Source organism: Gobio gobio (genome assembly GCF_949357685.1).
Source record: "Gobio gobio genome assembly, chromosome: 11".
NCBI lineage: Eukaryota > Metazoa > Chordata > Actinopteri > Cypriniformes > Gobionidae > Gobio > Gobio gobio.
In genome coordinates, this window is record NC_137104.1 from 27,790,657 (window position 1) to 27,851,604 (window position 60,948).

General features: G+C 38.1%; 3 protein-coding genes and 1 pseudogene across 5 annotated transcripts in view; 3 read left to right on the plus strand and 1 right to left on the minus strand.

Moving 5' to 3' along the window:
- The window catches only part of ctps1a (CTP synthase 1a), a 20,414-nt gene extending 3,932 nt beyond the window's left edge, over positions 1–16,482 (plus strand). Inside the window, exons 3-18 of the mRNA XM_079829555.1 lie at positions 1,204–1,374; positions 3,268–3,368; positions 3,444–3,560; positions 3,672–3,755; positions 3,898–3,978; positions 11,679–11,830; positions 11,948–12,080; positions 12,237–12,325; positions 12,510–12,604; positions 12,685–12,747; positions 12,838–12,881; positions 12,973–13,069; positions 13,160–13,215; positions 13,909–14,005; positions 15,770–15,914; positions 16,125–16,482. Coding sequence (XP_079685681.1) covers positions 1,204–1,374; positions 3,268–3,368; positions 3,444–3,560; positions 3,672–3,755; positions 3,898–3,978; positions 11,679–11,830; positions 11,948–12,080; positions 12,237–12,325; positions 12,510–12,604; positions 12,685–12,747; positions 12,838–12,881; positions 12,973–13,069; positions 13,160–13,215; positions 13,909–14,005; positions 15,770–15,914; positions 16,125–16,209 — 1,610 coding nt within the window. The 3' untranslated portion in view covers positions 16,210–16,482. The remainder of the gene's footprint in view (positions 1–1,203; positions 1,375–3,267; positions 3,369–3,443; positions 3,561–3,671; positions 3,756–3,897; positions 3,979–11,678; positions 11,831–11,947; positions 12,081–12,236; positions 12,326–12,509; positions 12,605–12,684; positions 12,748–12,837; positions 12,882–12,972; positions 13,070–13,159; positions 13,216–13,908; positions 14,006–15,769; positions 15,915–16,124) is intronic.
- A 4,092-nt stretch (positions 16,483–20,574) lies between these two features.
- Positions 20,575–29,911, plus strand: rab42a (RAB42, member RAS oncogene family a). Its single transcript, XM_079829435.1, has 2 exons — positions 20,575–20,865; positions 24,939–29,911. Exons 1-2 carry the CDS (start codon positions 20,651–20,653, stop codon positions 25,363–25,365), a joined length of 642 nt encoding a protein of 213 aa, XP_079685561.1. The 5' UTR covers positions 20,575–20,650; the 3' UTR covers positions 25,366–29,911.
- An 8,968-nt stretch (positions 29,912–38,879) lies between these two features.
- gmeb1 (glucocorticoid modulatory element binding protein 1) lies at positions 38,880–51,065 on the plus strand. Of its 2 annotated transcripts, XR_013817572.1 has the most exons (11): positions 38,880–38,981; positions 41,147–41,298; positions 41,482–41,537; positions 41,844–41,965; positions 42,044–42,147; positions 43,272–43,420; positions 45,031–45,162; positions 45,302–45,439; positions 46,721–46,843; positions 48,638–49,908; positions 50,088–51,065. XR_013817572.1 is itself a non-coding variant. In XM_079830266.1 (10 exons), exons 2-10 carry the CDS (start codon positions 41,168–41,170, stop codon positions 49,450–49,452), a joined length of 1,770 nt encoding a protein of 589 aa, XP_079686392.1. In that variant the 5' UTR covers positions 38,880–38,981; positions 41,147–41,167; the 3' UTR covers positions 49,453–51,065. The 2 variants fall into 2 exon arrangements, 1 of the variants encoding a protein (XP_079686392.1); XM_079830266.1 differs by having other exon boundaries at positions 48,638–51,065.
- A 2,096-nt stretch (positions 51,066–53,161) lies between these two features.
- Positions 53,162–58,316, minus strand: LOC307133448 (serine/threonine-protein kinase pim-3-like; annotated as a pseudogene). The gene is made up of 5 exons: positions 58,241–58,316; positions 57,561–57,785; positions 57,196–57,327; positions 54,060–54,154; positions 53,162–53,726 (listed from the first exon to the last, which is right to left on the minus strand). The product of its transcript is annotated as a serine/threonine-protein kinase pim-3-like (transcript).
- Between the last annotated feature and the right edge of the window lie 2,632 nt (positions 58,317–60,948).

The window sequence follows — 60,948 nt, forward strand, 5'->3', positions numbered from 1 at the left end:
ACACACAGACGGCGCGCGCAAGCCCCGAAGCCAGATCGCTTTCACTTTCGTGCTCATAAAGTTTGTCAATTACATGCGTTTAAAGGCTTGCCAGTTTCAACATTTAAAGCGATTGTGCACTATTCAAAAACAACAACGGACAATGTATCCGTTCAGGGCTCAGCTTTTTTCTGACACAGAGCCGAGCCGTGTCTCTGACAACGCGCGCGCCCTGAAGGCAGACCTCTTTCACCTGTGTCCTCACAAAGCTTGTCGACTCATTTGTATGTGGTTTAAGCCCTGCCAGTTTTCGACCATCAGATGTGTATTATGTTGAACTAATGCCTGATATATTGTGACAAACGAGCACTCAGACAGAAGCTCGTACATCCCGTGAAGATCGAGCACAGAGAGCAGCGCAGAAACGCAGTGTCAACGCTGTCCTGTGACTAAAGTCACTAAAGTAGCTTAGAAACTCAACCGTTATAGGCATACATTTTAATACCTTTTGAAGTAAGTACAAACCACAGCTTCATAATGAATAGAGACGGTATGAGTAATTCTCACACACAATCACGCTCTCATTAATGCATTCAAATACATGTAATGTAGGCCTACTGTGTTAATTTATCTGTATCTGATGTACAACAAGCAGAAATCTGCCCCATAGACAATAACTGCTGAAAGTGAACCGTTTCCTTCAAGTATTTTAAAATCCACAAAGAAATGCACTTTTTCATTAGAAAAAAAAAATCCACCTTTTAATAGTAGAAAATATTTACCTTATGAGGGCAAAAAAATAAAAGCAAAATAATCGTTCATTAATCGTAATCAAGGTAAAATGTTCAATTAATCGAGGTTTTTATTTTTGGTCAAATCGTTACAGCCCTACCCACGCGTGCAAAGAGATTCACTTGCAAACTGTCCCACATAATTATTGTGGGACCCGATATATCTAGAGAACAAAATATTGCAGAGACTTTGGAGTGGACAGTGTTAACCAACCACTTGAAACATTCCTGGCAACAGCATGCTAAGAAACCACTTAAAAAAATCTTAGCAGCCACATAGTAATTGTCCCCATAATCCCCATACACCACCATCAGAGAATGTAAAAATGTATCTTGAGGTGTAACTGTTATAAAGCATCTTTATTATTTATATGAATGATAATCTGAGCTCCTTGCTCTGTATATAAATATGATGTGCTTTGGTTTTTCGTAGGTGAGGTGTTTGTTTTGGATGATGGGGGAGAGGTTGATTTGGATCTGGGCAACTATGAACGTTTTCTGGACATCAGGCTTACCAAAGACAACAACCTGACCACTGGAAAAATCTACCAGTCTGTCATCAACAAAGAGCGCAGAGGAGATTACCTGGGCAAAACCGTGCAGGGTGAGTTGGGGGTGTTGTATTAATGTGCGTAATAGGGATTGCACAGACTAGTCGACTTCAATGCTCTTCCATGACGTGACTAGTCGCTGATCTTGGTCTGTAGAGGGAGCAACAAGATAAGGATCTTTGAAGTCCACTTTTACGCTCCATTTCCAATAGTTAAAATGACAAATAAATGCATACTCTGAGCACTCCACAAGATAAGTTTGATTATACCATCTGGACGCTCAAAATTGATCTGATGAATGCACGTTTTAAACAGCTTATTGTACACACAAGTTAATCACCCTTCTTCGCTGCTGCGTTGTACAGATGTACTGGGCATGTAGCTCGAATAGAGGATGATTGGTGGATGCTGAAAGTGACAACATGGTACCCCTGATTTAGAACGAGCAGAAATCTGTGGGAAATATAACGACCCAAAGACAAAAGAACTGATAAAAATAAGCTGTTATGTAGGTGAAATAGCCTTGTGAGCAGCGCGGCGTCATAGCTGTGCACAAGGCAACCTGCGTTCAAGTCTCAAGGTTCAGGCTTATAACGATGTCTTCAGCGACTAGTCGACGTCAACTCGACTTTCATCCCGTACATGTCGACTTAAATCTGAAGTTGTTCTACCCATAGTGTGTAATGGTTATGTCTTGTGACTGTACTTGGGCATGCCTTGCCCCATAGACTTTCATTTTAAGTGCATTTTTACAAACTTAGACACTGTCAAAAAGATTTTCTGTGGCAATCAACAGCATGCTGTCTATTAGGGGTGTAACGGTACACGTATTCGTATTGAACCGTTTCGGTACAGGGCTCTCGGTTCGGTGCGCGTGTGTACCGAACGGTTATGAATGCAATCTTTAACAGTTAACAGTCGGCTTGTTTAAAGCGCGGAACACACTTCAATCCTAGTTCCCACACGAACATATTGAGTAGTCAGTCCATTTTATCTCGAAATTCAAACGATAAATGCCGTTTTAACGCTCTTTAATGTGATGTGACTGATAGACTCGTATCAGTTCAACTTCAAGCGGCGAAAGAATAAATAGAATAAATAAATATAAATTAATATCTTAAGGTATGTTGAGGATACATTACAACTTACTGAAACGTATCATATGTTGTGTAATCGCTCCATCGGTGTTTCAACCGCGGAAAGACAATAAAACAGCTTGAAAACAATGTTGTGTAGATTCAAGTTTACCTCATTCAGTGTCCACAGCTATCAGTTCACTAGAGAGATTAACTCTTTCACTGAATACATGCACTATATTAGCCTATATATTCATTATATTAGCTTGTATATAGTCATTATATACTACTTAGCCTGTTAGTGATGTCTTGTTTATTTAATGTATGTTTAAATAAACCTGTCATTAAAATTATAGCCACTAAATGATTATATTTCAACAACAAATTGGAGAAAAAAATAATAATTAGATTTAGAAGTTAATGCAAAAACTGCCTTATGTGAAGCTTATGAGTGTTGATTATTATATCTAAAAATAAATAGCAAATTAATTTTGGCTAATAGTTTGGGCTCTGTTGTAAATCTTTAATAGCAATATGTAAGTAAGGGCTCCCTATATAGTTTACAGCATTATCTTTAAGAAACGTTTAGTTATAACTGAATTCATTTAAGGACTGACACAATTTTTTTTTCATTAAACCTCTGTTGAATAAAAATTAATAAAAAGCAATTTTGTAAAACTGCTGTACCGAATCCGTACCGAACCGTGACTTCAAAACCGAGGTACGAACCGAACCGTCAGTTTTGTGTACCGTTACACCCCTACTGTCTATAGACCTTAACGTGTATAGATCAGTCGTCTAAATGGGCTTTAAGCATACTGTTTATGTCTTTGTTCTCCTTATGTTTCATTGTATAATTATTTGTTCCAGTGGTGCCACACATAACTGATGCTATTCAGGAGTGGGTGATGCGTCAAGCTAAAGTTCCTGTAGATGATGATGATGTTGAGCCCCAGGTTTGCGTCATTGAGGTGAGTAAAGATAAAGTAAATATTTTAACTTTTAACAGTTTTCTGATGTCTGAAGTTCTGTACATCTTCTTGCAGTTGGGAGGTACGGTCGGAGACATAGAGAGTATGCCTTTCATCGAGGCCTTCAGACAGTTCCAGTTTAAAGTGAAGAGAGAGAATTTCTGTAATATTCATGTCAGTCTGGTACCTCAGGTAAGGAGGTGTGCGCATTCACGTCAGCACGCACAGAACTGATCATTATAGAACTTATCACTGTACATGTACGCATGCCCTGGTAATGTGAGTCTCGATCATGATGTCTAGCCCAGCGCTACAGGAGAGCAGAAGACCAAACCCACTCAGAACAGTGTGAGAGAACTTAGAGGCCTTGGACTATCGCCTGACCTGGTGAGTCAAGTTTCATAGAGAATGTTTATGTTCAAAATAGCTTGATTTTTATTTTATTTTTTTTAATTTTGATCTGCAATAAATTAATTTAGAGAGAACTTCTATGAGATTTCTGAGTGTTCTTTTATTCTTGCTTTTGCAGGTAATGTGCCGATGCTCTACTCCACTTGAAACCTCCGTTAAAGAGAAGATATCCATGTTCTGTCATGTGGAACCTGAACAGGTTAGTCTGGATTCCACCAATGAGCTACTTTTACTTTACCTTTTAGCTGTTGGTGTAATGTCATAAAAGTTGTTAAATCCATGTTGGAAAAACACGTAAAATGCTTCTTTCGGTTGAAACTTATTTAAAATATGTCTCAAAGACAATGTGTCTCATTCACTAATAATTGTGTGAATTATGTGAATTTATAGGCACAGAACATTTCTGTCCAATCAACAATGTGCATATACAAATGAATTTGTGTTAAATCTCAATCTGTTAAAGAATTTATAGTATTATAAATGAGTGACCAAGTACTTGAAGTTAGACAATAGGATAAAAATCACCCATATATATATACTTATTTATTTATTTATTTTTATATATATATATATACATACTAGGGCTGCAATGCGTGAAATGCGAAATGCGTGCGTGAAATGCGTCGACGCGTCGGCGGCACATTATTTACGTTCTAGAATGGAACAGAAGATCTAGAATAATGGCAGCTTCTGCTCCCGGGCATAGTGAAAATGATCATTTATCATATAAAGCCAGACCGCGACATTCAAAAGTGTGGGAGTACTTTAAACAGAAGCCGAATTAAACTGTGCTTTGTTCGCTCTGTAATGCCGGTTTCACACTGCACGCGGTGGCAGAGCAGAAGCTGTGCGCGTGAAGAGCGGGAGCTTTCACACTGCAGTCAGTGTTGCCAAGTCCGCTTTTTTCCACGGAATTGGGCTACTTCTACACTGTTGCCGCGGGCTGTGTCTCATGTCCGCGGGTTGAAGCAAAAAAACACATATTTAACCCCCCGAACGCGATGTTTACCAGAGAACCTCCCCGAAACGCGATTGGGCTTGTTTTGGGCTAGTTTTGAGTAACGAATGGGTGGGTTTTGTTGTGTAAACCTGGCAACCCTGCTGCCAGTGTTCTCTCGCGCATCTGAACGCGCCACGCGTGTATTGCATGCATTTTACAGTCTATGACTGCAACAGACGGTCACATTTTCCTGGGTTCTTCTCCGACCCCAGTACGTCTCGTGCTTTTATTTATTATGGGCTGCATATCTGCTGTAAATGCGACCTGGTTCCGCTCTGTCCCAAACACATATGCATAATAACTTGCTGTATATAGGTAGTTTGCATGATTAAAGTAACATTAAAGTTAAGAAATGCCTCTAGCTTTAATCATTTAAATGTGTCTTTGAAGTTTGGGCAAAAACTTCTGGCAGCTTTAGTCGTTGTTTATGCACATGTATATCTTCAAAATAGACGACTAGTTATACATTAATACTATGCTGAAAGCTCCTGTGTGTGAACCTTTTGCAGATAAATACAAGTGCATTTTCGTTTACTATTGACACAAATCAATAAGTAAATCATACTCAACTACTATAGTAAACAACATTTCCTAATTAGGCCTACTCTGTATACATTTTATGATGAATAGTATCATTATATATTATGTCTAAAAAGCTTCTTGTGTTCATATATTTCATTATAAAATGGCATACTATGTACACTACCCTTCCTGAAATACAATTAATATTGTCATCATTCATTGATTTCATGTTAAAATAATATACAAATTCACTACCCTCTTTGAAATACAATAATCAGTAAAAAAGAATAAGATTAATCTGGAAAAATAATTGTTAGATTAGTCGACTAATCGGAAAAATAACCGTTAGATTAGTCGACAGAAAAAATAATCGTTAGTTGCAGCTCTAATACATACATACACACATATACTGGGAATGGGCATTCGATTAAATTCATCGGGAGAATTAGCGATCGACTGTCGATTAATCATTAATATTTTTTATAATAAAATTAATTATTTAACTTGTATAATTAAAAAATGCAATGAATACAAAAATACAGCGTGTTTTTCCTCGATGAGACCTTTATTACAAGATCAACTTGTGGCAGACCGTATACGTTCAGTTAGGCAAACCGAACATAGGCTATGCGGTCCTCTAAAGCAGCGGAACCTGCAGCTGCGAGCCGGCGTTCTTAAACAGAGACCTCATTTGTTCCAAAATAATAAAAAAGAATCATGTTAAACAATGACTTAAACAAAAAACATAATACTTAGATCTGACAGGTTTTGCCAACATGTAACTCAAAACTGGCAGGCTTTCTGTGAACAGGACCGCTGAGTCCATTTGCCAGTCATCACTAGCCGTGTTTCCATTCAATTTCGCAAAAACCCATTTTTTCTCCCATATATCGCAAAAAAGATTTTACGCTCACACTAGAGTTTTTTCGCATTCAGGTCACCTGGTACGGTCACACATTGCTCCCACACAGGGCTTACATATTATTTTTACGGGCTTACATATTATAACAAGATCTTATGCTCTTAAAATTACATATATTTTATAATAAGGGCAGTGGCGTAACTTTAACCTAGTAGGCTAATGACAGACCCCGGAGCAGCCACAAATATCATAACTATCTATAGGCCTACTGTAATAAGACATATTCAAGAAATTTTTTAAAACCGAAAGACCCTATAGTTTCAGCCGCACTCAAAGGCCGCAGAAACAGCCCAGTTACACACGTCAATCCATTCCCGACGATCTTGGTTTGCTTCTTATTTATTAAATATACAGGCAAATAGTGTATTAAATATTGATCAAAATTAAAATACAATTCATACAAAACCAAATTCATTTTAAAGAAAGACTTTCTAGAAAACACAATTCAACAAAGTGTTCAAAATCCATGTACCCAGACATATGCACATCTGATGTTTACTCATGCTGCTCACTTTTCATAATTAGCATATGAAATAAAAAAATTATAATATTTTAACAAAGCCTAACTATATGAAACTAAATAGGCCACGTTTTCTTTAACCCTCTGTCCAACGAAGTCGTCGGCGCCTTCTGATGGATTTTTTCCTTTATGACAGCGTGGAAACAAATCACTATCTCCATAATGTCTAGCCATACAGATAAGTGGAAGACATAATTATAATAAACAGTAAACTCTCTACTTTTATTTGTGTACACTCACAATAACGGCAAAGGCCGTGGATTCTGGGAACAGATTATTTTGCACTCCACTCCAAACGCTGTCTTCATTTCAAAAATATATTTTGTTTATTAAACGCAGTTTTTCATTTCAAAAGCATTTCTAAATTCAGTTTATATTTCCAACAAACGAAATTCCAAGCCAAAATAACGAAGTGGTAAGTTTTGAGTTATCATCATGAAGATTCAAACTTTTCGCTCGTCTCGGTATGTGGCAATGCGTCAAAGTGGATCATTCTTTACAGTATGTTTGGAGAGAAGACGAGACGGAGTTCTTTATTAAACTCATAAAAAACAATAGAATATAAAATGACACAATTTATCATAACACTTCATATGTGCCACTCAAGTATAAGGTGCCTTCCTTGCCATCAATGCTTGGATAACACACACGTCTCTTTCCATTAAAAATAATGGCGCGTGGTGGCTGGGATATACATAAACATATACAACAACAATATACGTAGCATCATTTTTGTAATTACGTATTAGGAGAAGAGAAAAATTGTTTGTCGCATAACATCAGTTAATGGAAACGCCGTCATTTCGCAATATTTTTTTTTCAAACGTTTTGGGTAAATCTATAATGGAAACGCGGCGAATGATGTAGCTGGCAGGTTATGGCGATGTAGCTCTTAGCTGTTAAAGGGGTGGTAAAACACATTGTTTTGAAGGCTTGACTGTGTTTGTGGGGTGCACTGTAACATGTGTTCATGCTTCGTTTTAAAAAAAAAATCATTATTTTTCATATATTTGACATTTATTCTACACTGTTCTGTCCCTCCTTGTAAAACGGTCTGATGCTTTCCGGGTTGTATGAAGCCAGTCCCTCAAAAATACGCAGTGGGCTCTGATTGGTTAGCTGGCCCAGTGTGTTGTGATTCGCTAACCGCAGTGCACGTTTGTCGGAAACGTCACGCCCCTTCACCGGTAGACTGTGCTTTGGTCAGTATTAGAAACGATGGCGTCAATAAAACCACACCAATCTGAGCCCGAATCAGACCCAGAACATTTGAGTGAAGATGATCGAGCAGAACCTGTTCAGTCCTAATGAGTAAAGACTGCGGATCTATAGTGATCGCTACTGAATGGCACTTTAACTTTTGTATTTTTAGAACGATTATAGCCAAATATCTGTCGCAAGAACTATTAACCCAAAACACTAAACACTGGCTTTACTATAGTAGCCAAATCACACACAGAACCATGTTTAGCATGCCTGTAGATAAATAATACATAAAAGCTCTAATCAAAGAATCATTTACACTAATGCCAGGTTCACTGTTGAGATTTTAACGTTAGTGTTTGTAACGATAGGTGTTCGTCGGATAACGTTAAGTATGAATAAGCATTTAACAGACTGGTTTGCAGAACAGCGTTGTCATCTGTTTACTTCCTTGCTACAACCTATTACAGGAAAACACATCGATGAAAAATAAATCAGACTTACAGGTTGTGGCCCGTGAACAGCTTCTGTTTGTAAATCCAACTTTCAGGTCAAGCCGTTGTGCATATCCTGTATTGAACTCGCGAACATTGTGAAAGTTTTCCTCCTTGAAATGTGCTGCGGGAGGGAGCCCCGCGCGCGTCATGCATTCACACACTGGCAGTGTTTGTCTCACGCAGCTGACGTTGTGCAAATCCGGTGTTGAACTCGCGAACATTGTGAAAGTTTCCCTCCGTGAGATGTGCTGCGGGAGCCCCGCACGTGCCTGTTCCCTTCTGTCTCATACACACGTGCATATAACATGTGGTATGTTAAACGCTCTGTAACGCACCCCTGTCCCTTTGAAGGCTGAACAAAGCAAGTGCCCCAGACCTGCAATTCGGATGAATATAACAGCGTTTCCTCGGCATCGCGGCAACAACACTCCAGCCTAACTATACCACAACAGCGCCGCGATACAAAATGGCCTCACCCCCCCTTATTTAATATTCTCGGAGGAGGGGTTTATGTAAATATTGAGCCTGTTGATAATCACCAACCCTGGAGGAATGTGTGTAGTCGCCTGCTGGCCGTTTGCTGTAGTTCTTAGAAATGGATTTCTTTAAAAGCAAATATCTCCCTTTGCTTTAAACTTTGAACGTTGTAACTTTGCAGATGTTGTTTATGCTAAAGCAGCAACATTACAAGCTAGCTAAAGTTAGAATAGTGAAATCGTGGTTTACCACCCCTTTAATGCGGTCCAGCAGTCTGTAGTTAGAGCAACTCTCTCAGCTTTGCTCAATTCTTTTAACAGCTGCTGCTTTCGTTTTTTGTAGTCAGTTTCTGTGATGGAATTTGATATGCTGGTTCCAATAACTGTATCAGTTCTCGAAAACCATTGCCCTCAACAATATTGAGGGCAGAATATCCAACTCAATGAACTTGCAGATCCCTTAGGTAATTTTCTCTGCTCATTGTGCATCACAGCTCCGAGTCCGTGCTAACGCCGACTTGATGCTAGGTTGAGACCGAGCAAGATGCACCGCCACCGACATTAACTAGGGACGGATGCACTTTGTTTAAGTGGTACATCATTTGAGTCGTGGCCGTGTTGTACTTATACACGACATCGCAATGTTTGCAGTGAACTTCACCACACAGTGAAATTCATTTAATTGCTTCAAGACTCTCACTACGCAATGCAATCTGCATTAGATTAAAGGGGTGGTAAAACACATTCTTTTGAAGGCTTGACTGTGTTTGTGGGGTGCACTGTAACATGTGTTCATGCTTCGTTTAAAAAAAAAATTGCCTTATTTTTCATATATTTGACCTTTATTCTACACTGCTCTGTCCCTCCTTGTAAAACGGTCTGATGCTTTCCGGGTTCTATGAAGCCAGTCCCTCAAAAATACGCAATGGGCTCAGATTGGTTAGCTGGCCCAGTGTGTTATGATTCGCTAACCGCAGTGCACGTTTATCGGAAACGCCACGCCCTTTACCGGTAGTCTGTGCTTTGGTCCGTATTAGAAACAATGGCGTCAATAAAACCATACCAATCTGAGCCCAAATCAGACCCAGAACATTTTAGTGAAGATGATCGAGCAGAACCTGTTCAGTCCTCAAGAGTAAAGACTGCGAATCTCTAGTGATCGCTACTGAATGGCACTTTTGTATTTTTAGAACGATTATAGCTAAATATCTGTGGCAAGAACTATTAACCCAAAACGAACACTAAACACTAGCTTTACTATAGTAGCCAAATCACACACAGAACCATGTTTAGCATGCCTGTAGATAAACAATACATAAAAGCTCTAATCAAAGAATCATTTACACTAATGCCAAGTTCGCTGTTGAGATTTTAACGTTAGGTGTTCGTCGGATAACGTATGAATGAGCATTTAACAGACCGGTTTGCAGAACAGCCTATTACAGGAAAACACATCGATGAAAAATAAATCAGACTTACAGGTTGTGGCCCGTAAACAGCTTCTGTTTGTAAATCCAGCTTTCAGGACAAGCTGTGGTGCAAATCCTGCATTGAACTCGTGAAGATTGTAGAAGTTTTCCTCCGTGAAATGTGCAGCGCGCGCGTCATGCATCCACGCACTGGCAGTGTTTGTCTCGCGCAGCTGACGTTGTGCAAATCCGGCATTGAACTCGCGAAGATTGTGGATGTTTTCCTCTGTGAAATGTGCAGTGGGAGGCGCGCCCGTCATGCATGATTCACACTGGCAGTGTTTGTCTCGCTGAATGGCTGCTCATGAATTGCAACGGACGAATATTGTCCATTATGTCACATTTTCCAGTCTTCTCCTCCGACCCTGTCTATCTCGTGCTTTTATGATGGGCAGCATATATCAGAGACCTGTTCCCCTCTGTCTCAAACACATGCATATAACATGCTGTATGTTAAACGCCCATCCCCAGACCTGCAATCCGGATGAAAATAACAGTGTTTCGTCGACATTGCAGCAACACCACTCCTGCCTATACCACTATACCACAACAACAGCGATACAAAATGGCCTCACCCCCCCTTATTTAATATTCTCGGAGGAGGGGTTTATGTAAATATTGAGCCTGTTGATGTCACCAACCCTGGAGAAATGTCTGTAGTCGCCTACTGGCCGTTTGCTGTAGTCCTTAGAAACTGATTTCTTTAAAAGCAAATATCTCCCTTTGCTTTAAACTTTGAACGTTGTTACTTTGCAGATGTTGTTTATGCTCAAGCACGCTATTATTACACGCTAGCTAAAGTTAGAAAAGTGAAATTGTGGTTTACCACCCCTTTAAAAAAAAATGCATTAGATTAATCGATAACAAATTAACGTGATCGACGAAATTCTTAACGATCAATTATCGATCAGCGATTAATCATGCCCATCCCTAATACATACACACACACATACACACACACATACACACACACACACACACACACACACACACACACACACAGAGCTATGGAAAAAATTAAGAGACAACTTAACATTGAGAAATCAATGGTAAGTGGTCTCTTAATTTTTTCCGTGTGTGTATATATATCTTCAAGTATGTGATTTTTGTATATGTACGGTTTAAGTTGTTCCGAGGTTTTTCCGTAAATAGAGAATTTATTTTAGTATGAAAGTTGTTTATTCATGATTTGTATGTGAAAACATTTGTACACACAATTTTGTGCGTAAAGTTGTGTGTATCTACGCGTAGTAAATGAATCCCAATAATCTCAGTTGGTCTTCTTTATAGGTGATCTGCGTACATGATGTATCGTCCATCTACAGAGTGCCACTGCTCTTAGAAAATCAGGGTGTTGTGGATTACTTTTGTCGCAGACTGGACCTTCCCATTGAAACCAGACCCAGAAAGATGCTTGCAAAGTGGAAAGAGATGTCAGACAGGTTAGATTTCATTTAAAACTCTTGATAAAATTGATATTGAGTTATAATAGATTATGTAGGCCAAGATTATCCTCCTTTGAGGATTTTATTTTTTTGTTTTCTGTGTTTGTATGGTAGATCGGACAGGCTATTAGAGCATTGCTCCATTGCTCTGGTGGGGAAGTACACAAAGTTCTCAGACTCGTATGCCTCTGTGATCAAAGCCTTGGAGCACTCCGCCCTCGCCATCAGCCACAAACTAGAGGTTAAGGTGGGTAAAACCTTTAACATGGCCTTTTGTATTTGGTTTAGCAGATGTAACAGATGGGTAACTGTCTAATTTGACCTTTTTAAAGAATAGTTCATCTTTAAATTCTGAATATACAATTGTATTAATGAATCTTTCTCTTTTTGCTTCTGTCTCTAGTATGTTGACTCTGCAGATTTGGAGCCCAGTACATTACAGGACGAGCCAGTGAAGTACCATGAGGCCTGGCAGAAACTCTGCAGCGCGGAGTGAGTAATGCTTCCTAATAAATGTATTTCAGTAACATCTATTCTGCTTAGTAAGATAATGTAAACACCTTAATGATGTTCTTTTATTGAGGAGAATTCAGGAAACAGTTAAAGATCTTGATTTTTGCCAGTTATCCTGATGTGGTTTTGTTAATATTATTGCTGTTGTCTCTCATGACATCAGTGGTATTTTAGTACCGGGAGGTTTCGGAGTACGAGGGACGGAGGGCAAGATTCAAGCCATCAACTGGGCTAGGAAACAGAAGAAGCCTTTCCTGGGTAGGACCTCTTTAAAATGAATTTAAACTCCAATGTGCAGCGGCTGTGAATGTAACCCATCTGTACTATTCATTTTCCAGGTGTGTGTTTGGGGATGCAGCTAGCTGTGTGTGAATTCGCTAGGAATATGTTGGATTGGACAGGTAAATTCTTCCTTCACGAAACAATGTTGTACACATGACTCAATTTACCAAGCCATGTTGAATAATGTGTGACTTTTCTGTTTTACCTAGATGCTAACTCCACAGAATTTGACCCAGAAACAAAACATCCTGTGGTGGGTTTAAATGTGATTTTCTGGTTCATTTTGGATCAAAAACAATAGAGCAGATATAACTGTATAATGTTTTTAATTTGTCATCTCACAGGTTATTGACATGCCAGAGCACAATCCAGGGCAAATGGGGGGAACTATGCGGTTGGGGAAAAGGCGAACTATTTTCAAAACCAAAAACGGCATACTTAGTAAGTGCATTTCAGTCACTGTAATACCATATTGATGATTTAATAGAGAACTTGTTTAAATGCATGATATTGTTGATTTCTCTCTCACAGGAAAACTTTATGGAGACGTAGATTACGTAGAGGAAAGACACAGGCATCGCTTTGAGGTACATAATCTCTACTTAAAAAAAATAAATGATGTTTGTACATGTACAATGTAACAGTGAATACAGTACTGTGGTAGTATTCACAATAAATCTGTCATGATTTTTCTGGTGGTATAAATTAAGCAATCTTGTTTATTATTTGACAATTTTTGACTGAATTTTTGTTATCTTTAAATATGTTGTTAGGTAATGGTAAGTTGATTTATTTCTGTGAAACTGTTCAAAATGTCAGTTTCAATAAATCCTCTGATGGGTTTGTATTGTCTCTCAGTTCCCGTGAGGCATTTTGCTTGTTATAGCCTTTTCTCCATCAGTAGCTGTTTATCAGATTTATGGTTCATTCAGACTGAAAATACCTCACTCTGTCCAACCGAGCTCAATCCGATTTCGATGTAAACTTGAAATAATCCCATCAACAGGAAAAAAAAATCCACTTGAATCTGACTATTTTCACAATCGGATCGAAAAATACCAGGCCCAGTGCTGTGATGTGAATATTAACATACATTTTACATAATTTAACCATGCGGGTTTATTTACGTCTCAAGTCTTACAAACTGGTCAGTGAATTAAATTTGGATTCTGATTGAGGAAACTTAATGTAAACATACCTAGTAAAGGTAAAAATGATTTGTATTATCCTTAGGTGTAGTAGCATGCATGAACCCAGTATTCTTCCTTCTGTCTGAGCAGGTGAACCCAGAGCTGAAGCAGCATTTTGAGGACAAGGGCTTCCATTTTGTGGGTCAGGATGTGGAAGGAGAGAGAATGGAGGTCATAGAGCTGGATGGTATGTTAAAGAACACGACAACCTCTCAAATATACCAAGATTATTTGGGATGTTTTGTTTTGAATCTTTAGGTTTGTTAAAAAATGGCAACGCGAATGTTAAAGGGATAGTTCATTTACTCACCCTCATGTCGTTCCAAACCCCTAAGAACGTTTGTTTATCTTCGGAACACAAATGAAGATCCTTTTGATGAAATCAGAGAGCTTTTTGTTCCTCCTTTGACAGCTAAGATTACCACATTCACGCTTAAAAAAGTTAATAAAGAGATTGTAAAACGAATCCATTTGAATTAAGCGGTTTAGTCCAAATTGATGCTTTTTGTGATGAACTGATTTAATTTATGCTTTTATTCACATATAAACATTGATAAACTCGCACATCAGTTATGGTAAATCGAAGCTCAAGCATGTTTGCTTGACGTGCAAGAACCAATGAGGTTTGTTCTCGCATGTCAAGCATGTTTGGTTGAGCTGTTTTTTTTTTTTTTTTTTTTTTTTTTTTTTTTGGAGAAAGTGTGAACATTTATTGCAGTTTTTCTGAATTGCTAAAACACATTTCTCGAAACCATCACCCACTTTCTGTAAACCTTAAACACAATACCAAATTCAGAGAACTTCTGACTCTTCTGGAAAAGATTATTTATTGACCATTTTATGTGCTCAAAATCAAACAATGCTTTCATATCACACACACAGTGAGTCAATATTATAAACACTACAGATCATTCATTTGACACTGCATCAAAAAACAGGGAACACAGAATCCAAAGCATGCACATTTTACAATTATGTAAAAAAGTACAGTAATCACAATTTACAGTAGTGACGTGAATGCATTGTATACTGTATGCACTGCACTTATAGAACTGAATATTGTATAATAGGCCTATTGAATGTCTGTATATTCAGCACTTGCATAGTGAAAATACAGTAACTCGTCTGCAAAACCAAAAAGGTTTTTAAAAAAATACTCTAAATGAAAAGCATGTTACAATACACTAAAAAGAGTTGTGCAACTGCAAAATGGAAGTCAGTGAGAGATTGATTCTGCCTCAGCATCACGTCTTCATCTTGGATCCAGCCTGAGGACTTTGTCCACATCACAGGCAGTGTCGTCTCTTGCCAGACAAAAAGAAAAACCCTCTGGTGTGCCGGATACAGCCTGACGACATTCTCCACACCTTGCTCTTTTTCATCCTCATCCTCCTTGTTCACCACTTCTTGCACATACTCTTCCTCCTCCCCCTCTTATATTGTTGGTATCAACATTGAATGATGACAACTGTTATAGTTGTGTAAATTTTGCCTGCCGGTGTTTTGAAAGCTGTTTAGCGTGCAGCACAGAGCAAAATGTGTTTTAGTGAGTGAGAATGTGTTTAGAGTTGTGCAAAAATGAGATTTGCAAATGGTGTTTTAACTACCTGAACTTGTTTAATGGTTTACAGAAAGAGTGATGTAACAAATTGGTTTAGCCTATTGAGAATGTGTTTAGGATAATGGGAGTCAATTTTAGCAATTTAAAAAAGAAGCAAACATTATTGAATGTCGGACCAGTAATTTTATCCACAAGAACACCAAAAAACAGACTGGTTTTGAGAAACTTGTAAAATATTAAGTCCATTCATCTAAAGCAGTTCTACCTCCACGAAAAGGAAACGCTCAGCAATGGGTTACCATAGAAACAAGCACATCAACAAAAAATTATATTTACAGTTCTTAAAAAAAATTGTCCACCATTAGTTTGACTTTTTTTTTTTTGTTTCAGATCACCCATATTTTGTTGGTGTCCAGTATCACCCAGAATTCACATCGAGACCCATAAAACCATCTCCACCATACTTTGGCCTGCTGTTGGCAGCTGCGGGGAGGCTTCCTGCTTATCTGCAGAAAGGCTGTCGGCTGTCACCACGGTATGAAGTTCCCTAAGCAGCAGTTTATCCCAATGTCATCCCAAGATGTATCAATAAAAATAAAAACTGGATGCCATCTCTGGAAAAGAGACCTCAAACAAACCATCTTGAAGCAGCAGAGCATTCTTTTAACAGCTGTTGGAACCTCTGAGCAGTGGCTATTTTACAAGCTTTGCATGATACCAAATGAAAGTTGTTTTCTGTTCACAGAGACACGTACAGTGACCGGAGTGGCAGCAGTTCCCCAGACTCAGAGATTGCTGATTTTAAACTCTGTTCAATTGCTCAGGAATGAATGTTAATGGTGCCCTCTGATCTTGTCAGTAAACAGCATGATTGCCAGACAAGCTTTTAGTTTGTCTTTATCCCCCTCCCATGGTTTAAGGGCCTGGTTTTGAAAAGAATGTTGTGGTTTTAAATTGACTGGTTTTAGTCAATGAGAGAATTAACATGGTCATTTTCCCTTGTTCATGTCAAATAAATTTGTGGAATAAAGTTGTAGACTTGCTGTGGTTTATTGGATAAACAAGTATCAGTCATACAGTGAATGTAATAAAGTCACTTATTTAACATTATAGATTCATAATTTTAATTAGACAGTCAAGTTTGATTTGCAAATTGTGAAAGTTTAAATAAAGTAGTCATGTACACCAGTCACTGAGAAACAAATAGCAAGAGCCAAGGATTGTCTTAATGCACCAAGTGCTTTTATTAAATAAAAAAGCCAGTTGCAGAAGCACTACAGGATTAGGTTTGATTTGCACCAGCCATGGAACCACTTGAACATCCACCTGCTCATCAAAACACCTGAGCACCTAAAGAGAGAAAAAAAGAGGGGGTGAGCTTTAACCTACACACCAAAAGAGTTTCCAAAAGTTACTGATCTCAGCCCCATATCCGCAAGTTTCATCCAGCAGTCACCATTAAAAAAAGTAATCATCATTGATCAGGAATCAATTATACCCTCAAAAGCTGAAGGCATATTACCTGCACAACACCCATGTAAACACTGCTGATCAAAAGCTTCAGAGCACCTAAAGAGAAGAAAAGAGGTGGCGCTATAATAAAAACCTATACACCAAAATAGTTCCCTAAAGTTACTGATCTCAGCCCCATATCCGCAAGTTTCATCCAGCAGTCACTATCAAAAAAAGTCATCATCATTGATCAGGAATCAATTTCACCCACAAAAGCTGAAGGCAACATACCTGCACAACACTGCTGATCAAAAGCGTTGGAGCACCTAAAGAGAAAGAAACAGGCAAAATAATGAGCTATAAAACATACACAACAAAAGACCGTTTTCACAGGCACTGATCTCAGCCCCATTTCCGAAAGTTTCATCCAACAGTCACCATTTTAAAAATAATCATCATTGATCAGAAATTACACTATCAAAAGCTGATAATAACATACCTGCACTTGTACCACAGGTCATCAGCACCTTAAAGAGGGAAGAAAAGAAAACATTAACAGGAGCCACAGAAATCAGTCTCCATGCAAGAACAACTCAGCAACTAGTGCTGAATGTTGGACAGTAGAGTGACCTACACAGACACCAGCAGACAGGTGGTCAAAGTCTCCCCATTAATTTAGCACGTAGTTGGACAATCTGGTGCACACAGAGTGCACAGATTAATCAGAAACACGTGCAAAAGGAGGTTGACAATGAACTTACCAGCATTTGGCATGCATGTTAGGCATCTTCTCACTGGAAGCACTGCACCTTCTGATGAAGAAAAAAAAAACTTTTAAAGTCAAATGACTAAACACTTGGAGCAATTAGAGCAGTTAAAGCTGGCTCAGAACGTTAATTTGATTCTCATAATAGAGCTGGTCTCTCAGAGAGGGCAAGTTTGTCATCATAGCCAACATGAAGACTAACTTTAAAACAGAAACCAACCTTTTACAGAAGGTTCCCTCAGCCCATCTCAATGAGCATTGTGATTGCAGGACATTTCATCCATCCGAGAACACGGTCATCTTATGCACCTTCCAACCTGCATGAAAGTAACTGTTAGGCAGGGCTACGTAATATACGACAACATGTTTCGGTTGTCCTTTTCCTTAATGTTGCTGGGACAGCTACAGGTTAACCGTTCAGCGACCGTCGGTAAAAGTGTTGCTATCGGCTCCTGTTTGACCGCGCCTGCTATAGATGAACAGGAACGGCTTCGATCAGGGCCGTGAACCGCTATTTTAATAGCCGTAATATCTCATGCACGAGCCAACGCCAATTTCAACAAGTAGAGTTTAATTAGTATTCGTTACCCGCTAAATACGTTTGGACGTGTAGTTAACTTCAACTGTACATAATACCATATTAAAGTTGATTAAGTTAACGTTACCTCTGCAGTAGTAATGGCGGTGGAACCTCGTGGTGAACCGAAACTCCACGTTTAACGAACACCTGAAAGAGCACACAAAGGGAAAAATCAGCATGACCGACACGAACTTACAATAAATATTACAAAAAAGGATGTATGGAAACGTAACGTGTAATGCATCATGTATAAAAGTTGCAGTGAAGGTTAATAGTCTAAAATGGCGCTGCTTTGCAAGCCAAGTTTCTCTGCAAGCAAGTTAGCGTTGTAAGCCACAAAACCAACATGTTACTTTCAAAACCGTTATAAAGCCTAAAAAGAAAACAAACACTTAACGTTACTAGCAAGAAATTGTATAACCATTTAAATTAATCAGAGCAACCCTGACCGCGCTACGCTCTATACATCCCGGTTACTTCTAAACGTCGAAATCTTATACGATGAACTTCAAAAGTACATAAAGAAAATAGTGGTGTAACAACAAAAAACAGCTACTTTAATACACAACACACTTTTCGCCGATTCATGATTGAAGAACACTCACCCACATTCTTAGAGAAGGCTGGTCGAAAGAGGAAGTTGAGAATGTGACCCGTACTTTTATACAGCGAAACTCAACGCTGATTGGTGAATGGGCTCATCGCTGATTGGTTGAATGAGGTGTCTTGGTCGCAGAGCTTGATGGGATATGTATTTCTGCTTGCGACATAAAAGGAGTCTGGATATTTTTCGACTTATATAGGCATATTTGATAACGGATGACTCTTTTATTTAACCAACGGAACGTTTTTATTGTGAAATATATATTGAAAAATACATGTATATAAAACTAAGCAATAAAGTAAATCTCACGTTGTTGTGGTTAAAACAGTGTTCTTACAAGGACTTGCTTACACAACGACTGAATATTATGATCTTAGCTCAAATAAACTATGCAGTAAAAAACAAAATCAAAACCATCTTGATGAAAACTACTAATTCCATGTGTTAATAGATTACTCATACGGGAATTCATAGCGGGAGAATTCTCTGATCAGGGTTCGTGGGATACAGCCAGGCCTACCGCCGGTCAGATTATTAAGATTAAGCGCGTTATCTCCTTTTTATATATACAAATACAGGCTTTTTACAAGCATAGTTTGGGTCCTGGGCTTCTTTAGCTGTTTGATGTATTCCCTGGCTGCCCAGTGTGACATCTGTTTCAGCACCATGGACAGAGCCTACAGTCTCCGCGGACCGAGACAAGATCACCGGTCCAGTAATGATCACTAACCAAATATAATGCACACACATTTCTGCAAGGAGCTATTTAACTATAAGGTTGATTTTCCTTCATAAAATAATGTTTTAATGTAAAATTGTTTATATTATTGGGATGAATTGTTTACAAATCTTTTCAAAACTGATGTAAATGAAACGCTTATTTTTGAGTCATGAACAATGTGTGTGAACAAGTTTCAGTTGTTTACAACAAATTTCAACGTGTTTAAATTTCATTTTTTTTACTTTTTATGCCAGGCGGTACAACCAAATAGTTATACTATACTACCTGACAAAGTGAACCTGCACCCATACTTGTAATTAGCAGTTTTTTACTAGTATTTGAAAGATGATCTACAAACATGTTCACACAAGGATCAGTTGGGGTCCTATGGATGATGCATTATCATGTTGACTGTTATTACCTTGTCAATTCATAATAAAAGAGCCATGTTTGCAGTTGACTACCAGACATTTTGGGGGTTTAAGATAACAAACCATAAAATTTATTATTTACATGTACTAAAAATGAATTCAAACTAAATAGGTTTTATAGAAAGAATACAAAAATCCATGTCATGAATTCATCAAATTATTTTATAAGGAAATAATGCAGTTGTACACAAAGAAAAATGCACATCATGTCATTGACACATATAGCTAATGGTGCTTTTATCGTATTGCTATTTTATTCGAGGTCTTGAGGTACAGGGACTTTACCCCCCTTCTCCACCACACGTCCTGTTTACTCGTGATACAATCATTGCATCGCACTTTTTTCCTGGCTTATTGGTTTATAAGTAAATAACTATGTATGAATATTATATAAACGTATAAATACAAGCGTTTAGCTTGGCCTGCTTAGCCTACGCCCTAGGAGTAGCAGCATTAGGCTATATAATGTGTAGAAATACGCTTATGTCGCAAAACAGGTTCCGCTTCCTCCAGTCCTCAAATGAAAGTAGCGAATTCAGGTCATTTGCTGTGGTTACACATTGGTTCGACTTGAGATGTGAGAATGAGCGCATCACATGACTGCAGCACATCCACCTCACCGCCCCCGCCGCTCCGCTCCATATACTCAATGTAAACACCGTTAGCGCTCCTGCTTTGTCTTTGAGCCTGTGGCTGGAGCTCTCGACTCACTATGCCATGGATATTTTGTGGCAATACCAGTTCAGGATCATTTTGCTGGGGGACTCGACGGTGGGCAAATCATCTTTGCTCAAGAGGTTCACGGATGGCATATACACCGATGTAGCAGACCCTACGGTCGGTGTGGATTTCTACGCCCGTTCAATAGACATCGAACCTGGGGTTAAAATCAAACTACAGCTATGGGATACAGCCGGACAAGAAAGATTCAGGTTTGTGTTCTATTTATAATAGTAATAATAAGTATTATTAATATTATGTTCTGGCTGCTGGCTATGTCTCCATGTGCAGTGATATGGATAGAATGCGTAGCCTACATCACTATGATTTTATCACGGCAAGTATCCATGCAGGGCCGGCTCTAGCTCTTTGGTTGCCCTAGGCGAGATTGAGATTTGAGTTTTAATTGTTAAGCCCACCGGCAACTATAGTTGCCAGTGTATAGTTGTCATTTTCCTTCTGTAAGTATTTTTCTAGATATTATCCATGTTTTACATCTTAATGACACACAAGCAGATAACCAAATAAAGGATTTCAAGAAAAAGAAAAAAGTATTAATTTCTTTCCTGTCACATGAGACTGCCCACTCCCTACCCCTACTTCCAGGGAGCACAACGAAGGCAAACCCTCCCAAAGAAAGGATATTTTCATGTTACTAATAAGTATTTTTTGTTGACATATATATATCAACATAATCATGAAGGTCTCTAGAATCATCCAAACAAAACAAATCTTACAACAGATCTATAGTTTTTTAGTATACTTAGTCAAACATAATAAATTTGATTATGAATAAAGATTGATCTGTTGAAAGCAGTTATTTTGATTTAGATGCTAAATGTTCTCCTCTTATACATATTTGACATTGAAGGGGTGCATACAACATATTTGCCCACCGGCAACTATAGTTGCCACAGATTCAAAAACGATTTTCAAGAAAAAATACATAAACCTGGGGAAAATAAATGCAGGACATGCCATTCAGAAAAAAATTGGGCACAAATGGGTTAAGTATTTATAAAAACTATACAAACAAAAATGCTCCTATAGTTACTCCAAGACTTAAAAAGCTAATTATGACTTAAATGATACACTAATAAATTGCACATACAAAAATGTTACAAAGAACGTTGGAGGATATTTAACAAATTATGACTCAAACTATGGATGAACAAACAAAAAGGCTTTTATAGTCACTCCAACACTTAATCAAGAAAATTAAGACTTGAAGGATCAACTGCAATAAATTGTTCATACACAAATGCTAGAAAGAATGTTCAAGGATATTTACCAAATATTAACTCCATAAACAGTGCAAAAACTCTCTTAAGCATCTGTAAAGACACTTAAGCAAATTATGACCCATAAACTGGATTAACTATACCCTCTACAAACAAAAGTGCTATTATGGATACACTGTACTTACCACTACAAAATTAAAATATATAAGTTCTTGTAGCTCTATCCCTATCTTAAATAATAAAAGATGAACAGTTGTTTCTGGCATTTCTATTCACCTTCAAAATTGACGCAGCATTAAAATTTGGCTCGTCTGGATTTCCTTATTGTCAGTGAAATGCGTAGTAATATGTAGATAACTAGCTAGTATAGTGATAGCTTAGTGACAGCAATAAAACGTCCAATGCCGTCCAATATTAGTTGATAATATCGATAATACGAAGTAAATTTATTTCGTTTGACACTTTTATGGCTGAGATGAGAAGACTTACCTCTATACTGGGCTTTCTTGTGATCGTCTGCCTTTCTCTTTTTCCGTCCCTGTGCACTCGAGGGTTTAGACCGCTTCATTTTTGAAGAACGCGCCAGTGATGAGCACATGCCTGACCAACCGCCTGAACGCCTGACAATACTCACTATCAATTCAATCTAATAATCAGGTTAAGTAATTAAACGTGCGGCTGAGGGGGCGCCCAATGATGATCATGTTTAATAAACAGTATGTTTTATTTCGCTTGTTTTAATTCTATGCTTAATGGGAAGTAAGTTTAAGGGCGCCACAAGAGGGCGCCTGGCTGCGCCCCCAACACATTTGTCGCCCTAGGCAACCGCCTAGCTCGCCTATAGCAAACGCCGGCCCTGTATCCATGCATGCTTTTGCGATGTCATTGGTTGTGTAATATTGCAGGGTTATGTTCTACGTTAGCCCTTTATATCAGTATTTTTACTGTAATATATGAATTTACCTTTATGTGTATGCCATTATATAATTTACCTGCTGGGTTCACATTCACAGGCCTACCAGACTGTTTATGAATGAGGCTCATCTCATTGATTTGTTCCAGTGTCATATGCCTCACCTGTTTGGATTCAGTAATGAGAATGTTTGGTTTAGTACTGTCATGGGCTCAGATCCTGATGTCTCTGATCAGCTTGCCCTATTTTTGAAGCACCGCTTGCCTTCAGGGAAGCACAAACATCTCACCCTCAATGCTTTAAAGAACCATTCATGAAATGTAAAAATCAACCACCATAAAAGCCTTTCTTGTTTTTAGAAATGTATTCAGAATGATCAGACTCCCACTTGATGTCCACATATAATAGGCCTATCATGGAACACTATGCACAAATGGCCAATCAGGTTCTCTGCTCTGCTTTCTATTAGCATTACATTTATAATTACAATAATTTTAGTAAGGATTATGGACCAGGCCAATGGGACTCAGAGCCCATATGACAGACACCTACAAATGGAAAAATTATATAGACTAGAAAAACACTGCTTTAATGTGTGCCAGTGCTGTTGCCACACAGTGAAATGAAATAAGGACTAATAAATGAGGATTGCATTTTGTCTTCAGTGCCCCCCTGAACACTCTTTTGCGGTTTTAATGCTGTATACTAGTCGTGATATGATTTTGTGTCTTATTTATTGGATTATTCCAATAGAGTTTTAACTCTCATAAATGTAACTTTGATGTAACTGATGTAAATTGCTAGCCTGACAAGCCAGACCCACATCAAGATGTTGGGTCTGGGAACACACCATTGGCAGGGCTCAATCCGAGGGGCGGGATAAACGGTTGTCTTTCAAATTCCCTCCGCACGCAATAGGATAGCGCTACAACCAACCAGAGCAAAGAAGAAGGTGAAGCTAGTTGATAGATTAAACTTTCGCCGTATCCGGTTGGCAAAACTCATCTTCCTTTTTTAAGAATGACTTCAGTTCCGTTCATTGTTCTTTTCTCAGAGAAAAGCTTAACTCCAAGTCTTCCAGAGTCGCGGCCAAAGCCGATTCGAAAGACCGCTGTTCGCCAGCTTCTTTGTTTACAAGTAGCACGCGGAACCGCGTCAACTCTGCCGTCATTAGGTTAAGCCCGCCCACCGACTCTATACACGATGTGATTGGCCTGACCAGAGTTTAGTTTTTCCAGCTCGCACGCCAACGGAGAGTTGATAGACTACCCTGTCTGCAAATTAGATTTGCTGCCGCTAGGGTGCATCTAGATTTCTAGGCTAGATTTTCTAGACATTTAAAAAGTAATTTTCGATTATTTGGATATTACATCTTGCAAAATCCATTCTTTAATATCATTACACTGAGATGTTACACCGCTATAAAATAAAGAGCTTTACAGCTCAAACAATATGCCAGAAGAATTGATGTAAGTCATTTTTATAAAATTCTTTAAGAGCTTCACATTTCTTACAAGCTATAAATTACTAATATGCCACAATAAATCTATGCCCCACTGATAAACCGCGTTTCCACCGCAGGAACTTTCCCCAGGAACAAGGGACTTTGGGGTGACCAGGGTCTAAATTAAGTTCTGTGTAAAAATGTTCTCCTCAAAAAAGCCCTGCTCGCGAGGTAGTACTTTTTCAGGGTTAAACATGCTGATTGGTTGAGTTCACACAGTATTTTGATTAGCTGACTTCACAAAGCATTGTATTTCAACCACTATTTTTAAAAGTTGTTGCGGTGCGTGCAGTTTGATTTGGTTTCTATTTGAATCAACAATGACGTTAAAAAAAAATCAGTCCTACGTCAACGGACCAATCTTCAGGGTACTTTAGACCTCGATGGAAAACACATTTGGGGGGTTGGGGGGATTCCTGGGAAAAAAGTTCCTGGGACAAATTTTTCCGGGTAATTTATGTGGAAACAGGGTTAAAGTTAGATGTAGGGGTGGAGCTTCATGCTTTTTCGATTGCGCTTAACTTCTATGGAATTCCTTTGAAATGGATCTAAGAATCTCTGGAAATTATTCTGTGCATCCATGTAATAATAGGAGTCTTGAAAATATCATCTTCTTCATCCCCTCAGGTCCATCACCACTTCCTACTATCGCAACTCTGTTGGCGGACTCTTAGTCTTTGACCTGACGAACAGGAAGACCTTTGATCACGTTCGGGAATGGCACCGAGAAGTCAGCGAGCACATCCTGCCTCATCACATGGTCTACATCCTGATCGGCCACAAGAGCGACCTGAGCCGCGACCGCAAGGTGACACGGGACGAAGCGGAGCAACTGGCGGCCGAACTCGGCATCCGCTACGTGGAAACTTCAGCCAAGTGCAACAGCAACGTGGAACGTGCTTTCGAGCTGCTCACACGGGACATCTATGAGCTGATGAAGATGGGTGAGATCTCAACGCGTGACGGCTGGGATGGGGTCAAGAGTGGCCTCACCGCTAAAGTTCTTTATCCAGCCGAGGAGGAAGCGGAGCGAGAAAAGAGCTGCAACTGCTGACTTCCACAATCCACCTGTAATTGCTCACCTGTGTATCAGTCGGTTGTTGCTCACCTCGGCTTTCACTAATGTGTCGCATCGTGGTCTCTGCCTCAGGGCCTGGACCGCTGCACTTACCTTGTTGTTGCTGTCTGAGGTTGATGGTACAAGCCATTCAAAGGTGTAGTATATTTAGGCTTGCATGGACAGGCCCTGCTTCATATTGTTGGAATTCACCCCATGTTCTGACGTTGCAGCAATCTTGTGGATAACGTGTGGATAAACATTTTTACATTCTAGTTTGAGCTGTATGTATAATTGTACTTCCATCCTCTGGAGCCATTTCGGTTTATTTGGCTTGTTCCGATCCCTTTAACCATCATTAATGTGGTACCATTACCATTTAGAAAAAACTGCTAGTGATTACAAGCAACACTGTCTGTTCACTTACAGATTTAAAGACCCCATAAAATGGCTTGACAACATGATTTTCTTTCCTGTGTTGGCATATAGTTGACATAGCAGGTAGATGGAGCTGGACAAATGGCTTTTAGCTTACGTTAGTGCTGTGAACCATAATGTGTTACTTCCTATTGCTAGTCAGTTCATAGGTGGTATTAGGAGGACAACATTTGGGAGCATTTGCCTGGACAAATTTGTAATCGATATTTTTGATCCATTTCCCTAGTAGCAGTAAAACATTTTTTTGACGTTCTTAGGAGTGCACATTGCATATAGATGCCGTCAAAGCAAAGAGACTTGGACTGAAAGCCACAAAATGTCCATTTAGATTTTCTAGATTCTTTAAGTAAGAAGAATTTAAGACAGTGAGGACAGTTGTTGGCTGGTAGACATCATTTCTGGGTAAAAAGGCAAGACTAAACCTCCTTTCTAACTGATCGCTGGGTTAGCAAATATAATTTTTTGTTTGTTACAGGCCAGCATTATTATGTGCACAAAGCCAACATACTCTAATAATTCAGGAAATAATCGCAATGCAACATATTTTAAATTGTCACTTGTTCATGGATAAATACATATTTTGTCAAATCTGTTGATGTAGTATTCATTCTCCAAAAGCATAAAATATAATCTCATATGCTCTGTTCTAAAACTTAGTGATCTGTCCATCTAAACAGCCATGCAGTGCATCATACATTAATTCCTCACACAAAGTCTGTTCCAAAAACAGACAGCAATATTACGCCGCTTCTAAGACACTGTGTTTTGGCAGCATCATGTGTATCATCCAAGATTAAGTCAAAAGAAATGTTGATTATAAATATCAATACAATATAATACATATCAATACAATATAATACATTCAATACTAAAAAAAAATCAAACTAGTTAAATGGACTATTTTACCCAAAATGTGTGTGTGCTATGTATGTTTGTGCTTATTACTATCCAATATCATTAGCTCAGCAACATGCTAACAAGTGTACAACAAATGGCTACTTATGTATAGTAAAACAGTCTTATGAGGTTCCATTAGTTAGCATGTCGCCTTAAACCCAACTTACGACACGAATAGCATATGCAGAAACGCATAGCCTTTTAAAGTATACTCCATTTGTAGTGTGATAGCACGAACACAGGCACTCGACACATGCAAACTATAACATTTCATCCCTGTTCAGTGTCTGCGCTATTTCTCTCCAGAAGTTATGAGCGATACAAATTTCTTAGTAATCGAATTTGTACTTTGTACTCAAATTGTGAATATCTATCTCCCAGATTCATGCAATTAAATGTAATTAAGTTGGTTCTACTTAATTTGATCAAATACAGCTTAGATGAAATGGATACATTTATGAAGTGATTTTTTTTATGCGTGTCCAACTCAAACTAAAACATTTAATTGAAAAATAAATTATTAGGGAGAAATGCATTCCAATCTTGTTCCCCCTATAGAGAGAAAATAGACACAACTTGGTTATTTATTGTAAATTTATTGTAAAACAACCTAAAATATTGGAAAAATTTAAAATATCCAACAGCTGTCAAAACATTCAATATGATAAATAAACATCTGCTGTTTGTTAATGAGCTATTGTATTCACAACTTTGACATTTTATGTTTACATTCATTCATTTAGCAGACACTTTTAGCAACTTGCATATAAGGAATACGACAAGTGATCAGTCTTAAGGAAGCAAACACAAGAAGTGCTAAAAATACAAAGATTCAAACATTGAACACAGACACAGAACAGAGGGGGATTTAATAGTGGAAGCAGGATTTTTAAGAGTCAGCAGGATGCCTTTAAGTGCTCATGGAAGAGATGAGTTTTCAGCCATGTCTTGAATATTGTCAGGGATTCGGCTGTCCGGATAGCATTAGGAAGATTGCTCATGTTGGAAGTCCAGCCAGAAGAGCATTGCAATAGTCCAGTCTAGAAATGACAAGGGCCTGAGCGAGACGCTGTGTTGCATGTTTCGTTAGGAAGGACCTGATGTTCCTGGTGTGGTGCAGTGCAAACCATGACCATGCTGTCTTTGCAATGTGGTCTCTGAATGTCAGCTGGTCTTAAAAGATTACCAAAAGATTTTTGGCAGATCAGAATAAAATGATTGTTGATGAACCTAGCTGGATGGGAAAATTATGCTGAATCGTCGGAGTGGCTGAGAAGACGTAGATTGAGTTGCAGGTGATGTTCTTTCATCCATGCTGAGATGTCCACCAACTACTGTCAGATATGTGCCTGAAATGAAAAGTAAAGATGTGGCACTAGGAGAATCCATCTGCCTGTATAATAGATCCCAGTAATGTAAATGAATAAATAGAGAAGGGGAGAGGTCCTACCCTTCAGGTACCCCTATGACTAGTTGATGTGCTTTGGATTCCTCCTCTCCCCAGGCAACCTCGAAAGCCCTATGTGAGGTAAGATTGTAAGAGAGTGCAGTTCATGTGATGCCTAGCGATGAGAGGGTGGACAACAGGATCTGGTGGCTAATGGTGTCAAGCCAGTTGTGGCAGCCTATCAATAAATAACACTATACACCACACGTTTTGTGTGTGGAGGGGTGTGTGCCACATTCATAATCCTAAAACAGAAGAATATTATTAGATACCATATTTAACAAATTACATAAATCAGATTATTTGACCAAATATGACTTACTATCACTAGAAGGTTGTCACATTGAAAAAATCATATGAAAGCAGATGCTTTTGTTTACATGGTTTTATTTTCCCCAACTCTATATTCACTTAGTATGACACACACTATACATTTCTCACAAGAAATTAAACTGATTTTATAGTCATTTAAAAGGTTTATTTGGTACCATTGTCTGACAAATATTACACAGAGACTTGGAATAAGGAGAAAACCTGCCTTTTTTACCTTTTATGTGTCCTGTTTTTAATATATTTGATGTTCATAAGTAAGTTCTAGTTGCTATTCCTGTAAAAATGTCCAATGTGTCATATTAAAAAGAAAAAAAAAATATAGGCCTGGTTTTACAGACAGGGCTTAGATTAACACAGGAATATGTCTTAGAGGAAAAAAAAAAACATGACGGTGTGTATCTTGAGACCAAACAATGGCTGTGACATATTTTAAAATATGGTTGTTAAAACAGCTTTAGACTCGAACTAGGCCTTGTCTGTGAACCAGGGATAGAGTTGGGGAACATTATTATAGTTATCGTTCTTGATGTGAATGGCCTTTACACTGTAGAAGGGACCCAAATCATATCTTCAGACCAGAATATCATAAAGACTTGCAGGTGGGCATATTCTAAAACAACTGTTTAGCAATGCCCCGGCATCCGCCCACAAGCACCACTAAAAATCTAGTTGTATGGAGGTTGAACTCACTAACACCAGGATGGTGTCTCATGCATTGACTGTGTTGGACGCCGATAGTCTCTGAGTAACGAAGACTATGTGCTACTTCAGATCAGGACAGAGGTACAGATATAAGACCCCCATAACAGGACACTCCTCGTTTTACTAGCATGTCAGCAAGACTTCAGTTATGCCTGCTGTAAAGAGATTTGGCATGCAGCATAGCTCAGCGTCTTAGCTCCATCATGTGCCGATGGCTTTACTGGGTGTGTTTGTATCATAACCTGTAAAAAAAAAGGTTTGTGTATGTACATTTGCTGTATGGCTACATTTATTGTAAATAGCAGCAGGGCACAATGTACTTAAATGTCAGGTGAGGCTAGGTGGAAGCTAAAAGAGTTGTGTGGCTTAACCGCAGGTCAACATAACGTCTAATTTCATACCGCACATACTCTATACAGCAATTCTGAGCTAGTAATAGAGTATGGGAAGGTTTTCATTGTGCCAGCAGAACATCACAATTGTACAATTAGCCTGAAAAGATGTTTTGAGTTTACAGATCAGGTATGAAATTTTCCCAAGCTGCCAAAGGATCTTTTATGTAATCATATCCATTTTGCAGACAATATGCAGAGAAAACTAGGAAGAAAATTGGCATATTCAGTTCCTTTTGAACCACTTGCTGTTAGAAAATCATTTACTGTACTCATTTTCAGTACTTTATTATGCAGATGAAAAACCATCAAATAAATGTGAATGAATTAAACTTTTTTTTGTTTACGGTGAAATGAGTAACTCGATCCATTTAAAGTTGTAATTCTAACACTGACTCATTCAAGGATTTCTCTTCCCATTCAACATTATAACTTAAAACACTGGGTTTTGTACAGGTTTTTTGTGTGTAATATTACATGCTGTAATAATTGATTTTGTTGAGACATGGCAATGACTGATTGTATGTTTATTAGAATGGGAAATCAGATTGAATTGGAAGCACCAAGAACTCAAAGAAAGTAGCCTACTGTGGAAAAACTGCTAACCAATCTTCTAAATGTGAACCATTTTAAACAAGTTGGGAGCTGTGGATGGGAAATGATGGCGGTGAGAGAATGAAGTTAATATGCTGAGAATTAAACACAATTCACACCTGAAAATAGCCAAATGCAGTGTGAAAAGCCTTGTGGAATCACTTTTTTCGAACATGATATTTCAAATTCCGATGAGTTGAGTAAATGAGGTTATATTACATTAGTAATATTTAAAGGAGTGTGTAGTATACGTAGAAAAATATTTTTAAAAAAATGTACGAAATATGTGACCACACGGTTGTTGTGTTGTGGCCACTATAAGGTTTTGAACAATTTGACAACTAGTTTCTATGGTAACTGCATTCATTAAATATGTGTACATGCATATTTAACTGCACATTGCTCCTCACATAGGCCTACTATTTCACAGATAAATACATTTTATTTACAAAAAAGAAGAAAGACATTTATATTTCCCACGAATCCTTCAAAATGGTGGTGCCAAATACATTTTACACGCCCCCTTGTGGTCAATAGAGGGCAGCTCTATGACTTCATTTTAAGAAAATAGGTTGCAGTGAAATAAATCACAATGGTGTTAAATAGCTAGTGCAAATGAAAGAAGAAAATTGTGTATTATAGATAGACAATAGGACATTTTAGTATGAAAGTAGGACTTTCATTAGTCACCCACTATTAACACTTTCAGCCACTCACTGACCCATCACAATTCTGATCATATAAACATGTCTGTACATGCCTAGGGGCTCATCAGTCACGTGGACGAGCAGAGTAAAATGTACTGCACATTTTAAATGTTAAATCAGCTGTAATGAATGCTAAAGCTAATAGTAATGATGTACATCAAGCTCGGGGCATTGTAAATTGTCAATATATTTGCATTGTGATTTGGTAAATATATGAGATTCATTATGTTTAAATAAAATTTACGTTAAGATCTGTGTTCTCACAATCTCTTGCAGTAGGTTGTTGTTGTTTTGTATGAAAGACAAGCAGTGCAATATGACATTATTTCAATTGTGAAAATTCCTATTCCCTACAGTTCAAGAAGTTCAAAGTTTATTGCCATTTGATACATTGGAATTCTTATGCATTTCTCAAAGTCAAGTTCTAGATAAAAAATTATGTATAAACAAAAACTAATATATATGCATACACCCACACTTAGCCTGCATATATACATATACATACACACGTATATTACACATACACATACGCATAATGAGGTAGAGCAGAGAGCGACTAGACAATTTTAAAAGGAATACAAAAAAAGATACAGAACCGTTGTATAAATAAATAACCTTCCTAGTTTAGATAAGTACACATTATAATAAATAATAGTAATATTGTGCGTACAAGATTAAGACTCTAAAAAGAATAAATTACTATTGCACTGATCATTACAATAATTAAAACATGGAATAGGATACATTTTTCCCTCCTTAATGTCTTGTGCCACTAGCCTGAAAGTGGCTGGGAAAAAACTTTTAAACAAACGGGCCTTGTGGGTGCTAAAGCTCACAGGCCTACGATGTCTCATATTATAGCCTGTGTCCATCCATTTAAACAGAGCATAAGCTGGGTGGTGCTTGTCCTTAAGGATGCTCTGTGCTTTTCTTTTGCAGCGCTGGGTGTATAAAGTGTCCATGGAGGGAAGGTTGGAGCCAATAACCCTCTCAGCAGTCTTAATGACCCTTTGCAGTGATTTCCTCTCAGCCAGGGTGGTGTTGCCATACCACACTGTGATACCACTGGTGAGGATACTTTCAACAAGGCCTTTGTAAACATGGGTTAGAGGTTGACTTTTAAATCCGGCCTTCTTCAATACACTAACGAAATGCAGCCTCTGCTGAGCTCTTTTCACTGTTGCAACAGTGTTTTAGCCCAGCTGAGATTCTCGGAGATATGAAGTCCCAAGAACTTATAGCTGTCACTTCGTTCCACCTCAATCCCCTTGATGGTTAGAGGCTGCAGCGGGCAGGCTTTCTTCCTAAAGTCCAGAAAGAGTTCCTTTGTTTTGTCTATGTTGAGAACAAGATCATTGTCCTCCCCATAGACAGTGACCCTGTGAACCATGTCCCTATAGGATGTTTCATTACCGCCTTTGATGAGGCCAAGGATAGTAGTGTCATCTGCGTATTTGATGACAATATTGTTATTGTCCGAGTTGGTGGCACAGTCATGTGTATATAATGAAAAAAGTATAGGGCTCAGACAGCATCCACTCGTACATATGTATTGGGAGTGTCTAGGTGCTGCAAAATATAGTGAAGTGCCAGTGCCACCGCATCATCCACTGAGGCAAACTGAAGAGGGTCTGCTGTTTCTGGAACCACAGAGTTAATATGCTGTAGGACCAGCTCCTCCATGCACTTCATGGCGACCGATGTAAGCGCCACTGGTCTAAAATCATTCATTGCAGTTTTTTTTTTTTACTATAATAGAGGACTTAAAAATACGTGGAACTGTTTCTTGGAGGAGAGAAGTGTTAAAAATGTCCGTGTACACCTCATCCAGCTGTTCAGCACAGACTTTAAGGACTCTCGGAGCCACCCCGTCGGGTCCTGCAGCCTTACGGGGGTTCACCTTTCTCAAAGCCTTAAGGACCTGTGAATGCGTCACCTGCAATGCAGTCTCCTCTGGGTTACGGGGGGCTTTCAAGGGTATGTCTCTATTGTTTTGATCAAATCTTGCATAAAACGTGTTAAGATTGTCCAATAGAGAGGAGTCTTGGATCACAGTTTTGTTTGCAGCTTTCCTGTAATTGGTGACTGGTTGTATTCCTTGCCACATCCTTCTGCTGTTATTTTCTCTGTAACAGTTCTCGAGTCTCTAGGCATATGCCCTTTTGGCGGCCCTGATGGATTTTTGTAGCTCATATCTGGCATGCTTATACTCCATAATGTCTCCTGTCTTAAAGGCTATACTGCGGTTTTTAATTTTGATGCGCACATCTGCATTAAACCAGGGCTTCTGATTAGGGAGAACTCTAATAGTTCTGGAGGGAATGCAGATGGAAGTACACCATTCAATATAGCTGCTAACAGTATCTGTATATTCGTGGATGTTGTCTGAGGCTTCCCTAAAAATGTTCATATCTGTGGCCTCCAAACAACCCTTCAGTTCCTCCAAAGCGGAATCTGTCCACATATTCACAGTTCTAACTGAGTCTGAGTCCGCTTTAAGCCTCTTGATGTAAATGGGCTGAAGTAGAATTGCAAGATGATCACATTTCCCAAAATGTGGCTTGGAGACAGCAGTATAGCCACCTTTAATGTTGCTGTAGCAACATTAAAGGTGCCTACACGATATAGTGTACCGATATAGTACACTGAATGAATGAATTAAATTGAGTGAGCAATTGAATGAGTGCCCTCGATAATGTACACTATGGTTTCGGCAAGTTGGGCAAGTGATAACCAATAGCCGTGGCTTTGGGAGTGGCCTTGTAGGGCAGCGAAGCAAGTGCATTCTGGGAGTTGTTGTCTTTCATCCACATGAGACAAAAATTAAGTCTTTTCTTAGTCTAGAAGGCACCAAATTCAAAAATAATTTCACATTTCTACTACATAAATGACACAGTTTAAATACACATTCATCTTCCCAGCGCTGAAGTGCCCCTTTAAATTAGGGGTGTTCGATTTCAGGTTTTTGAAAGTCGACTCTAACTCCTCTACTTATTTTACATTAAAACAGGGGCAGGAATAATACATGGCATTTATTGAATTAGCTAGTTAAACCTAAGTTTCCACTGCTAAAAATTTGATAATTCATGATATTTTTAGGTGTAATGTATGAATTAGCTTACTCAAATATTTCAAGTTCAGAGCAATTAAATTGCAATTAATTGCATGATTACAAAATAAAAATCTGCAAGTTCTGCTTACTTAAACTTTACATTTCTTAACTTAAAATATGACAGTCCCTTGACCCCATGATTTTGACAGAGGGAGCTATATGTACACTTCAGGCAGCTCCATATACCACAATGCAACACGATTGTGACGTCACCGCATCTCCATGATATATTCATATATATAATGCTGCATTAAACAAATTCGTAAGGGGAAACAATAAATCAACTCCATAGCGAAATCCAAGTAATCAAGAGCTTACACTGAAAAAAAAGTGCGTTGGATTTACATGACTTAATCTTGTACATCAGGTACACATGAATCAATTCAATTACACATCAGTTTTTCATGTAACTTCGACTTCATATATTTAAATAGTTTTAAGTAACCCAATGTATAATCTCAAAGTAATTTAAATATGGCTTTCTAACATGATTTAGGACTTCAATTTTAGTTTAATTAATTTCAATATATTATATTGTAATGTGACTTAAATGAATTATAACACAGCTGGTTCTCAAACTTTCAGCATATATTTAGACACTTAGACTTTATAATTCAATTGCTTTTTTGTAATGCTGTTAGCTGTCTCAGTCCACGTCCTAAGCAAATGCTCCACTCCTCTCCACAATGGTAACACACTGTCATTTAAATTGTTTGAATAATTCCAACATAATTGAACATTAAACACTATTACACACTATCAAGTCTCCCCCTTTTTCTCATTTTGCTAAAAAAACCCACATCAAATAGCACTTTTACATATAAAATAACATTTACTCTCTCTTGATTGAGCCATATGCAAAGCATGCTGGGAAGTAACAAGCCCTGCCCAGTTTCAGTTAATCAACACAAATCATTAATTTATGCTGCCTTCACGTGCTATATCGGAATTATCGTAAATACGGGTTTCCTAGGTAAAAATTGCAAATGAACGCCCTCTTATGTCGTGTTTACCACTGGGAGGTTCAGAAATAATTTTACCCAAATTCCTGAGATGGGTGTGCCGTAAACTTTAACTGCTGCGTCAGAAAAGAAAAGAAAAGGTGTGTTGGATTTACATGATTTAATCATGTATATCAGTTCCACATTAATCAATTAAGTTAATCAAACATAATTTGATCACATAATTTCAACATAATAGAATCAAGTTATTTTTGAGTAACTGAATTGAGTAGTCTCACAAAGATTTTAAAATGGCTCAAAAATAATTTTCAAGTACTTAATTGGTTCACATTCACCCCAAATAATTTAATCTAGTAGATTGCACATTTTAGAGAATTACATTAATAGAAAGTGAATAAATCATATTTAGAGGAGAAACACAATTTTGTTGCATAGATCGCAAATAATAGGATTAAGTAAATTGGACAATATGTGTTTTCCTGTTTTTTCAGTGTATTTTACATATATGACTATTATTTTTAAGCATATCGTATGTTTTATAGACAGCGAAAATAGCCTGCATTTGACCGAAATTACAGAAGCAACAGAAAGCGGACTATCCGGCATCGTAAATGTTTATATGGTTGTCAGTGCATGACTACATGTCATTTTGGATTTATTAAGATTTTCCCAATAAATAGGCAAGAATAAATCTGGTGTCCTCCATGATTCCTCTTCATTCCGACAACAAAGCACTTGAATGCAACAAGCTCATAATCACGACTTCTGAAATTATGAAATTTCCAATAGCCCGTGAAGGCAGCATTAATCTCAACACAAACGGATTAAGTAAGCATCAATTTTACATATATTTAAGTTCGAATTTAGCAGTTTAAGCGCGTCCAATTCATCCCATTGCAAGGGTTCCGCCAGTAGTGGGCACTCGTGCAATGTAAGCAATGATGTATTACATCCAGACAACAAGATGAGGGGACTCCCCTAAATTCAATGAATTATTCAGGAATGAAGCAACACCACTGTGTTGCTCGAGATGTACAACGTTTGATATTACGTTGACTTCATGAACTCTTTTCTTTGGTAAAACAAAAATACACAAAATACATGGCAATAATGTGTACAAAATGTAAACGTCACAGCAACTGCTGTCATGTTCGTTCAAGCCATGTCGGAAATATTGTATTTCCGAGTTGAAAACCCATGAACGCCACCAAAAAACTTGTAAGTACGAGCGATTAGCTCGGAGTTTCTTTAATGCTGCCTTCATATTGGAAATGTCCTACTTCCCACTTCTTAGTACCAGCTTGTCGGATTCAAGTTGTTGTTGGAAAGAACAGGAATCGTGGAGGACACTTATTCTCGCCTATTTATTGGGATTTTCTTGCCATAAAAGTTCACTGTGCCATCAGTTTGCTGACATTTAAGTCAAACACAGGCTATTTTGTGCTGTGTATAAAATAAACAATAGGCTACACTTCAAATTATTATTGATATATGTTCACTACTTTAATGACAAGAAAAGGCATGTAGCTGTTGTGGGGGGAAAAAGAAGAAGAAGAAGAAGAAGAAGAAGAAGAAGAAGAAGAAGAAGAAGAAGAAGAAGAAGAAGAAGAAGAAGAAGAAGAAGAAGAAGAAGAAGAAGAAGAAGAAGAAGAAGAAGAAGAAGAAGAAGAAGAAGAAGAAGAAGAAGAAGAAGAAGAAAGCAAATAAGCTAAATAATAGCAGTCACAGCAGCAATCGTTCTCCCTCCAGCATGTTTGAAATTCGTAGTCCGCCCAACTCGGGAATTCGGGTATCAAAACTATATCCAAACTTCCCAGTGGTAAAAACGACTTAAGATTCGTGTCATGTCCAATTTTTACTTAGGAAAACCATTTACGATAAATCCGATAGCATGAATAATTTATATATACAACAAAATAAACATAAGACACAATATTATTTTGGACATTTCACATTTGGTTTATTTTAAATATTTAATGTAAATGTGAGTGTGGCAAGTCGTTTTTGAGATTTCAGGATCCCCACTCAATAGATAAGAGCATCCTTCACATATCCCTATAGGAAATAAGAGATTCCTAGTTATAAATTGGACATTAACGCCCTCTCATGTCGTACAATGGGAAGCTCAGGCATAATTTTGAAAGCCAAGTTCCCGAGTTTGGCGAGGCACATAAACTTTAAACATGCGGAGGGGAGAACTGTGACTGGTGGTTCTTTCCTATCTAGCAAGATCGCGGATGTATAGTTTCAATTGGCTTTAATAAGATTTTCCCAATAAATAGGCAAGAATAAACCGGGTGATCTCCATGATTCCTGTTCTGAGTCCACGACAACAAAGCGCTTGAATACGACGTGCTTGCAATCACGACTTCAGAAGTGGGTAATTGCGACAGCACAAAGGCAATCAGTCGCGTAGATGCCCGCCGAATCTCTCCCTGAAAACGTGATGAATTTGAAGTATGGAAAAGACTGCTGAAGAATGCAGCAGTAGTTTAGCCTAACGTAATAATGCTTCTGAATGCTAGTGTTACCAAGAAAGTCTTCTAGCACTTTATTCCTGGGTCAGGAATAGATGAGACTAGAGAGACTCTCTCACACTCAATCACAATATGAAACACATTTACAGTAGAACTAATTAATAACAATACACCCTTTTATCTCTAAGATATTGTAGCTATTAATTTGATGTTTATTGTGTGTAATTATATTATTTTTCTCGTTTAAACTTAATTTGTAATCACAAGCCAATCAGCCAACACCAACGAAGCATCTAAGGCTATGCTATTGGCCAGAGTGCTTGTCAATCATCACCGTTACCGCCCCAATCCCATGATGCTTCACTTTAGAATGCATTTCTACACGTTTCGAGCTAATTTAGTGTATTAACCAACAAATATATATATATTTGTATGTATATAATCCTGTACAATTCATTATACAGTATACAAATAACGGGGCATTGCGAAGCATAATAAAACATCGTTGTTTTGACTGGCCAGCTAATTGTTACCCTCGTTGAGACACCATGACTCCCAGGATGTGTCGCCCTAGAAAATATAAGTCAGATTAAAAAGGGCATCTGCCGTGACTGGCATAGCTGTGGAAGGGATTCTCTGACACAGTTACGGAATCGCTATCAAGAGATTTCGGATGCACAATTTTTAGATCTCGGAGCTGCTAATGACCGTTGTTCTTGGCGCTCCAACCATATAATGTTCAAGAAAGATCAATACAACTTATCTATAATGATATAACTCACTTATGCATGTTACTCATATTTTCAGTAAGGACTGTTATCCACTAGCGAAGTAATTGATTTACATTTGGCAGTTAAGATTTGTAGGGGCGTTTGTGAATATAATTTTGATATGGACTTTTGAGAATATTTTTGAGTGGGTGTTAAAAAAAATACTGTACTTGTATCATATGATATTATGCGGTATTACCATATTCATGTACAACGCACAATACTCTTTTGGTATTCCAGCTCCTTAGTTTTTTTTGTTGTTGATTATTTTAAGGAGATTTGGGTGGATTTCTAAATTGTATATCAGTGCCCAGCTCAACTCAAAAAGTAATTACAACCAATGTAATTATTTTTGAATGGACTTTGAAATGCTTGTAGATACCAGGCTGTGGAATTAAAAAGTTTAAACAGTCATACTAATATCAGTGTACAATATCTCCAAAAGTAGTTCCCTTGGAGGAAAACTGATGTTTTCAAGTCGTGTTACTCAACACAAACAAACGCAGAGAGCAGTAGTTAGCGGGTCAAATGCTTTACAGAAGACCTATTATGTGACTTTTTGCAGTTGTAAACTGTACCATAACATCGTAACTATTTTAAATGATACTGATAATCCCATGAACCATTAATTTAGAACGAACATTCCTGTGTGTACTGTAAAGTCTCTCATGGCTTGAGCTGGAACAGGGACGAGCTTGAGCAGGAAGTGTAGTTCAACAAACTGCGCATGTTCACTCAAAGCCTCTCGCTATGTAAGGATGACACCGACCACGATCTAAACGGTAAGGCCAGTCCGTCGCATTTAAACCTCTCTAATGTAACGGTTAAACATGACTGCGCAGCGCAGAACTTCGACAGGACGTCGTCTAGAAGTGTTCGCGGCTCGGGTGGCAGCCCCCACGAATGGCGGAGGAGCGTCTTGTCGTTTGTGTGTGTGCGTCCCGCCGCACGGGAGACGTCATGAGAACAGAACACCGCGGCGCGACGCCAGCGCGTCATTTAGATACAGTCCGCCCGTACGGCCAGCGAACGCTTCATGAATTAGCTGCGCTTGAGGTGTTTGAAAGTGGGATGTTTGTTTGTAAACACACATTCATTCACCCACACACAAGCAAACAAACAGTGATATGAAGGTGTGTGTTAGCATAGCACGTTAGCATCACGAACAGCAGATGAGTGAGAATGAAATGGCGCAACATGAAGAGCTAATATGCTAACTGTATTAGCCACAGAAGAGCACAACACTTATAAAAGTGCAGTCGCTTAGAAACATTCACCATGGCAACCAACGCAGTTTCCCCCACAATACGATAGTTAACTTACCTCAGTTAATGTTGCTACTGTTAAACATAATAAATGCACGAGAGGTCTCTTTCAAACAGTGTAACGTTAATACTATTTTATTTAGATTAATTAATGTTTGACCACAGGTGGTTCTTAATACCAGTTACTAACTATGGTGTTTTGACGGAATCTGTTGTTACCATGGTAAACAGAAGGGGTAACGTTAGTTGGTACAGTGACGATATCAGATAGTAAAATAGTATTTACTTTGACGTACTATGAGGCTGTACGATGTCCATATACCGTGGTATTTACTCCAACGTACTTCAAAGAATACCATGGTATGACCGTGTACTTGTTACTGATAGTATTAGCAAGGCAGTCGTTTCGTTTAACGGTTTTCACTAGACAGAGGAGCATTAAACAATACTTATTGCTTCGATAAACTGACCAAATTATCATTTAAAGGCACACTATATCCTGACAGCAGTAGACATTATTATTTTAATTGAAAACAGTTTATATAATACATTGCTTATTTAGTTAATATAAACCATACTTATTTTAAGTTATATATTTTATAGTTTTATATTTGTTTGTTTTAGAGAAATACTTGGTAATGTAACAGGGACTTGAAGTCACTTTTCGTCTCAGGCCATTTTAATCATGAATGGACCACTTGGTTTAGGTTTGGTTAACTTAACTGACTTTGTCTTGGAGTAAAAATTATTTGAATGCACATTTTCCTTGTCTGGATATTATGTACTTAGATGCAAGATTGTAGACTGGCCTTATCACACAGTTCATACTGAATTAATGCTACAGATGAAGCACTGTATAATCTGTTGTTTATTACTGTCTGAGGTCTGAGTTACCCTCATTGAGAGACCCTGATACCTTTAGGGGGTGTTCCATTTAGGGAACGTGAAAGAGTAAAAAGGGCATCTGCCGTGACTGGCATAGCTGTGGAAGGGATTCTCTGACACAGTTACGGAATCGCTATCAAGAGATTTCGGATGCACAATTTTTATAACCATAGGCTGCCAGTGATCGAGGTTCTTGGCGCCTTTATTTATTACTGTAAAGAAAAGAAAAACAAAGTATTAAGCATTAAAGTCCACAATGGTGTTATAAGTTGACAATCTATGTCGACTTATGTCACCATTGTTTACGGGTAAAGTTTTATTATGTTGCTTAAGAGGTGGAACACTTTATAACATTTATATGATTGACTACTTTTTTGGAATAAGATGAAGAAAATAATTGTGCACAATATGACCAGGACCATGTATTAAGAAAATTATATGGTCAATGTTCAGATTAAATGTCTGTTACTGACATATCAAGCAAAACATCTTACAATTTCATGCTCACACAATGGCTGCATTTATTTGATTTAAAATACAGCAAAAACTGTATTATATTATATTGTGAAATATTACTTTAAAAGAACTGTTTTCTATTTGAATATATTTCAAAATGTAATTTATTCCTGTGATGGCAATTTTGAATTTTCAGCAGCCATTATGTCAGTCTTCAGTGTCACATGATCCTTCAGAAATCATTCTAATATGTTGATTTGGTATTATAATAATAATCTTAATTATTCCAAACCTTCGACCAGTATAGATAAAATATTCACCAGGAATTTCATACTCCTCAGTGTTGAAGGAGAGCACGGGCTATGGCAGAGACAGAAGTCACTGTGTCTGTGGAGGACATGGTGGTGATGAAGAGCACTGAGGAAGAGGATGCGGAGCATGACAACCAAAGCAAGACTCAAATGATCCTACAGCTGCACCCCATCACAGCTGGGTAGGTGTGGATCATAAACTAGACAGTTAGGTATATCAAAAAACACAAGCTTGCAAGAGACAAACATAATAATGCTTTATATCCGACATATAAAAACAAATGACTCACAACTCAAAAACAGCTTAATTCTAGGGAGTAAACTTGTGGAGCTTGAATTTATAAATGGATGTTTTGTGTGTGAAGGCTTGGAGATGAAAGCAGCGAGACAGATGCTGCAGTTGTGGCAGTGGAGACACAAGGTAACCATGTGCCAAAACTTGCTTTTTCTTTGCATTTTGACAGTGGGTTTTGCACAACCAAGTACCACTCATGTTCTTCATAAAATGTAGTCATGTAGTTTAAACAGTCATTAATTCACATCATAATTATTAGACAGTAATCTCTCTGTAGTTTCCTGCAAATGCGTCTTAGCTGTAAAAATGCTCTATGGTCTGTCTGCTCAAATTTATCAGCCCTCTCCAAGCAGCGGATTACGCTTCAGTTTCTGTCACTAAATACACCTTATGCAGTTTTCCTACAATAAACTGTTTGTGTGTTATGTTCAGATGAGGCATCTGCTGAAGGAGAGGATTTGGAGCTTGGTTATCCCATTACATGCGGTGATAGTAAAGCCATCCTTCTATTCAAGAAGTTTGTCTGCCCAGGAATCAATGTCAAATGTGTGAAGGTTGGTGTCATGTAGACCTTAATGCTGCACATAACAGTTGCTAATGTGTTTAATCTGGCTTTCTGTGTTTCTCTGCAGTATGAGGATCAGTTGATTAGTCCAAAGCAGTTTGTGCACATGTCGGGTAAAGCCACCTTGAAGGACTGGAAGCGAGCGATCCGGATGGGTGGGGTAATGCTCAGGTAATAAGCATTCTGGATCTCTTCAGGTCAGACCTCAACTCAGTGCCAGCTAACTGTGTTAGTAGTTTTTATGTGTCCCATTACGATATTGGTAGCCTTTCGTGGCATATCATATACAGTTCTGTGCAAAAGTCTTAGGCACGATAGTTTTTACAAACCCACAAATGGTTTTAAAGATGCAGTGTGTAAGATTTAGGAGGATCTATTGACAGAAATGCAGTATAATATACATTACTATGTTTTCAATGGTGTATAAAGACCTTGCATAATGAACCGTTATGTTTTTATTACCTTAGAACGTGCCATTTCTATCTACATACACCGCGGGTTCCCTTAGAGTGAAGGGAAAGTCATGTTTCTACAGTATCCCTATGGTCAAACTGCTCTACAGAGCGCTAGCTACTCTCTGCTGTCTCAGACGACACCAACATCCTGGTCGGCCACCGTAGCTTCTCTATGTGCTTCGGAAGGGAGGGGTGAGCGGTGGGCGGATGCAATTTGCAACCTCACCACTAGATGCTGATAAAATTTACACAGTGCACCTTTAAGCCAGTCATTTATATATTTTACTCTAGTGTGTCAGTATAAAATATCAGTTTACATTTCCCAAAATCCCTGTTGCCATTAATTGTAATAATCCAGTGTAGATTTACTCTGTTGAATCCAATATACTGCCCTATTCTTCAATAGCAACCTCATAAAACAATAAACCAGATTCATAAAACATTTCCACCAAAATGTGCCACTCAAACTGATTAAATCAAATCAGAGATCTCATGCAAAAAAAAATTATAAATAATCGCACAGATTCCTGTTGAAATGACTGGATGTCGTCCTCTAACTTTCTCTGAGGAGCGCCAGTAAATGTGACTGTTCTGTTTGTGATTATTCTGATGGATCTGCAGAGCGGAAGGTGCTACACACAGACAGGAACAGCACAAGCTTTGACAGCTTTTACTACATTTTACTCTTATCAGTAGTTATTCCAGATGGATCACTGCCTGACGTTGGATTTTTGGGAGGAAGCTTTTTGTTCTGAAAGTTGTCACAGTATATCAAACTCATTTGTTACAATAGATCAAGGAAAATTCCCCAACTCTGAAAGTTCTGTGTGTATCATGTAGGAAGATGATGGACTCGGGTCAGCTGGATTTCTATCAGCACAGCACTCTCTGCACAAACACCTGCCGCAGCACCAAGTTTGACCTGCTGATCAACAACACACGCTTCCCACCGGACGGCAGTGGGCTCAACACACCCACCACAGCTCACGGTTAGAAAACACACATACACGTCTGATTCGCTATCTTTGTGGGGACTCTCCATAGACGTAATGGTTTTTATACTGTACAAAATGTATATTCTATCCCCTTACACTAAATCTACTCAACACACAAAACGTTCTGCATTTTTATATTTTCGAAAAGAAAAAAAAACATTCTGTATGATTTATAAGCTTGTTGCATCATGGGGACCTCAATTTAGGTCCCCATGAGTCTGTGTATTTTAATAAATAAGTATTTTAACACTTGAACCGCCAGAAGTCGCTATATACCTAAAACCGCCAGCGGGTAAAATTTACCCATGCAGATTAATACTGTATTGATACGGCTAAAAAACGTAATATGTCACTGTATTATGCCACTGTCTTCACAAAGTAATGTATAGAGTCATGAAATTATTATTTTTAGTCATCAACTATGTTTTTGTCCTGTTGTTTTATGCTATTTTAAGCAGGCTACACTAATCACTTTTTGGTGACTATAGGCTAAACCAACCCGCAATGATGACGAGAATTAGATGGAAATAAATACATATTTGGGTGGTGTAATATTATAATAAAATGTCATTAATCCCATATTAAGATAACCCATGTTATTTAAATTACTAAAATACCCTAAATAGACAATGAAGAGTAATAATAGTTCACAGCACTGCATACGATGTATGACAACTTACGATAAGGATAACATACGAATTCAAGTGCACAGTTTTACCTAATTAATTATTCATTTGTATAGTTATATAATTTATAATTTGAATAAGAGAACAACAGCAATAAACTTGGGATAATCATGAAAATTGTTTTATTCATTCCATCATATCAGATTTTTTTTTCAGGGAACGGGCAGACTTGAATAAATAGCAACACAGTAGCAAACAATACTCAATACAAAATTGCAAAACAAAAATGTATCATTAATCCAAAGTTTGAACATTTATAAATAGGCTAAAACATCTTTATTTGACCGTACGTTGTGTGAATGTTTACAGTAAGATGACGCGTTGCTCAAACACAGCACGAAAATAGAGGAATTATATAGGGGTAAATTTGACCCGCTGGCGCTTATAGGTATAAATGCCCTGTTTTTAAATTTGGTTTATCTGGTTTTAACAACAGGGGATTGTAAATAACACAGTTTTAGTAAAAGTCAGTGACTGGGAGACTTAGATATTTTATTGGAAATCTGTTATGTACATTTGAAAAACAGCCATTTACCCCGTGGCGGTTCTAGTGTTAATAAAAAGGGGTAAAAAACTAAAACTAGCTTGAAAAAGCTCTAAAGTAATCTCTAGTATAACCTCGATCGCTCCCGCTTTTTTGCGCACTCTCTCAGTCATCTCCACATTGGATTTGTGAGGATTGTGGGTATAAAGTATTGAACGAATGCAGGGAATGAAGTCGTTCACTCAGAATTCGGACACCACTACAAAATGGCCGACATCCGATTTAGTGCACAATATAGGTAGGAAGTGGTTTTGAACACAGCTCTAGTCAAAAATAATCAATGCATGTTTCCCACACTATTTTCAGTAAAATAAACTAATAATTTTTATTTAGATGTAGCAATATAACAAATACATATTGTGTGTGTCCTGCAGGGCATGTTTCTGTGGGTAACGGAGGTCAGATGGCCATAGTGGAGGAGAAGAAAGAAGACGTGATTGGTACTGTGGAGTGGAACCCAGCCACCATAGAAGCCTCAGAGAAAAGGGACACAACTGACATCTCAGGTAAACACAGCAAATAAAACATTCAGAGAGTCATGTGGTCAGTGCTGCCCATCAAACATCACTCATCATGAGTGCCATACATTAATGATGTTGGCATCCACAGATGTAATAAATGCTATACTGTGTGTGTGACCCCTAGATGAGACGCTGAGTTTCTGGAGGGGTATCGCTGAGGTGGGGATGATGGGGGAGGTGGTGCCTAATATCCGCTCAGAGCTGTTGGGTCTGCTAAGAGGAGTTCAGCTACGCTCTGATCAGAGCTCTCTACAGGACGCAGGTCAGTATGTCAGAATGTGATCTGTTCCAGGTTTATCCTTGGAACAGGTTTGTTCTTGGATTCAGCTCAGCTCCAACCCTAATCAAACACACCTGAACCAGCTCATTAAAATCTTCAGTACAAAAATACTCTAAGGCTGTTTCTCACTTCCAAGAACGCAAAGAACGGACTTGTGTTCTCGCGGAGACCGTTCCTGCCTGGCTACATCGAAAGAACGAACTCGGAAGGACACGAGGACACAGAACGGATCTTTGTGAGAATTGAGATGTGCTGCAATCTTGACCGTACCAGCATATTATAACGGAAAATGCACAATAAATTCACTATCACATCACAAACAAATGTCATATCCTATAGAAACTATTATTGCATATTATTATAGACATTATTTTCATATAATTTTATCTTTTTTTTTTTTAGGAAATGAGTAGCCTATTATATTACCTATGCTTTGTCAATGTGAAGATTCTTTTTAATATGCCAATAAAAATACTTCAGGCATATTTGCCACCTTACAGCGGGAATCTCATGTGAGAACGAAAAGTTTCAAGCTTACAGGCTTCCGTACGTAGACCGCCCGTTGCGTCTTCGCGTATTTCTAACGGTTCGATTCTGTCAAATCTGCATTCGATGCATTCTCAATATTAAGAACACATCCGGGTACTTTCATGCGTCCTCTGTTCTTGCGTTCTTGAGTATTGGAATTGAACTTCAATGCCTCTGCGACTCAACTATTGGAGGAAGTGTATCGTCAACTTAGATCACTTGTGCCTTGATAAGTTCACATTATAGCCTTGGCCTTATTGATTCTCTGTAAGAGTTTTATAACTGTCAATTGATGTTTGCAGATACCACAAAGATACCATACACTGAATCCTACCTGTCACAAAATTTTCTCTAACTTTTCTTATAAAACTATTCTAACTCCAAAAATAAATAAATCCAAAATGAATGTTTAAGGACATTGTTCAATTAATGAATTTGTTGATTCACAAAAGCAGTTTATTCAGCAGTTAATTTATTTTAGGGCCATGAAGACTTTTGGAAAAAAAAAAATGGTTTATATATATATATATATATAAGACAGGATTCACAAGATTAACCCCATCAGTGTTTACTTTTTGAGGCGTTTTGTAGTCTGCCGTTTAAATAGAGATCCAATAAGTATGTTAATTTATTTTACTTTGTTTTTATTCAGATGCAGTTGTGAAAGTGGAATGTAATATGTTGTTAGTTTTTTGTATGTGTGCATGAGATATGATCACATGGTCTGTCTTGCAGAGATTGCGGTTCTGAGCAACCTGGCACAAGTCTTTAACCTGCTGGACTCCATCAAACAAATTGTGAATGTTCGACGGCAAATGACGGACCCAGAGCAGACACAGTTCCTACGAACACTGACAAGTGAGTGAAGAGACCAAAGGAAAGTAGGGACATTTTCACACTGGATCTTTTGGTTGGGCCTGTTGGACATGCTGAAATTGTGTTCCTATTAATTTAAATAATTACGTTTCACAACAAAGCACACGCGAGAAGTGAGAAGGAAAAAACTTGAGATCACACGTTCAGACTGGAGTTCTCGTACGAGACTGGAATTGTTATTAAAAATATAGATTGCAGTGCAGAAACTTGCTATCCAAATTGTCTGTGCGCTGATTTGCAGCAAAAAGGAGAAAAAGAAAAAAGATTATGGCAGAGGAAATGGTTGGGGAGACACAGGGAGCAAGGATTGTGTTCTGCAAAGAGAGTTTGAGGTAAATAAATAATTTTGCACCGTGCTGCTGTTGCAGCTGGTCAAGCAAATGTGTGTGCTTTGTTTCTGTTTGATATAATTGTAAATATATCTAGTAAAATACTGATATTCTGGTCTATAACTCCTCCCCGAATTTCCCGCTGCCCTGTATCTTGCTCTCTCAATGGCTGTAGGTCATCGCCCATGTCATTTTCAGTCAGAACACATTTCACACAGCAGGAGTTTGAATCGCCGACAGGTCCAGATATTTAACATGCCAAATATCTAACAAGCGTCGGCGACTCATCTGTGATTCTCTCTGATCGCGTCTTTGATCATTCACACTGCGATTGTCACTCACGTGCACAAGCACCGATTTGCCTATGATTTCGGCCGTTCAAACCTGTTGGCGAGTCAAAATCTGGGCTGAAATCAGGCAGTCTGAACTCGGCATTAACAGACACACCCATTTTAGATTTTGCAGTCTCTACTAATGAACTGATAAGTTGAAATAGGTGTGTTAGATGAGGGAGACACCATGTATTGAGCAATACATGTGGAAGTGCCCCCCTCCGGACCAAGGGAGATGGACTTGATAATAGCGTGTAATTTTCTCACTCAAACCGCTGCCGCCTGCTGCTTCTGCTACTGATTGCTTTTAGAGGAAAAAGCTGCCTATAACTGCTGGTCTAGGATATTTTTTCTTTGTAATAATAGCATATTATTAGCAGAAAAGAGTTGGCAAAAGATCAAATGATTCAATTTCCAAAGTGTTTTTGCTTTGCCAATCACAGACATGTTTGTTGATTTCTTGAACGCAATGGCCAATCACAGGTGTTGATGTTAGAATCCACTCACTGCTTGAGTTTTTGTCCAGTGATGAGTTCTGCATGTGTGCAAATCCTCTCTAACAAAGCGTAGACATTATGTAAATAAGAGATTCATTGTCGTCAGCTTCACTGATTAATATAACGGAACTTTGTGAGATCGCATTCATTGAATGAGTGACAGCTTTTAGTGATTATAAAGGGAGCGCTGTCGCGCTGTCTATGTGATATAAAAAAATATTAATAGGCCTACAATATATTCAGAATTTTAATAAAACTTCTGTTTTCCATTGTTGACAAGCAGCCACATAGACACTTCAATACATAGGCCGATTTGCATATAAATGTATACCTAATATTAGTTTACAAACATACAATTGAGAAAAGAATCATTCAAAAATAAGTCTTAATTAACCGATAATCTGTGTCTGTAATTATAATTTGTGTGAAAGTGGATAAATGGAAAAAATAAGAGTTATTGGCACAATTTCCATTCCATGCTGACTTTACAGGGGTTTTACAGACTGTTCCTTTGCCTGATGCCAATAAGAGCACTCGTTACCCATGCTAAAATCATTGTAACACATAGATTATTGCTTTAATTCTTTGAAAATAACAGCATCTCTTGTGTTTGCTTAGCATTGGAACAGCAGGTAGAAGAGCAGAAGAGGCAGCAGTCCCTCAGCTGGTCATCTCAATCACAGGTCCTCAGCAGCCTGGTTCTCCCCTCCACCCCTCCAGCCAAACGTGCCCCCAAACGGCCCCGCCTCCAGCGGCCTGCTTCCACCACCGTGCTCAGCACATCCATAGCCCAGCCTCTCACCCTCCAGCCCCAGCAATTCACAGTCATTTCCCCCATCACCCTTTCATCCATCGGCCAGTCGTTTACAGTGGCCGGCCTCAGTCAGCCATCTAATACGGTCACCCTACATGCTCTACCCGCAGGGTCGCAGCTTTTCACGCGAATCGCTGGAGGTTCTGATGGAAAAACCGAAGCCATTGCCCTCCACCCTGCATCTGGGCTCACGTTGCTGGGCGCTACAGCCATGCAGGACCACACGCAGCTCGGGACAGTCATGAGCCCTGTCGAGCTAGTCCAATTGACGCAGAAAATGACAACTGCTGGTCTATCCCAAGATGGTCAGGTGGTCGCAGGTACGGTTGTGATGCAAGATGGCGTTGTCAGTGTCGTGCAGGAGGACGAGAACCAGGATAACACCACCTTGATTGAGATAGACCCGGCAGCCGCTGACCACAGCGTTAGTGTCATGGAATTGCAGCTTGAGGGAGACGAAGCGGGGGGCGGAGCAACCGTAGTGGAAGGAGGCGAGGAGGTGGTGCAAGGCGAAACGGAGGAGACAGGGGAGATACAGCTGGATGCCAATGGTCAGTTCCACAATTTGCCCGTTGTAGTGGTGGAGGAAGAGACACAGGACACCGGCAAAGCCAAATGAGACACCGACACACTCACACAAACCGCCCTCAGTGACTGACGGACCGAATCAGACAGGGACAGGGATTGTGTCGTCCCAGGTGGAGTGTGTGTCCCTTCCAGCTGTCTCGTTTTTTCATTACTCATTTCCTGCACAGCCAAGCTCAGCTCTTCAAGCCTGCCGTGTCACGTATTTGTAAAAGCAAATTCAGTATTCCTTTTTTACATGTGAAAAGCAACAGTTTATGATGTTTTGTTGGAACACATTCAGTATTTGCTTTCTGTTTTTGAGTGTGGAAGTTTAGGCACTTATTTTTCATTTTGTTTTGGTGCCAAAATGTCACGTAGTAGCCATGTCCGGATTTCAAGTTCATGACTCTCCGATCTGAAGGTGGAGACTCGCAGTTCAACTGATATTTAAGACACTCCCATAAAGAGAATTTACACTGTCGGTGTCTCTGTGTTTTCTGACATCAGGGTAAATGGCACTAATGCAGAGGTCTTCAATCCTGCTCCTGGAGAACCACTGCCCTGCAAAGTTTATGTACAACCTTCTTGTGATTTTCATGCGATTCTGAAGAGCTTGATTAGCTGGTTCTGGTGTGTTTGATTCGGGTTGGAGCTAAACTCTGCTGGGCTGTGGGTCCCCAGGAGCAGGGTTGAAGGTCTCTGCTGTAATGTTAGTGATATTTTAGCACAGTGGTTCTCAACTCTGGTTCTGGGGACCCACAGCACTCGCTTATCTGACAGACTCTGTACAGTTCATGCAGCTCTCTGCTAATGATCTGAATCAGGTGTGTAAATAAAGGAGACAAAAGAGCAGCGCTTTGGGTCCCCAGGCTCAGAGTTGAGAACCACGCTGTTAGCACGTAATGAATTATGTGTTAAGAATGTTTGTGAATGGATCATGTGTGTCCTTCACTGAAAATAAAATGGATATTCCTTTACCTGTGAGTTATATTGTAAATGATTGTAGAATGCGGGATTGTGCATTTTAAAGTCTGTTACAGTTTCAGAGTTACGTTTCGAACAAAAGTAGAAGCAAAAATACTTTATTTGGAGGTGCACTGCAGTTAATTTGGCAAAGCAAGTTCATTTATTACATTTAAAGAAATAGTTCATGCAACAATTTGAATTATTTCCTCACCCTCATGTCATTCTAATCTCAGACTTTCTGTAGACCACGAATCGAGATGTTTAGCAGAATGTTCACACTTATGCAGTTCACTTAAATTATTTTGCTGCTTGTTTGAATTAATTAAAATGAGATATCACAATTCTTGAATATTTTCCCCCTCAACTTTAATTCATTACATACAATCGACTTAGATTTATAAAATAGAAGTTTATATAATTGATTTGTCTTGTAATTTATACCATTAACTGAGTCTTGTCAGGAGATTTCCAGTTCACATCATGCTTTACATTGGAGTAGATGAGGAGAGGGAGTGTTTGTGAGATGAGATAAGAAAAGGATATAATGTCAGTAAGATATATATTTTGTAAGATTTTTTTTTAAAGAATTTTTCTTTCTTTCTTAAGACGTAAATGAATGGCTTTGGAGATGTTTGATTGAAAATGTGATTATTCACAGCAGCGCCATCTTTAAAATAAAAATGTGAGGCATAGACATGGACTCTTCAGTGGGTTGTACAATTATTTAATGTGTTTTTGGATTGTTCTGCCGGCGAAACATTGCAAAAAATATATTTTCAAGAAAATTCGGATTCAACTAGATTGACTAATCCTTAAAGTATTACTTTACACACCTTGAAATGATCTATAAGCATTGAAACATAGAGCTCAAACTTTATTTGCAGTATCACAGGAAGAGCCTTTTTTTCGCTGCAAACTTTCTCTCAAAATATGTGTCAAATAAATTATTGACTTTCTGGGAAGCCCATAGGCCTACTGCCTAAGCAGAACATGGGCAGGAAGGGCGAGAGGATCTCTGTCTGTAAAGCGGTCTCTAGAGGCCTTTCTGGCTTTCTCTCCCTGTTGACAACCCATAGTATTTCCATCTGGAACATCCAATAAGCCAAGTATTCTAGTTTAATAGTGTAGTAAAATAGTGTAGTATTATATACAGTATTTATTATAAGTTACAAGTTTTATAATTTTGTAATGTTTAAAATTTGATACAATGCCATAAATTAATTAAAAGTCGTAACCTTTCAGGATATATGACAAGTTGAAATCTTAATTTAAAGAAGTTATTTATAATGACATTCTCTTAAAGAATATGAATACTTCTTAAACGTTGTAGGTTATTATTTATATTATATTATAATATTCACCCAAAAATTTAAATTCTGTCATCATACTCACCCTCAGGTTGTTCCAAACTTGTATGAATTTCTTTTTTCTGCTGTACACAAAGGAAGATATTTGAAAGAATGTTTGTAACAAAGCAGATCTTGCCCGTTGACTATCATAGTGTTTTTTCCCTACTATGCTAGTCAATGGGGGCGAGATCTGCTTGGTAACAAACATTCTTCCAAATATCTTCCTTTGTGTTCAGCAGAACAAAGAAACTTATACAGGTTTGGAACAACTTGAGGGTGACTAAATGATGACAGAATTTAAATTTTTGGGTGAACTATCCCTTTAAGAAAAAGATAAGAACATTGAAAGGTTTTTGGGAATACAAAATATTCTTATCTTTTTTCTTAAATTAGAAAATAAGAAAATGGCAGTTAAGAAGAATTTTATTCTTAGGAATGTTTACTGAGTCCGGCCCCAGACCCATCACGTCCAAGTTGTTGCTGTCTTGGAGGGTCTCTGCACACCAATTCGAACATGAGCACTCCCAGCGACCATACTGTTGTGGTTTTCCATGGTACTTGCTACTTGTTTCAACCTCAGGAGGGCAGTACAGTTATGTGCCTGAAGAAAAGAGATGTTTGATTGGCTACAAGAATAATGCATATGGTGTAACTGATCACTAGAAGTCCCAACTGCAGGTTCGCGGCATAATAATAACCTAGAATGTCTTATAGGAGGTATTTGCACCTGAAGTCAGGATTGCCTAGATGAAGAGCTCTGTGACTGGCATGACAGGAACAGTGTTTTCAGGAACTTTAGGTCCCAGGCAGCCTTGACTTTTTAGATGAGGATAGAGCTGACACAGAGCACTGGAGCTGAGGTGGCTTTGGGAACCAGCTCTGGTTCACTCATGTCAGCCTGCCAGATGCTAAGCTGACTGAGAAGCTGATTTATTCAGTGGTCTGAAACATACAAAAAAAAAAAAAAAAAAACACAAATCAGGTTTATTGTCTACATGCATTACACTTAGAAGAGATTTAACTTCCGACTTATTCCCATGTCACAATAAACAAACATACTCAATAATAAAACATTTTAGAACTTTACCTTAAATCTTAAACCAGTCATGAAGAATGATTTTCCCTAAACCGAGCCGCTTATTTGGCTTCTGCTGCAGGCAAGACTGAAACAAATGGCAGCATTCTGTGCAGAAAGATGGGAGAGAGAAGGAGATGGGAGTCTGATTATTACTCTAAAATGTACACTTGCTGTCTTTGATCAACCTAATCTTAACTGTGTGATTTGACTGTCCTATTCGGACCTGTCAGAAAGTCTGTTTTTAATGATTTAGAATCACATTTGGCTTTCTTTGCTGTGATGAATGGCAGCTTACCTTTCGAAAATCCAGGTTTAGACCAGATGCCTGCCTCAATCCTGTCCAGGTCATTGCTGTTTGAAGTGTCTTCTCACACTAACTCTAACATGAGCACTCCCAGTGACCATACAGTTGCAGGTTTCCCATGGTACTTGCCACTCGTGTCAAACTCAGGAGGGCAGTAGGCCTACGCTTGTGTGCCTAAGGAAATACATTGTTTGACTGGTTAGAAGAAGAATGCATATAGGATAAGATGTAAGTGGTCACTAAGTCCCAAACTACAAGTTTGAGGCATAATAATATCTCAGAATGTCTTATAGGCAGAAGTTTTTAGGAGGTCCCCGCACCCGAAGTCCTTAAGTTTGACTTCAAGCATGTCCTTGTTGAACAACAGGTTCTCTAGTTTGATCACGGTGGAGCACTCCACGGCGACAGCACATGTGGGCGGCCTGCACTACCTGCCACTTGATAAGTCGCGTCAAGTGCTCACTGAGGATGCCTTCGCGGTGCTGCAGGAAATCAAACAGATCTTCGCAGGGTTAGGGCCGCGTTTCAAGACCATGATGTAGAAGTGGAACTTTCTGTGAAACGCTGGGGCCCTTGTTAGTAAGCATTGTTAGGGCAACTTCTAAGGGAAGGGGCGTAGGATGACCAATCTAGAAGAAAGATCATTTTTACGATTGTTGGGTGAGCTTTCCCAAAAGGGAACAATTTGTTGTCAATGGCAGTTTGAGAAAGCATTTTTAGTCAATGATTATTATTAATATAAATGTTTTAAATTGAAAAAAAAAACAGGGAGACCGCAACCAATGCTGATATATTCTGTGGTGTCCGTCTTCAAGGTCTTCAGTGCCACCTGATAAAAAAATAAAAAATACCAGGTCATATCACTTAAATCGTGGACACAATATACATTAAGAATGGACTGGAATGGATACAATAAAACAACATAATTAGCAAACTAGATACTGTGAGTACAAAAATGAAACCTTAAGGCCATCCTTCAAGCAAATCCCTTCGAAGACGGTGCCAAATCCTCCCTCACCAAGATTATTGCCGATTTCATAGCGGCTCAAAATGTCACCTATAAAAAGATAAATTATTGGATTTGACATTATAAGCAACATTTTTTTGTCATTATTGAACTTGTAGTTTTAATTTATGAATAGTTATTTGGAATAGGAGAGAGCGAGGCACAAAGCAACACTTTTGGACTTTCTCAGTTTGTGTAAATCCACTTGGGGTTCAGAGCATGCATTTTTTCCCACATTAATTTCACACTTCTAGTAAAATTATGTGGTTTTATTTCATTAATACAGTGTATATATACTTTTAAATTTACCCCGAAAGAATAGAAGTGAAATGTGACAACATCCCCATAAGTGAGGTACATTGTAACATGTGATGGGCACATTGTAACATGATCATATGACAGCTTAAAATATTATCCGATATAATAATTTAAAAAATCCAAGACAAACTAAAATATTTTGTCAATAAGATACAATCATTAACTTTTCAATATAAAATAATGGCATTTTTTAATAATTAAAAATAAAACAATTTTTGAGTTTGACAACAAACACACCGCAAAACAGCTATACTGCCCTACAAAGGCAAAAGACCTTAACTCACCAGAGTGTGAAACTGAGAAAAATGACTTGAACGTTTTTTTGTTGTCCAGCCAATTTTTTGACAGGTAGGACACTGAAAATTTGCCAAGTAGTTGTCATAATTAATATAATTATCTACATTAAAAAAAATTGAGCACAAACTTGACCTTTGACCCTTATTCGGAAGTTACTGTATTCTGTCTTTGCATTATCTGCAAAACAATAATGGGTCATACAAAGACAAAATACCTTAACTTCTAATTTATTGATCATTTTGACTTTATCACTCTATACAAACATTTTTATGATAACAATGATAGCCTTAAAATAACATTTAGTGAGTTCTGTCTAGTAAGGCTTAATATTACATCAATAGACTATTACAAAATAAAAAAATTATGAGAAGGCTACAACTGTACTGGATCATTTTAAAACTTTATCATTGTACTTAATTTAAGTAAAATAACACTTTAAGAGGTTAATAAAGTAACCTTCCACAAATATTTCTTACATTTGAAAGGTTTGATTTGGCTATACCAGTAATATGTAGACGTCCTTTCTCAAATACCATTCACCCTTTTCTGACAAAACGTATAGGAATATGCTTATATCTGATGACATTGTGTGTATGTTTTCCAGAATTAATGAAAAAAACTCTGTATTAATACATTTTCCTGGACAGAATGGAAAATGTATTTAGTACCACATGCATGTACATACAGTTCTCGCTCACAAATTTGATGTGATTAGGATTGATTGTCTGGATATAGTCAGTTTATGACATATTACAAAGAAGGGAGTCTAACAACAAACTGATTTTAAGAAATGTATTAAATTAACAAGAAAATGAAATGAAAGAATGTGAGGTGAATAAAATGAAAAATGTTGATGTGTGTGTGTGTGTGTGTGTGTGTGTGGGCATGTTTTTGTGAAATATCAGGACACAAATGTGTATAATGACATGGGTATGACATAGGTATTACAAAAAGAGGGTGAAATATGAGGACGTTCCCCATGTCCTCACTTTTCAAAATGCTTATAAATCACACAGAATGAGGTTTTTTTTCACTCAAGGGGCAGGGGCAGTGTAAGGGGATAGAAAATACGGTTTGTACGGTATAAAAACCATTACGCCAATGGAATGTCCTCACATTTCACAAAAACAAACGTGTGTGTGTGTGTGTGTGTGTGTGTGTGTGTGTGTGTGTGTGTGTGTGTGTGTGTGTGTGTGTGTGTGTGTGTGTGTGTGTGTGTGTGTGTGTGTGTGTGTGTGTGTGTGTGTGTGTGTGTGTGTGTGTGTGTGTGTGTGTGAGAGAGATAGAGAATCACAAGAGTCCGGAAATCAGTCCACAGAGGGGCTTAATTTATCCCTATTCTTCAAAGTTTCTGACCATCAAGGAGCTCCAGAAAAACCTATTATATTTATTTTCACTTTATTTAAGTTAATGGGTGTGGCAAAAGTGCTTCAATTACATATAGGCATAACACCGTAACTTCAGCGCAGCAAATAACGTTGGTAAAACAAATGCAGAGTGCCTTAACTCAAGCGTAACTGAATTCCAGCGTTCTAGAGTGCAGCAGAACAAAGCTAAATGACTGTAACTGATGTTAAGGGTTTCTGCCTTTGCTTTCCCTCTGCTTTTGGAAGTTATGGCAAAAACAACATCCTATTTTTAGCAGAAAAGAACAAAATTGACTCAAGATATTTTTCCACATGATAAAACTGATGTCCATTGTTCCAAAAATGGCAATAACTCATTTTTGACCAAAATTGAAGTTAAGGTCTTTTGCCTTTGCACGGCAGTATACAGCATAGTTCAACATAATAATAATGAATAATTTCTGAACATTGACTCTCGGTCTTTATTCACCTCTTTCTCATCGTTTTTCAATAGAATTCATAAAAGTATAGAATAGAATAACATAGTTCTAATAGGGGCTCATTGTAACGCAGTGTTAAAACACACCCCTCCTGCGCAACTGGGATTTAAACCCGGGCTCGTGTCTTCAGCTGATTAGATCAGCATTAAAGATCGATCTTAACTGTTAAATAACAGATATCATATAAGATTATAATAATATCAGATTTGTCTCATTTTAAATAAACACACAAAAAAAATAGAGATTAAAAATTTACTTGAGTAAGAAATTTACTTTTGCCATGGTTAAATAAATGTTCAGTGATATCTTCCAAAGATTTTTTTTTAATTTTGGTGCAATTCTTTCTCTATATTGATATGGCAACTAGTAAATACACTAAGTTTCATCATACTGGCGTGTGTGGAAAGTTTTAAACCATGTGTTACAACTAACCCTACGTTAGGTTGTGCCCCGCTGACCCCTAATTTTTATTTTTCACACCTGCAAAAAGAGCTAAAACGTAATTAGAAATTGTGAAAACCTAAAAGAAATGTTACAGCAATTACAGCTTCTAAAACATTCATTTTAACATAAATCCTGATGTTGACCAATAACAATTTATTTATTTTTTTGACATTTAAAGGTAAATTACTGTTGGGGACTTGAGCTGGAGGAGGCTGAACGTGCTGATCCTCAGCTGTGAGGACATCAGGGACACTTCTGACAGGTTCCTGAAGACCATGCTTCTCTACAGAACAGCTTGTGTGCTGTAGAGAATTCTGATCTAAAGAGAGGCACATTAACCAAAAGCTTGTTTTAGTCCAATAATTATTGTTTATGGCATACTCATAGTGATTCTTCAATGTTTCTGTGCTTGGAAATTCCTTCTAAGGGAATCAAATAATTAATTAATTAATTAATTTCCCTTAAAAGAATATTTAGCTGAATGTGAAGACAATACTTTTTGATGCACAGAGCTCCAGTAAACCACATTGGCATTCACACCACATGATTCACCTTCAGTCCTCTGCCAAGCTGGCACAGTACTCTGGTCCTCCACTTTTACTTTCTGACCTGAGCCGGCTCTCGGGTCAGAGAAATTACGAGAGGGCGACTTCATCCTCCTCCTCTTTCTCTCCCGCCTCTCGTTTCCCACACCAACACCAACGGGCTGAAGGTGGTTCACTGCCACATTAGTGCTGGATGTTGCACACCAGATCGCAATTATTCTCAGCTTTCGAGCTGCGAGAACAACTTTTTCACTTCTGTCCCATGATCACAATGTGCGCTTGCATTACACTATTGGATTTAGGAGCTGCAGAGTGAGCAATGAGAGAGTAGTAAAGGTAAAGGTGTCTCACACATCTATATGACGTAATAAATGTCACTCACCGCTGAAAACAAACTTGTTCTGATAATGTCTAATAATGCAATGGTAGCATTCATATCTGATAGAAGTATGAAAAGGGATTTCGTTGAACTATATGCACATTTAATAAATGTATATAAGATTCCTGATCATTATACAGATTGAAAAACCTTATAGGCCTAATTTCCCAATAAAGTACTTTATTATTGTTTTATTGCAATAGGCTATATATTTTGTACACTTAGTATATAATGTGATTTTAAAATATACAAACATCCAAAGCATTTGTGGAAAAATAAATAACAAAAATATGTTCAAAGATGCTCACCTCCATGCAGAGCTTGGGCTCTGGAACCACACTTCTTGAGAGAGGCTGAACTCTCTATCACTCTGGAGTTGCCCATGGTGAGAGACAGCGGGCTGGAGTGGGTTTGCTTATAGCCTTATAGCCTCTCAGCATGTATTATCACTTATTATGACTTATATATATATATATATATATATATATATATATATATATATATATATATATATATATATATATATATATATATATATATATATATATATATATATATATATATATATATATATATATATATATATATATATACTATAAAATTAAAAGACATTTTATAACGCAGATTTTTAATAAGGCAGCAACATATGATAGATAGGACAGAAGAAGAAAGGATAACAATCTTTCATTGCACAGTATTTTAATATGAAAGACTTCAATAAAGAGCAGCACCATAGACAGTAAAAGAAATGGACACAACCCCATAGACTTCAACAAAGGAAAGTGAAGTCAATTAGAAACCCAGGAGATATTCTGATAAAATAAAACACAGACCTTTTCCTGGACCATTCCCACCTGGTGGAATGATCTGGCTATCTCAATTCGAGAAGCCGAGTCTATAGCCATTTTCAAAAAACATCTAAAGACACATCTTTTCCAGCAGCACCTGACCAATCAAGAATAGAACTTGTCATTCTATTCATTTTCTGTTTGTCTATTTATAAAAAAGATTAAAAAAAAAGTTCTGTCCTGTGTGTTCTGTGCTAGATTAACTGAGACGTGTTACAGCACTTGCATATTGTTGCCCTTGACTGTTTTAGTTGCTTCTATTGCACTCATTTGTAAGTCGCTTTGGATAAAAGCGTCTGCTAAATGACTAAATGTAAATGTAAATATTTTGTCATTTTGCATAGTATTTATTTATTTAAAAAAATTGCCTCATAGACAGTAAAAGATTGCCTGCGAGCTTCTCCTCCTGTCTATACGGTAATTTATCTACTGTGCGACAGAGACTCGGTTATGACGCAATCATTAGTCTATTTTTATTTAAAAAAACAGCTTCTACGGGCCGATAGTGTGAGATACAAGATAATGGAGCCTTATATACATTGTCGTGTTTCTTTAGAAATAAACAATGGAGAAATGGAGTCTTTAAACGATGTAAAGTTATTCGCTGTCAAAGTGAAGCCAAAATGAATGGGAGTGAATGGAATGCTAACAGCAGGTGATGTGGTTAGCAATGGCTGCTCCTATGGAAGGTAACGTTACGCTCTCCGGGTGCTGGATTACCCCCTTAAGCGGCACAAAGCACATGTGCGCTAATGCGCATCCCGTGCGCAGAATGATGTGCTTGAAGCAACATCGAGTCATAAGCTCGCAATGTTCGAAGCACAAAGGGAAGATATATTGATGCAAAACCAGAACTTTATCTACAGATCAAGTATAACAATAGGAATATTGAATCATCATCGTGTTGACTGTCGTAACCATGCGACACAGTTCTGAATGGAGAATGACTGACAGCGGAGGGAGGGTGGAAGAGTTTATGTGAACTTGAATTTAACAACTTAAATATTAATCTGTACCTCACATTGAACTGTGAAAAAGCTTAAGAAAACGGTGTGTAAAGGCTTGAACTTTCATGTTCATATTCATGTAATTTCATAATTATGCCAGTACATTGTTCATCAGTGTTTCAAAGGACCAAGTCACCACTTTAGTTGAGGGGCCACACACATGATGAAGTCATGAGAAGCTAATGCTTAGTTAAAGCTGACTAGTGCATTTGAATGTCAACAGAATTCATGTGCTGTGTGCTGAGATTGGCCAATTTTGGGGTCTGTCCATTTACCTGCAGGCTCTTACCTGGATTTTTGTATATTCCTTTAATAATTCACAAGTTCACATTACATTAAATAGAGTAAAAGTTTTGCGTATTTGGCGTGCGGTCCGGGGGAGGGCTCCAAGCTCTGAATTTTGGCCCGAACCCAGAGTAGCCTATATTAATTAGGTTAATTATCTGAATGTGCTCCTCCCGATAAAAAAAAACAAATAAAACATAATTTCAAGTAGTCTTACATGCATGAATTAGACCAATATTGAATTAGATACAATTTGTGAAAAGAAAGCATCATGATAATGCGTAATAAACCATAATTCATGATGATGTACTCACCTTAGTTAATGTATTAATTAAGGTGTTGTTCATCCATGAAGTCATGAATAAAAGACTTTGAACTCCTGTTAGCTCCTGATGATTCATGAGATATTAATGCATGTAGTAATGCATAAGTCATGCATGAATTAATGCATGAATTCATGATAATTCATGTACCCTTACCGTAAAGTGTTACCAAATATCCTTATTGTTAACAGTAAGTAGTATTAACAGGTTTTTACCATAGCAATTTTTTGCTGTTAAAATTATGATCATTTTTAATTCTTCTGTTTTTGAGCAGAGACGCCTCCAGAAAATCTCTATGGTGCAGCCAGGTGGGGCCCACAAAGGCTGTAAGAGGGCTCAAGCTGAGGCTTTGCATCTAGATGCACTGCTGCAGTTTTGTTGATTCAGAATTTGCTTCTCAGTGAATCATTGCCAAGTAAAATGTTTATTGCCAGAACAGTCAACACTAGTTGTATAATTTAACAAATTGCATGCTGTAGCTTTCAAAACTCCATGGTTACAACACGTGGTTCAGAATCAACACCAAAACTTCCCACGAAACGTGTTCATGTGG

Bases quoted from the DNA above. Each gene is read 5' to 3' on its own strand.
- rab42a (XM_079829435.1), top strand. From the start codon at position 20,651: ATGGATATTTTGTGGCAATACCAGTTCAGGATCATTTTGCTGGGGGAC. The intron at 20,866-24,938 runs GTTTGTGTTCTA...TCATCCCCTCAG, and splicing joins GCCGGACAAGAAAGATTCAG to GTCCATCACCACTTCCTACT.
- gmeb1 (XM_079830266.1), top strand. From the start codon at position 41,168: ATGGCAGAGACAGAAGTCACTGTGTCTGTGGAGGACATGGTGGTGATG. The intron at 41,538-41,843 runs GTAACCATGTGC...TGTTATGTTCAG, and splicing joins TGTGGCAGTGGAGACACAAG to ATGAGGCATCTGCTGAAGGA. The intron at 46,844-48,637 runs GTGAGTGAAGAG...GTGTTTGCTTAG, and splicing joins GTTCCTACGAACACTGACAA to CATTGGAACAGCAGGTAGAA.